This window comes from Prinia subflava, chromosome 3 (genome assembly GCF_021018805.1).
Source record: "Prinia subflava isolate CZ2003 ecotype Zambia chromosome 3, Cam_Psub_1.2, whole genome shotgun sequence".
NCBI classification, from domain to species: Eukaryota; Metazoa; Chordata; class Aves; order Passeriformes; family Cisticolidae; genus Prinia; species Prinia subflava.
In genome coordinates this window covers 59,539,328-59,611,416 of record NC_086249.1, presented here as the reverse complement: position 1 = coordinate 59,611,416, position 72,089 = coordinate 59,539,328, and the positions used below count along the sequence as shown (strand labels likewise).

Here is a 72,089-nt window from a genome sequence, read left to right as displayed (position 1 = left end):
TCCAGACATGGAGGACAAAAATATGAATGCTTCACTTCTGACAGCAGCCCCACAAAGCTGGGAAGGCAACAGGGGATAGTTGAATGTTTGCTCCTGCCCCACCATACAGACACTTAGCCAGGGCACAAGAACAAACAAACAAAAAAAATTCAATTGCATAGTTACAGAGTTGTGAATGTAAAATTTGGGGGCTTTCAGTGTAATTACTACATTCCACTTATTTGGATTTGTTAGACCAAAAAAGACCTCTCTCAGAGGCTTTTACCTCACAGTTAAATATAGTGGTGAAGCAGTTAACATAGTTTTATGCATCACCGTGTTGGCATGGGGTTTTTATCTTTTATTGGCACCATTTTATCCCCAGAGACAATAGGAGATTGTTCTCGCTGTGTGTAAAAAGATCTTGTTCTGGCAAGTAGGGTTTTCCCAGTCAACAAGTTTGGAATCCTTGGTAAGGGAGAGATGGGCCGTGTCGGGACTGGCCTGCTAAGCACCTCCTCACAGCATTCACTGTGCCATCCACTGCTCACAGGGCTGCTGCAGCTCACAGCCCCTGCCTGCAGCACAACGTGGTGAAGGATGGAGCACCAAACCCACAACCCTCTGCTGTACTGCTATTAGCAAGATGGAACAAAAGTCTAGATTGGTCTTCTCTAGGCATAAACTATGCCGTAACTGCTAGAAACTATGGGACTAAAAGAAAATATCTGTGCTTAGAAGCCTTTTTCTTTGCTAAAACCCACAAAAGCCATGTGAAAATAAAGGTTCTGATTCCCTGATTTGGATGCTTTTGTGCACCCCTAAAAGATGTACAGGATTTTCTTTTTCACTTGTCTCTTCCTGGTTGTATAAATAGTGCACTACACAATTAGAGCAGTCAGAAGCATAAGGGATAAGAAGGTATTTACATCAGAGATGTACATACAAGATTATGTGAGAATGGTAAAGTTTTATCTCCATCTTTAAATCAATATTATGCTTCATCCACACCCAAAGTCTTGAAAGAAAGCTGGTTTAATGTAAACAATTAACTTCCTGGCCAATCATTCAATTTTTTTGATGACTTGCTGCTGAGAAATTCAGATTCTGTACTGTAGACTACACCTTACCAATTTTGATCAGTCAGATAATCCACCCCAAAATCACCCAGATATTGCAGTTCATTTGTAGTCATACCACAACATTTGGCAGGCCTGGTATTCAGTTGTTCTTATTTGCAGAGGCTATAAAGTGATTTAGTTGCTACCGGGTTTGACAGCAATTAGCAACACAGGTATGAGCAATGGCAGCCTGTGCTGCATGTTTCACGAGTGCCCACAGCTCAGCCTGTCTGCAAAACATGCCTCAGATCTCAGATTACACCGGAAAATAAAGTTTCTAGCAGTTAGAGCTGCAGTCAGCTTTCAAAATGTTTACTGAGCATAAGGTAGTGCAAAAGTGATTACAAACCAAACCAAACCCCCGGGCTCTGCGATGACAGGAACCGCCCAGAAGGTCAGAGCTGAACTGAGATCCTACAGCCATGACTATTTTCCAGATGAACTGAAATTCATCATCTTGCAGCAGACAGAAAATGCAAAGTTATCTCCTTGCCCTGCAGGGATCAACCTGCAGCTGCACTTCCCTCACTGCCTTTTCTCTGCAAGGCCCAGCAAGCTGTAGATGTGTCAATAAATTCCTTGGGTTTTTTTCATTTTACTTAACTCTTGAAAATAAACCACTGAAAGAATTAAAAGGCATTTTTCCAAAGCAGAATAGGTCTTGAAAAGCAGTGTTCTTAATGACATTGAAACAAACCAAACTGTTTTGGGGCATATGAAATGCTCAAGCAGCTGAGCTTCAGCATTATCTGCAAAATGAAGGCAGTAGTGTTTTATTCAAAGCTAGCATGCTGGATTTAGGAGATACTGGTTCAGGATGTGGAATCCCTAGCAGTCGTCTCATGGGAGAGGATCCTGCCTGCCCTGACAAAGCAGCCCTGTTCCGCCAAGCTCTGCTCCTGGAGCTGTTCCACCCCTTTGTATAAAGTAATTACTTAAATATACGTTGAACAAAGAGAGAGGGAAATTACTTTAAGGCGTATCAGTTAGGGCACTCTGCTGGGAAGTAAAGCAAACCAGTAAATAATTCATTAATTATGCTGCTACTTCAGAGACCTAATAAATTTTTATTGGGTAAGAAAAAAATCATCATCAGGGACTGGGAAAATAGCCCCCAAACATCTTGTCACTTGGGGGTGCTGTTTTGGCATGGCATAACTATCATGTTTCAAATAGATACAGATTTAAAAATCCCCCACAGGTAAAATGAGAATTGCAGCTTCCCCTGGCAGGTGTTTTAGTGACACAATTTTTGGACAAAATGGGAGGTTGAGTTTGTTTCAGAGCCTTGAAAAGGCTCACATCTTAATAGAAGAGAATTGCAACTAAGGCTTTTAAGGAGCTCAAGTAAGCCCACATTCCTAATAAATTAAATAAACTGCAGAGCTCCTTAACTAATTGCTTTAAGTGTATCCTCCCTGCTTTATTTGGAGGCTCTGGACTCTGGGCAGGGTACCCCGGGGTCCCGCCAATGTATGTTACAGCTCCTTTGCTCACTGGCACTGCAGCCCAGGAAGAGGTGGAGACAGACTGATGGTCTGAGAGCAACCTAAACACCACAAAAATTAATAACAAGCTCCTACATTTCCTGAAATAAAAGAAAGGAAGACCACCAAGGTGCTCAACAGTGCCACATCCTACTCTCCAAGTCTTTCTGAAGCAGGAACTGGCAAATGCAGCTGAATGAGTCAAGTGTCATCAGGAGAAATGACCACGTCTGTCATGGAACTTCAGGACCACAATATTTTCAGCTTCAAACCACAGCAAAGAGGAGGATGGCTAGCTCCAAAGGTAAGCTAATGTGACACAATGCACATTGTTGGAGGAGTTAGACACTCCTGCTCTAGAAAGTGGTGACACGGTGCCCTGAGGAGAGCTCCTTGTGCCACCTCTTTCCTGGCCATGGAGAAGTCTCCCTTGGACTTCCATTGCCTGAAAACTTTGCCATCTGTTCTCACTTGAGAAAAATTCTAGTTTTATCTTTTCCATTTGTATTAAATCATTTTCAAACAGGAGAGGCTTAACAGGCAGGCTGTGCAATAGTGTATGATACAGTTAATTTCTCTCGCCGTCTAATGTTAACAACATATGGAGACTGGCCTGAGCTGCCAAGGACATAAATCTATCCTTGCCTCCTGGTTTGTTCACTGAATCTCAATTTTTTATTACCGCACATTCCTCCACAGGACTTCACCAAAACACCTGGTGGGGACCTTCCAGAGGAAAGAATTTCACCCTTCTGAAAGAAAAGACTCCTCTTCACTCTATTCCCAGAAACAGCCCACCTTCCACCAGTCTCCTTTCCCCCAAATCCAGATTCTTGTTTCCATTGATAAAGCACATTCCATTAGCAAAAATACTCATGCATGCTTACAGTGTTATATAAACATCTACAATGTTTCTTTAACGTTGTTTGACTTGTGGGTGACTTCAGAGCTCCTGATGGCATGGGGCACTAGTATCAGCTGGAGCAAAACCAGTGGCAGGCAGGTACTGTGCCAGCTTCCTCACCATTTTGCCAGCTGACCTCACTCCTGACACGCCAGTTGGCTGCTGTTCCCTTCCCATGCCAAACTATGCAGTGGTTTTGAGATGCATACAAATAAACTATCCAACATGCTGAATAAACCAATGTTTGAATTCAAGTTCCAGGATGAAGATATTTACACAAACCTTGAACTCTGTTGCAACCAAATTTGGGCATTTCAAGGACACTGGATATCACTCTTATAGCTTTTATTACTTACTGTGGAGAAATAGCAGATGAAATACTGGGGATGCAGATGGGCTTAGAAAGGAGCTCGCTGGAAAACCATGGAAAAAGGAGCAATGCTGCAGACTTGAAATGGGCATTTTTCTTTCACTTTCCAAGTACAACTTCAAGACAAACATGGATGGTTTTGTCCTCCTTGCACACAGCATTAAATGTTGCATTCTTAGGTATGTAGCCATGAAAGATGGACTCTGCTTGCAAATCAACCTATGCATGTGGTCTCTCACACAGCCTGTATGTGAACAGGAAAATGGAACCAAATCCAAGATATGAAACCCTCATCTGCCTCAGGTGAAAGCAGATGTTAATTGATGCCTCCTTATTCTCCTCTTTATGTATCATGTCTCTTTACAACATATGTAATGTACATATTTCATCTTCACTCTAGCAGTATGAATATCTTTCAAGTCTGTCAGAGATGGAGAACTAAGCTGTCATCAGTACAGCCTATGAACTCCTTTCTGTTTAAGCAAAAGTTAAGTATTTAAAGTCAACTGATGGCATTTTCTTTAAAAAGTCTGCTAACTGCCTGTGGAACAAATCTGACCAGAATTGTCTGTGGAAGTTAACTCAGCACTATTTTCATAAAAAAATACCTGGCCTCATAACCTTGAGCAATAATCCTTTTTTTCCCAGTATTTACTGGAATATCATATGATGAACTGGATTATTCATTATAAAATTCTACCATATTGTCTTGCATAGTATGAACTTATATGGATTTCAAAGAATGCGCAAAGTTACATCTTCACTTTTTCAATCACTCATTAATTATTTTGCTTTGGATTTCAGGCTTCTCCCCCAGTTCTAGTTCTTAATCCCATTTTCAGGAATACATTATGCCTCAATAATATCAGCATGAAAATGTTATTATTTCAAGGAATTGTCTTTTCTTTTTATGGATAAATTAATCCTGAGTTTGTACTTGGAGAAAGAATCCCAAACCTGAGAGCAGCAGGTGGGGAGGAGGAAGCAGGGCGTGTTATGCCCCATCCAGACAGACACTGGGATCTTTCCTTTCAAAGCATGACACACCAGATCCCAACCCACAGCTTTTTCAGTGCTCAGACGCACCTCATCTTTCACAAGCAGTGAAAGAAAGGACGCTCAACAGTGCAAATGTGATTTTATCGCTGTGTCAACAGCAGCGTGGGCCCCAGCATTCAGCAAGAGGTGTTTGCATTGGACGTGACGAGTTTCCCATCAGCCGGGGCACACAGCACACACCACCAGTTTCACCACAAGGCCCCTGTTTGTTTTGGTGTTGGTACAGCAAGGTGCAGAAACGCCGTGTCCAGCTGCTGTATTTCTCAGCTGGCGAGTTCAGGTCAAGCTCTCGCTGCCTCTGTTTGGCCCCATGGAGAGGGGACGGGGAGGAGGGGGTGGCTGCGGGGCAGAGAGCACGAGGAGCTGCCTCCCATACACACTGTTTGCCAATGTGGAAAGCAGTCTCACAAATAGGTCACTCATTAAAATTATATAGCTGAATTCAGGAAGCCTCCTCTCACTTAGAACAATGGCAAAAGGAAAAAACCCCAACAAAACAGGTTTTTATTGAGCTTTCTGGGTGGGCACAACCACCAGGATGAAGACAAAGCTCAGGTGAAGCGTTACCTCCCAGATACCCATCCAGCCCCTCAGAGAGCAAGTGATTATCCTTTATGCTTGTGCCAACAGCTCTGCCACCCTTTCTGTACCTCATTACAGAAAACCAAAGGAGGAAAAACATGACTAAAATATTAAAGAAGCCACATTTTCTGTGTTTGGTCCTTAACCAAAAGCATTGATTGAGATTTATAAAAAATCAGAGAAAACCTCAGTCCCACAAAGAAAAGCATCTCTTCTAAACACCCTCACTCTTCAAGAGCAAGGGGACCACTTACAAATGCAAAGTGAAGATTATGTGGTAAGGTTAGCAGGATTTGAGGCCTTACAGCTTGTGAAACTACCCAAAGGGTGGTCTCCCTGCCTGGGCATGGACAGTGTATTTGGTAACACACCTTCCTTTCATGGCTGTTGGGACCCAAGGATATTTTCAGAGCTCCGTGAAATATCCTTCCTTTGTGTAGAAACTGCCCTGCCAGAAGATGGGACATGGAGTGGAGGTGGGAGCGGGCAGGCACTCCTATGTCACACAGAATAGAAATTAAATATTAACATGCCCCTTCTGCAACCTACCTGGAAGTCACACAGTCATAACATTTTAACTTGTATAGTGGTGGCAAGGGTAAGTTTGAGCTTACAATTAGTGTTAGACTCTCCCATTCCCCATTTTGGATCACTTCTAATTTCATGTAACATTAAAACATTCAGGCTTAACCTTCCAAATCACAAGAAAATCTTGTTTATATTGGAGCAACTGATTCATTTTCCCATATCTGACAGAAGGAGTCTCCACTAGTTCTTAAACAATATGGAGGTTTTTCTCAGGCTTTATCTGACTGAGCTTGCAGCAAAGTACATTTCTGGTGCCATGAAAATAAGTTTTAAGGTTATGCTCACATTGCTCAATGAAGGACTTGTGGATTGAAAGCAAGAACCAAAGCCCCAGTCTTCTGCACAGAGGGGTTGTTAGGTCATTCTCTAGTGCTATTTTGTACTCTCCGAGTAAGTCCTCTCCCCACTGACTGGACTTGGATGCAGTTCAGGCATGAAATTATTCTAGAGGAGGCTTCCAACAGGCAATATGACTAAGACTGCACCAGGTTTGACTCTCTTTCCTCTTCTACTGTCTCAGTCCTCCAAACACTATCTCAGAAGTCCTAGGACAATTGAGCATTCTATATATATATTTATATATATGCGACATAGACCCAGTCAGTCTGCTGCAGGTCTGCTGTATCTGCACAAAGGCAAGCTGTTCTGCACCACTGGCCTGGGTGTCCAGGATCTCTTTCTGCAGCTATGCTGCACTGAGTGTCCCAGGCTGCCTCTGAAAATAATCCATGTCAGTCCAAGACCCCAAGCCCCATCTAGAAAGCGTTGCCTGGCAGCTGAGCAGCACTCCTACAGCAGGATTGTTCTTTGTGCCAAGTATCTAAGTAAAAGTCAGAACTGGGGGAGCTCTCGCTGTTACAGAGGAAAGATTCAAGTACCAAATGGAGCCGTAGGCCTTAGAGCACTTGGGTGACCCCTCAAAATTACTCAAGTAGCAAATAATCCCAAAATAACATCTAGCAAGACTGTTCATAAACTAAGTAGATGAGCTGGGGACATGAAAATTTTTGACCAGCAGATTGCTGTGTGGCACTTTAAACACACCTTGCCAGCTCTATCATGGAAACATATAGCTCTCACAAGCCATACCAAAATGTAGTCTGGCCATGGAAACTTGTTTCTCTGGTCTTTGCAAAGAAGTCAGCCACTTTAATCACAACAAATACACAAATACTGGAGGAAGGAGTCCCACAGCTCAATGGTAGGTTTTGTGAAAAAATTTTGACATCTGTATACTTGCTTCATTATGTCCTGACAATTCTTGGATCAGAAGAGAGCAAACAGCTGATCCTTATTTGCTTATGAAACAAAGTCTGTAGGAAAACAGGATTTCACAAAGCCCAAACCATTCCATTTGAAACACCACAGAGTGAAGTCCATTGCCAAATACAAGGCAGGATCCAGGATGAACCCAGGGGACTGGCAGCTCTGGAAGTTGTGGTATCCTCAGCCACAGGACAGATGTTCCCGAAGGGCAGGAACACTGGAAACTGTGGAAAATTGCACAACTGAATTTCACAGAAAGAAAAGTGATTTTCCTATAATTGAGGAACTCTTCATCAACTTCTAGTGAGAGACACCAAAAGCTATTGTTTTCTGAGGCACATTTTTAGAAAGGTACATTTTTTGAAAGGTGCAGTTTACAGTCCCAATATTTTAAATGCTGACTCCACTGACTCCAGTTTGGACATATGGCTTTGGGTGGAAAAAAGCATCATTGGAAATTGCATTTCTTGACCTGGCAACAGAGTTATCCATGGTAACTAGCTTAGACTAGATGGCAAACGAATGCAAACTTTTAGGCAAATGAAATTGGATTACATGAGTCCTGTGGCAAGTGATCCAGGCCCTTAAACCTACAGTTAGTTGGAAACAGGAATCATGGGAGAATATCCAGATGCCATGTATTGAGGAAGAAGCCTCATGAGGGAGATAAATTCAGGAACAATTAAGAGTATTCACAGCATCCAGTGCCCTGAGTGCTACAATGCTTAAACAAGCCAGCAGGAAATAGTAAGAGACCCACAATCCTTTTTTTTTAGTTGGAAATGTGAGCAATTCATTAGAGTTTGGACATTCTTTCCCTCCCAACGCCTTCTGCCCTTTGTCACTTGATAGCAGAGCAGTTTCCAGGGCTGCTCAGTAACCCAGAGAGCTGGGTTACATTTCTCCTCATGGCAGGGTTCCCCTGTCAAGAGGGAGCTCAGAGCTCCAGGGTGCTGTGGAAGGAGGCACTAAGCACATGCCTCATCAATACTTGGTCAGAGATGACAACACTGAGGATAATGAGGATAATCAACCACTGGGACAAGCTACCCATGGTGTGTGGAAAACTGTGCTCTGGGGTTTTTAAGATTCATCTGACAAAGTCTTAAGCAACATAGTCTGAAACCAGTCCTGCTTTGAACAGGAACTCACACCAGATTACCTCCTGTGGTCCCCTCTAACCTGAACGACTGATTGTGCAGTGAGTGTGGAAACTTCTGGTCCGAAGGAAGCAGGTAAGAAGCTGCCCAACCCTGTAAATTAGCTATAGCATTCAGACAGGAGTTGGGATTCTTGGGAAAGGTGACTTATTTATGCTAAATGTGGAAATAATCCTGGAAGAAGGAATTCAGGACAAGCCATTGTACAACCAAGCAATACACCTAAATCTGGCTTCATAGAGGAACTTAAATGTAATATACATCAGTCTGAGACTCATTTATCACTATCATTAAAAAATAACTGGTTAGCATGGATGGCCAAGATGTGCTGAAGAGCTCATGCCCAAACTGGCTCCAAAGGCAAATGCTTCAGCTTCACCACCTTCAAATCTGTTCTACTTGTGTTACAACCAGCCATGTCAAACCCAAGCTGGCTCCACATCTAAATTTCTGCACCATAATTCCCAGTAGTCCTGATGATACTAGTCATAGTCTAAGAAATTAAAGATATCTCTGGATGCAGCTAGATCAGTTGCAAAGGACTTACTAGCTCAGGATCAGGGATGCTGGGTTGTTGTGTAACTTTTCCAAACCCAAACCTAAATCCAAGCTCTTAGCATGGTTGCTGTGATTCAGGCGATCCAAGCACGGGTGTGGGTGTCCAACAAGACCAGGGCAGGAGTCAGTCTGTGGGATTCACCATGAAGATAAGCTATCTCTGGAGAGCTGAGTTTATAGTATGGTATCTAACACTTGAAGCGCAAAACAACTCTGTACTAATTAGGAGTACAAATAATACTGAATTCTATGCATTTCACAAGCCCCAAATTCCAATTAAATAACACACATGATTTGTAACGTGAGCTGTTTAATCCCTTTTGCAACACGGATGCTCTGTAATTAGAAGCTCTGAAAAAGATGGGGAGTGGGACTCAGCTAAACACTTGCACAAGCATGAACACAGGCATCAAAAAAAGAACAAGAAAAATCCCAGGAAGTATGTAAAAATCACTGTTGCCACTACAATTAACAGTTTAGGGCTCAGATGCAGAAGTAATAAACAGTCTGCTGAAACTTCTAAAGCAAAACAAAAGTAAACTTCACTAGACTGTTTATTTAAAAAAACCCCACACCATCTTTTCTCTTGATAACTGAAATGTATACTGCCCACACATAAAATATAGTAGGTCATTTTATAAGCAGGGACCACAGACAGAGATCAAATTCTATATATAGTACTTATATAGCCCGAATACCATGAGTAAGTCTTTACAAAAGCCACAAGGAAATAACAAGAAACATAAAAATTGCTGTGATAGCACTTACAAAATTAGTTGTAAGAAACTTTTAAAGGTCATCTAGTCCAACCACTCTGCAATAAGAAGGAACATCCTCCAACCTCACCTTGAACATTTCCATATATGACACATTTACCACCTCCCAGGCAAACTTTCCAGTGGCTCAACATCCTCAAAATAAAAAATTGCTTCCTTAGATCTAGTCTAAATCTAGTATCTTTCAATTTAAACCCATTACCCCAACAGGAGTTGATAAAATAGTTATATCCCCCCTTTCCTGTAGGCCCCCTTTAGGCACTGCAAGGCTGCCATAAGGGATCCCCAGAGCCTTCTCTTGTCCAGGCTGAACAATCCCAATTCTCTCAGCCTTTCCTCATCAGGGAAGTGCTCCATCCCTCTGATCATCTTGGTGTCTCTCCTCTGGACTCCCTCCAACAGGTCCCTGTCCTTCCTGTGCTGGGCCCCCAGGGCTGGATGCAGCCCTGCAGGTGGGGTCTCAGCAGGGCAGGGCAGAGGGGCAGAATCCCCTCCCTGCCCTGCTGCCCACGGGGCTCTGGATGCAGCCCAGGACACGTTTGGCTCTCTGGGCTGGCAGTGCCCATGGCTGGCTCATGTCCAGCCTCTCACCCACCAGCACCCCCAAGCACTTCAGGGCAGGGCTGCTCTCCATCTGTTCATCCCAGCCTGTGCTGACACCAAGGGTTGTCCTAACCCAGGTATAGAACTTTTTACAGTTATTTGAGTTTTTGAAAGTAAAAAGCAAATAATATATCTTGCAATACTATCAAGTTATGAATTTTTATATTACAGAATTAACAAAGCTGCAGGATCTTCTTGCATTATATGCCTTTAAGAGAACTGAGAAGGCAAGAGTCATGTTAATGTCTTGCATCACACATATTTGTCAGATTGAACATCTATAGCCAGCCTTAAGAATTGTACTGGCTTCATAACACTCCATTGAAGAGTCTGATCACGGAGGTAAAAAGAAAATCCCAACAACGCTTTACCCCAGACATTCCTTAGAACTAACAGCCTGTGCGCAAAGTTTCAAGTTAATAATTAACATAGAACAGATACCTTCTGAACTTAAATCATTAGTTTTCTTTGTAGGGAATTTGTATATCATGAATTATATGTGTGCTCACTGCGGGAAGACTCCAAATCCCAATTCAACTGTAAGGGCATAATTGGAAAGACATATTCTTCTGCTGAGTTCTTACTAAGGTCAATGATGTGCAAGGCAAGATATTGCAGAACTGAAGATACTTTTTCACAACCAGCAATGGCGAAAAGTAAAAAAGCTGATAGATTTTTTACTTATTTGGGAGAGTGGAGAGAACAACAGACAACCGCTTTGGCTTTGTTTCTTAGATATACCTCCTTGACCAATTTGTTTCTAAAATTCTTGATAATTCCTTGCTCTTGAAACTTTCAGATTCACCCCTCAAAGATGCATAACCCTGTAAGAACAAGTAACTCAGCCTCTGAGAACTGTAACACTCACCATTTAGATGTGCTGATCCTCCATTCATACTAAATGTGAAAATCAAAGTTAGAAGTAAAATAACACTGCAACATAAATAATTTAACATGGTAGTTAAAATTTTTCACTCACTTAAAAATGTTATAGATTAGACACAATTAGTAAGAAGTGTCATTGTTATGGTCTATGTTCCCCATACAGCTGTTGCTGTTACTGGAAAGCTAACATTTCTAATAAGCAGCAGTTTTTCTTTAAAAAGTGCAAAGTTTTATGACTAAAATGCCTAAGCAGCCTGTCACAAAATTTATTGACTCTTTGCACCAGGTAGTTGTAGAGAGGTCCCGCCAAGATCAGGAACAAGTGTTAATGAATGCATCACGTCCACCTCTGAGATTTTTAAAGAGCATTCAGGGAGAGAACACACCTTTTTCAACTCTAAACTTGTGTAGGTACCACACTAAGCAAAAGGGTAGGGTAAGGAAGGTGCCAGCACAATCAGATTTGTGACAAAAAACAAAGTTGAAAAAACTGATTTCTTCATTAATGTAAATTTCGGTGCTGAAAGAGTTGAGTCCATGACACACCCAGAGCACAATGTGTAGCAGCACTCACCATCATTATGAAGGAAGAATTAGGCAGAGACCTGAGCCCAGTCATACAAAACCTGCTGAGTCCAACATGTGATGTCGCCTTTCAGTCAGAATTCAGGGACATTTAACTCCTGAATGTATAAACTTAGTTTTATAACCACAGGATTTTGCTGTCAGTGCTTCTTGCACTTAATGTATGCAAGTTCACTACAAAAAAAGCACACCAAAAACCATCAAACAAAACAAAACCAACACACACTCTCAAAAAAATAAAAACAAACAAAAAATAAACAAAACCAAAAAAGCCCACAAATTCCAAAAACTGACTTCTCAGAGGAAAAATAACAGCACTTGAGAATCCAAAGCACAGTAACACTACAACTGACTGACAATAACTATTTACAACACAAATTCCTATTTTGTTTAACCACAGCATCATACTGTTCTCAAGGTAACAGCTTTTAAGTTGGGATCTGATTTACATTTCAGGTAGAAATGGCTTATCCATTTAATTTGAAGATATCATTTCCATCATTCTGTATACAGAAAAGTGACCCAATAATGGTGTCTTCAGAAGTTCTTTGTTTCTAGAGACAGAGGTAAGTTTGGTCCATCAAAACCAGCTTGTCATTCTCTAAAATAGAAATCCCTATAAAGACTTTTCTATGAAAATGGCAAGAGATCCTGTCAAATTAATTAATTAGAAGTCAAAGAATCAAAGAATAATTATAAAATCATATACATTTTAGGTTGAAATGGACCTTAAAGATCATCTAATTCCAGCTTCCTTAACACAGGAAGGGATACCTTCTACTAGACCAGGTTGCTCGAAGTCACACACAACCTGGCCTTGAACACTTCCAGGCATGGGGCATCCACAGCTTCTGTGGGCAACCTGTTCCAGCACCTCACCACCCTCACAGTAAAGAATTTCTTCCTAATATCTTAAAGAAACGTGCTCTTCTTCAGTATGAAGCCATTATCCCCACACCCCCTCATCAAAGGTACCCATCCAGCTCTCCTGTAGGGCTGCTTGATGTCAGCAATGGTCCCAAGGGTGCTCATGCTACCAATTACATGATGATTAGCACTGGCTTTATCCCAGTAACACTTCCAGTAAGACTAGCAAACTCTGCTCAAACACCCAAACAAGATACACCTAAGACTTCAGGAGAAAGCTGTGTACAGCAGAAGCAGACGTGGACTAACCAGCAACACTACTGCAATTATATTAAAATTACCAGACTCAGCTAATGAATGCGTCCAAGTGAGGCACACTTCATAGTTATTTAACTCATAAACAACTTATAGCAGCTGGAGTCCACAATCCATGTGCAACTGGGCATTTGGAGGTCACAGGACTACATCACCCTAGAAAATTAAGGATGGACACCTGTGCAGCTGTGTATAATGAAGAACCAATGAAGAATTTCTCATTTTACACTAAGATGATTCCCACACAAACACAGTGTTTCTTTGACCACAAGAAATGTTAGGAGTGAAGACTAAAAGAACAGAAGTAAAAACATGGGAATAACTGTTACCATCCGTCAGCATGAAAGAAACAAAACATTTTAAACTTTTTATGAACAGACACCATTCTTGCTCTTAAAAAAGGAACAAGAGCTGGAGATCTCACGCTGTTTGCAATACTTTTAAGCCTCGCTGCATTCCAGTTACCTCAAGTAGAAAACATACCACAGGTAAAAATCCAAGAAAGCTGACTTTATTTCACTTGAAAAGGTTTGAAGGGGAAAGGCAATTACATACCAGAAATAATAACAAAATATGGATGTATGGGGATACAACCTTTGTAAGGAATAAAAAAAATTCCCTTCAGAATTTCCAGGTGCTTTATTTATTAACTACAGCCAACGTGCAGTAGAACAGCCTTCTGCCTACCCTTGCAGGGAGCATAGTCAATGCACAGAGAAAGGAGAAGTGATGTGGAGCTGGAAAGCATATGCTAATTAGAGAACATACAGATGGTAAAACTGTACTCAGAATTATAAGGAAAAAAGATAAGGATCTCTGAATGGTGGAAAACAACACACACTGGAGCAACCATAACCTGGACTGTGCTGGTAACTGTGTACATGTTAATCACGTTTTAGCATGATTAGATTTTTTTTTTTGCCTTATTGAGAGATATTTACCTCCATATCAGAGGTAATTTATCTTCTCTTCAAAAAGTGAAGCTACTTACTGTCATTTCATGAGATGAATGTGTTTTGCTCAGGTGAACAATGTAAGGAACCACACAGGAGGAACTAATGCAGAGTACTATGGGAAAATATTCTCAAAAAGTGGAAGATAGATTAAAAGCTTCCTGATGTTACAATAACACATGAATAAAGCCACTTTTCCTCACCTGTTGTCATTTTTCAAAGGAATGGAAGCAGATACAGAAAGAGTAGGGTGTTGAAATCAGGTGTAAAGGTGTTGCAGGAAAACGACTGTGTTCACACCTCAGGTGAGACAGCAAAGCACAAGCTTGGAGACAACCTCTACTCTGTAAGGGGACTGAAACTGAGTGACAGATCATTTCTGAAATGTGTTAATAGAGTCCCACAGGTTACCTGAATCACATTCAAGGTGTTAATCCTTCTGTGGTGTCTACATCAATAGAAGTAGATGACAAAACTAGAAAAATTTCAATGCCATCTGCTCAAATAAACCAGAATCTTCTCTCCTCACCTTGCCTCTTCAGCTGTTTCTGTCCCAAGTTTCAAAGACGTATTTGCATTCACACAAAATCTGTTTATAGTCAACTTCACTGCGATACTGGAGCTTCTCCCCCCACACCCGCAAGACACAAAGCAAAGCTGGCCAGGTGTCTCTAAACCACAGAGCCAGCTGCTCCAAACCAAGCTCACAGGAAATAGCAAGGAAAATATGCAGCACTTGACACATCTGGAATAGATTGCAGAGTTTTTGAAAATACTGTCCCAGTTCCCTTCCTCCTGCTGATGAGATTTCAGGCTTCCAAACTGATGCATCAACCATAGAGGATTAGATAATGTGTAGATTTTTAACCCTGCATATTCTTTCTGACCAAATGAGAATTTTTCCAAGGTAGTACACAAAGTATGCGTATGCGTATGAATCTTGCTATGAAATGCCTGGACCCAACAGAAGTAATTCTACCAGCAGTTGCTCCTTAATATGGGAAAACTGGTATAGTTGAAAAATAGTGCTAGTTGATTTTGGTAAGCATGGAAAATGAAGCAATATTGTCTGCTTTGCATGGTTGCATTAACTCCTTAAAAGAAATATCCTCACAGTTGTTGTCATAGAACGTGAGATGAAAATGAGCAGGGAGGATTGGTCAGTACCTATTTTGCCAAGTAATTCGTCTGTAATTCCATGTTGACACAAATACTGCAGTGTGCATTTTTCGATATAAAGTACAAAAAAAACCCCAAAACCATTAAGTCTTAATTAGCAAAACAAAGCAATGCTTTATTATTTGCTTCTTTTTCATCTGGACAATGAATGCAAAAGAACACAGAAACAAATAGAAGTTTAGAAGGAAATCCCAATAGGATATTGAACATAATACTTAACTTTCTTCTTTCCATCAAAAGCTGAGAAGTAGAGGTACCCCTAAAGTTTTAGTCACTATCAGATATCTCTGAAAGATTAGGAAAATGAAAATGTTTACATATGTATATTTTAAACATTCATTATAGATACAAAACTCAATACAGCACTAGCTTAACACAACATAAACCTCACTGGTTTTAATGTTAGTAATAAAAAAGCAGAATTCTAATTAAAATAAAAATGGAGGAAACTATTTGTACTTTTTTCCTCAAAGGTGCAACCAACAGCCAATGTATTTTTGCAACTGAGATTCCAGTTGTACAAAGGTCTGAGAGATGTCTTCTCCTATTTAAAGAAGAAGCATAAATTTCACAAAATTTAAAAGAAACGACACATGCATGAACTGTAGACAGTACCCCGTAAAGAGATGATATTTATAAGAATGTAATAGTATACCTTAAATGAATAAAGAGAGAGGTAAAACACATTTTCTACTTTCAGAGGTTTAAAAGGTATTTTTCCTTCATAGACTATTTCCCAAATTACCTTGCATTTAAACTAGTTTGTTCTTATGAAATTAGACAATGTATTTGTTCTAAACAAGCATTATAAAGTATTTGTATGATTTTTTTTGAGAAGCACTCAATGTGGATGTTGTATTTATAGTGACCTCAAGAATGCAGACCTCCAAAATTACATCTACTACTAACTAAACCTTTAATAGCCAATTAACAAAAAAAATGTATATAGCTCTAAGATTAAACAAAATTTAGAGAATATATTGTTACAAAATATAGTTTGACATATTTCCTAAGAAGCAATTAAAACAGTCATTTATGCAGTTATTTACAGGGGACTCAAAGTGTATCAGTTTTAGCCCAAACCAGTATATTGGTTTGAATTCAATAAAATATTGGCAAATATAAGTTTGACAAAGAACTCTGGGGTTCAGTAAACTTAAAAATGTTCTATACAATCATTAGATGAATCTAAATTATATTAAAAAACCTATCTGAACTGGTTAATCTGAACCATTTAATGCATTTCATTGTACTCAGAAGTTCAGATCACCAAGTCAGTGGTACATACAAGCTGTGAAACAAGTTACCACTCAAATCTTTTAGATACAACAAGCACAGATTAACTGAGTCTGACTGTACCCAATCTATACTTACAGATAGTTTGTTTTTACTTCAATATTATCTTTTTAACAAGCACATATACAAATGTGCTAAAACAAAAGGCAGCAATTATAAATATTTACTAGAATGACCAGAACTGGTAATTGATCATAAACCATCCTGTCATTCATTTCTGAAGCCATATTTTCATTAATTTGTCTTCTGGTTTTAGTAGCCTTCTATCTTATTAACTTGGAGGGTTACAGATCATCTGGAAGTTTCACACCAGCATAAGAAAGGAATGTCTGTTCGATGCAGTCTGCAGATAAAGAAAAAGTTGTACTTCAATTCATTGCCGTGACTCACCAGAAGCAGTGTTGCTAAGTGACCAGCAAACCCGAACTGCAAGCAAAACAGCAGACTCCCCACCTCCCATGTCAGGATGGGAGAAAAAAACCACAAAAACTTACTGTTATTTTGTTATCATTTCAAAAGAACACCTGAGAGTATTTCTAATTGTATGGGTGTTATTTGTTATTTATTAAAACTAATAATCAGTGTAGAGGAGTCACTTTAGAGGAGTTTGCTCGTCTATGCAAGAACAAGGACATTAAAATGTAATAGCAATTAATTTGAACTTCTTGTTTCCCTACTTAAGATGCTTCAAAAACATAATATTTACATGTTCATCTCTCTAAACACCCCACAGATCTCATGAGCCCACAACCTGCACATCTCAGTGGTGCTTACAGGTAAAGAAAAAATTCAAAGCCACTGAACTCTGACAGGACAGCTCATTAACTCCAGTAATCCCTGGGTTAAACAGTGTTTTGTCTCAATACAGAATTTTAACTGCAGAAGAGCAAGGAATCCTAGACTGTATTGTCCTACACTTTCACTATTCTCTTCAAACTACAGTTCTCAAATAAAATTTAGTCCTAACAACTGGTTTTAAAATCGTATTTTTAAACTTTACTGTACTGAAACCTAACAGATATTTTCAGTCACATGTCTCCAAATTTCACTGTTCTGAAGAGGCTACCACAATGCTAAAAAAAGAAGCCATATCTACCTATTGCAAAAAGGCAATGCTGCCAAGTAGTTGCCAATTTAGATTTAGAAAAGGCAATATACACGTCAATTAATTAACTTACTGCACAATTTGGAAAAATAATAACACATTTAAAAGAAATATTTCACAGTTACATTGACTGTGATTTTTTTAATCAAGTGTATATTGTATAGCACACATTCATCATTAGCTGTTTTTAAATGTTTATCATTGTCTTATATAAAAAGAACCTTTCTTTTTTTCAGTCACATTCTGTCTCTGTTTTCAGGCTTTAAAAATGTGTTGCAGGCTAATTCAAATTGATCCTGTGATCAATCCTGGAGAAAATCTATAAAATACTTTTTTTTTTACAGCAAACGTAGCTTCTCAGGTATGTCAAAATACAGTCTTTATGCAATTTTAGCAAAGTGCAAAGCAATGAAAATGCTGCAATACTTATTTCTAGGCTTAAATTTATCTTGTCATGTAATTTAAATAAAAAAAAGTTGAATGCAAATAAAGACCCCTGGTTTAAGTTGCATAGTGAAGTTGAATAAATCCACTTAACGGACAAATAGTATTAAAAAGAAAAGAGTGGCTATGTGCCAGACTGATTAGTCAGCTACCTGAAGGATATATAAAGCACATTGTTGCATACACAATAATCATACTTGTACATGACTGTCTTAATCCAGTCATGTAAAGAGAGACAATACTCAACTATTGTTTGCATGTTCAGACCCATGTCAATCAGATTTAATATGCAGGCAGATTAGTGCTTCCTAACTTGCTGACAACAGGTTGACTACTAAAGCCAGTTTTCCAGTACAAAGGATAGTATCCTGACAGCAGCAGATAGTGCTTCTTAGGAAAAATAACATGTTCCTCACAATTTTTGTTGCTGAACATTAGTTCCAGGGAAGACTGGATGCAATGAGAATGCATTATTTGCTTTCAAGCAAGAGACTTCACACATCTCTGAGCCCATGAAGAATATATATACAATAATCATGACAGATGTTCAAAAACCATGCAACTTCTATTTCATGAGAGAAGTTTGATTATTTATTTTTAATATTTCTTTCTTCTCAATTTTCCTGAGAAAGATAACCTTATCACTAAAAAGGGCTTACCTTCAGTACAAGAAAAAAAATCTTGTTCTGTGAGCAGCTGCCATGCTTTCAGACATATTTCTGACTTTAAGGTAATTAACAAAGCCTCGAAAGAATAGAAGGAGTCCTGAAAGTGTAGAAAATGCACAAAGTTAAGTACATTAAAATAAATACACACTATCCCACATTATTCTTATTAACAGAGTTTTTAAAATCTAGCCTACAACATAAATTGAAGTCTTTATTTATTATTCAGAAATTCAACAAGCAAGTCAGCTTTCACCTTGTGATACAAAGATTCAATTTTATGAAAGATTTTTCACAAATTTTAGAGCTTTTCAGTTCAAGTGTCATCTGCTAAAAAGACTGCATAAAAATACCAACAAAGACAAAAAGAATGCTGAAAAGTAAAAGAATCTGATTTGCAAATTCTCTTCAAGTAGAATTCTCAAAATAAATTATTAGAAGAGTTACAAGAGTATCTAGTTTACAAAATGTACCTTTAACAATGTGCACAATAAATGTACTGCAATTCAAATGAGGAAAAAAAAAAAAGACAAAGTAAGGATTGCTCTAGGAAGACGCCAATAATGAATTATAGCAGATTATGACTTGGGATTTAACCATCTATGAAAAAACACCTGTCCAAGTGGAGAAAGAACAATTGCCAAAGAAGATTACTCAACATATGTCAATATTACAGTTTTTGTCAACTCCAATTTCAAAATCTTTTAAATTTTCTGCATTTCACTGCATTTGAAAGAATATTTCCACAAAGTAGAAAAAGATGTAGACTATAGTCACAGAGAAGTCACATTTCCAATAATGGTACCTTGAAGATATATGCTTATGTGAATATACACATGTGCATTAAAACTCCAAATGTTCAAATGAAAATCCAAACTGATGTTTTACAAGTTTAGCAAAGGATCTAATTCTTTTCTTTCCTACATGATGTACTTTTACTTCCTGCTGTCCTGGATGAGTCCCTGATTTTTTCCAATGATAAATTTTTTCTTCTCTAAATTATTTTTGTTTGTGATTTTTTTAACTTTCCTTTTGCTTTTTAACCAAAGCTTCATTAGAACATGCATGCAAGCAAAAAAACAAAACAAAAAACAAAACAAAACAAACACCCCAAAAAAGAAAAAAACCACAACAAAACAAAAATGCCCCACCAAAACAACCAACAGAGAATGGTCTGTTAACCAGTGGAACTTCACCTAAGCCAGACAGATTTCTGTGATTAAGGCAACTTCTCCATAGAGAAGAAAGCAGTAAGATCTTGACCTCTACTACAAAACCTGCTACCCAAAGGCTACCAGACATAGTCCCCCTTTCAACTGAAAAGCTGAAACAGCAAAATGAAGGCAGGCAGCTCTTTAGGTGCTTGATAGCATATTTTATGCATTTTGCATGATGGAAAACCAGTCCAAGCTCAAGTCATATTTTACATTTCTCTGTTAAGGGAAGAATGAAAAAGAAATATCCACTTTCCATTGTGTTCCTCAAGAAGAAACAATGGCTAACATTTAAATTTAAAATTCAGAATTGTCTCTCTCCAATTTTTTCACTGTACATGACAGCTCTTTGGAAAGAGACCACTTTGCTTTTCTGTGACGCCTAAGCAGATTTTTCCAGATGTTGAAAGAAGGAAAGCAAGCAGAAACAGATCGGTGAACACCAGAAGAGAGGAGAAGGCAGTAGGTGGGCTGAAGGATGTCAAAGGGCTATGCACAAGAAAGACTCCAACTCATTCACTCCTAGAGAGATGCTGGACATACTACTTTGTGAGCTCTAACAAAAGGTTATCCAAAACAACAAAACATAGATCTGGTTGGCAGTGTTCCCATGACATGATAATACTCCTCCATGTCCTGCTAAGTAGCTTTTTTAGGTAGAATCTTTCTATGGTGTTCTAGCAATACCATATAGCCACTTTATCAGTTTAAAAATATTGTTGGTATATTTCATGTAAAACATACATAACACAAGGGAATGTTGACTGCTGGATGCACACTGTATGCCTCAGAGTGCTTTTTATTCCAAGGTATATTATAAACTTTGTGATTTAAAGAAAAAATAAAAAATCCTCAGACACTTCAGACTGAAAACAAGGCTTTCCCAAACTAAAGGGAGCTATTTCCTGAACATGTGCAAAAGACTAGTAAAAAAAAAACTACAGCTTTTTCCATGGACATGTGGGAACAGGGGGAGTGCTAGGGGAAGAACGCTGTTTTCATCCTAGTGAAAAAAGGTGTCAAACCCCAGTCTCAGTCACCACAGACCTTGGTTTTAATTAAAAACTTATCTGGAGATGTTTATGCTTGCAAAGAGTCATTTCACTTCAATGTCTGTTTGTGTCTGCAGAGTCATTTCACCTACATCAATACAATAACCTCAAACAATACAAAAACATTCAAGGGACTGATGCTCTGATGTGTTAAACATTTGCAGGTTTTATGTATTTCAAGCAACCAAGGGCACAACAGCAGAACAAGGTGGGCATTAGAAAGTCTGATGAATGCCCGTGAACACTAGGAAAAGGCAGATAAATTTTTCAGGTACGCTGTTTAGAACTTTTGGCATTTCTTGCAAGATAAATAGCAAGTCACAAACAGCGAAGATCTCAGAGTTGGTGTTTTTTCTTAACTTACTCAACACTTCATTCTAACATCTGCTGTTAGCCACTTGAATCAACTCACTCAAAGGGAAGAGTGCCACCTACTGAACCACCAACAGCTTACCATGCCTCCAGAGCTGGAAACAGAAATTAAAATTCATAGCAGCACTCACTTCTGTAAAAGAAAATCATTCCAAATTCCATATTCAAATTACAAAATCCACAGCTGGAAAAAAGTTATAGTGGTTTGGATTGGTATATCCTCATTAAAAAGAAACAGAAGAGCAGAATTTGATGTGTATAAGACTTTGAACATGGGCAGGCAGAGCTCTTAAGAGAAAGCTGACATCATGGGACCGCTGTGATCAGCAAGCATGAAGCCATTCTCTCATCCTACTGAGCAACTGCTGATGCAGTTTGCATTTCAAAGGACTCAAAAAGGACATTTTGTGACCTGTGCACAAGACAACAGACTCCACCGTCCTGGGTTCAGTCACATTTCTTAAAATTTAATACTTGACACATAGGTATTTACATGTAAATACTACTTATCACTCACTTTTCAATATGTTCTCTACATAAAGCCAAAGTTTCATTACGCAGTTCTGCACCCTTGGATCAGTAGAAGCAGCTTAAAAAGCACAAAGTGCAAGCGTGTTTTACACAAACTCATATGCAGAACAATTTTTTTTTGAGCTGAAGGGTATTTGAATAGTCCACAGTTCACACAATAATACCACTATGGTAACCAATAACCTCATGAATACTAGGAAAATAAAAACAACATACTAAATTATCAGCAGCTAAGGAAAAGTACATAGTTAAACTTGTTACAAAACTTATTTACAATTACATGATTCATCTTTAGAGCACTTTCACATCAAAACAGAGATGAACTCAACTGCCACTTACCAAGTACGAGAAATATCCACCAAAGCCAGTACTGTCCATTGAAATATCCAGTAAAATAATCTGAAAACTGAAATTCATACATGAGGCTTAGATACAGTAATATAGATGACTAAGACATATTTAATGCACTATGCAAATAGAGAAAGCATGGAGAAAAAAGCAAGTTAAAATAAAAGTAATGTAGCCTACTAAAATGCAACACTAGTACTTGCACAGCAGTTTAATACACAAATAAAACACTTCTAGTGTCTGTTGGTTTCCAGAGTAGTAAGTAAAAATCTCTAAAAAATATGTGTGCACCCGTATAAAAAATATATATATATGAAAAATACCCTTGTATTACTTGTCAGTAACCTGACATTTCTTATTATAATGAACCACCACTTGTCGATTTTTCCTTTTCCCCCCAGTGGCTGCCATCCCAAACACATTACAGCAGCCTGCTGCTTTAGATATTAACACGAAAAGCCACATTAGTTTAATCTTATCAGACAGGGATGTTCTGCTGACCCCACAAAAGAAGAGCTTTTGACCTTCTGTATACCCCCTACTGTTAATCGCTGCCACGAATACCAGCCCCATAAAGACCCCCAACTCATTAAAGTCTTTTCATTTTCAAACCAGCATTCAGTTCCCAGCAGTGAGCTGAACGCAACTAAATGAACCTTGAAGTGCCATTTCAACTGTTCCTGCGAGTGACCATGGCAGACAGTTTTGTCCTCCCTGTGAAGTGGGAGGCAGCTGGAGGGCAGGGTGTGATCACAGGAGACAGGTATCTGTGCCTTTACCAGACTCCAGACTTCATGCTTGGCTGATAAAAAGGCTAATCAAATGTCTCCAAAACCCACACAAAAAGTAGAAATGAGGAGATGAGTGAAGAGTTGCCAGAAGGAATAAAATAACCTACTTAGCAGCTCTGCACACTTTCCATACACTTTTACCCAGCTATCATTCATTATGTTTACTGCATCCTGACAGTGCTTCCCATTTGCCCTTTCTAGGACATCTCAGTACATCAACCAAGTAGTAATGAAGGAGAAATAAAAAACCCTGAACAAACAAAAGAACCGCCCACCCCCCAAAAAAAAAAAAAATCCAAACAAACAAACAAACAAAACCAACAAAACAAAACCAGCCAAAACCAACCAAAAGATACTAGGCCACATATGCAACCAGATGAAAACTGAAGACATTTAAAGAATTCCAGATAAAATTTTTTCTTCAATTTATCCACACATTTTCTCCAGAATAAAGCCAGGTCATGTGGATTCTTTGAGATTTTATTCTTATATCCTCTATTCATTTCTATCATCAATCAAAGAAAAAATAGCAAGAAATAGATTTGCTAAGTTGAACTAAAGAATTGGTATTTACATTATTCCTACATAAATACTCAATTCCTAGGATTTTGACAACACATTGACATTGATCCTATCCCACTTGTTAGTCAGTATTTTCAATTCTCTAGACATTATGTGTGTGTGCATATAAATATAGACACACACACAAACATATGAATATACTTTTTCAATACAATTACAATTACAATTTCAATACAGTTACAATTTCATTTAATTGGAAAGAAGATTTACTAAAACCAACAATCAAATACTTGCCCACGTGCATTACCCTCCTCTCCTACTCTCCTTGGGCAGAATCAGCCATAGCTGCAGAATTTTCCCTATAGTAAAATTGTGCTTTTGTTCCCCCTGCTCTTCCTTCTCCCCAGTAAAAATTACCCCAGATCAGGCATATGTGAATTCAGGCTGTTTAGACATAAAAAATTTTGTATCACTGCCCCTGTGTGACAAAGGGTGACACAAGCCTTTGGAAGATCTTGAAAGAAAGGAACAGAACAATTTGGTGCACACAGGCCTGCTTGTGTGCCACCATTAAAACGACTGTCAACACACACCTCCCAAGCTTTCTGCTCTTGTCCTACGAAGGAAGACAGTAGAGGAACATGATGATCTTTATTATGAAAAAAACCACCCCTTTCAGAGGTCTTAGAATTGGCCAGCTCTAATATTTTTGAATTAGTAATGCATTACATACAATAATTTAATCTCAGTCTAGAACACAGTAACTCTGCAAGGAAGTTTAGCATATATTAATTTTTATATTTGTTTTGAGCACATTTTCCAGGAGAGAGGAATAATAAAACTGACACAATGAGCAAGTTCTGCCCTCTGTTTAGTATGCCTTAAGGGAAGCTGAAAATATCCCAAACCAATGCATGACTGAAAAATTTATGCCTTCTGTCTCCATTAACATGAATTCCATCTCAGCCCCTGAATTCCAATAAATACACCAGAATCACATCTCATCCAGCAGCATTTCCCTGCTCTGAACGAGCAAAAAGGAAATTTAAAAAAACTGCTCTAAGAAGGATGCAAGTACACATCCAGGAACGACCATGCAATCTGTCAACAATATTTTTACTATCATGCTAAGACTAAATCAAGTTACTAACACACACAGAGGAAAAAAAAATTCAAAGAAGATCACTGATGGCAGAATATGAAAGATATGTAAGTTATCCAAGATCTTTTTCTTTGTTAAAAGGGATTTTAAATGTTGTGTCTCACATATGTAGAATTCAAGTTCAGAAAGCATAATTACATTTCATCTAGCATCCACTTAGCTACGTAACTTGCATTTGGCTTATGTGCCTTTTGGAAGAGTATCTAGTTTTACAGTGAAAGCATCAAGAACCAAGCATTTAAGATTGGAAAAATGTGACTAACTTCATATTTACATTGGACTTGATATTATATGTATCTTACAGGGAATAAAATAATCAAACACAAAGAAGAAAAGCTTTTTATATTCCCTTCCCAACAGGCCAAGACATTACAAACCTTTTATAAATGACACAATAATACCGGTGATATTTTAGGTACTTGCTCCATTTCTTCTGTAGACTTTTAAATACTGTACAAGGAATGAGTCATTCTACATTCATTTTAGTGGAAATGCGAACATCAAATGCTTTGTCAGGTAAAAAAAAGAAGAAATACTGAAATTCAATTCCCTTATTATATCCTTGAATAAATTGTTATGGGCTTGTTCTACAGTGGGAATCAAGAAACATACCCGTACAATGAGAATCCATTTGATCAGGGAGAGACCAAATCCACAGATTGCACCATACCTTCCAGCTATGGTATTTGTTATACAGAAGGATAAACAAAATCCAATCCAGTTGAAAATAAACGCCACTATAAAATAAAAGAAACAGTAGCTTCTGTTAATCTGTATAACTAAGCAAACAGACTTAAGTAATTTCACTTTTAAACTACTAAGGACATGCTTACACAGTCAGTTAATTCCCTTCCGGTAATTCAGGCTTTCAGAGATTGACTTTGAACCCAGACATTCCCCATGGTATAGTCACTTAATGACAAAGTAAATGGTAAACAGGTTGGAACCTACTACTTTACACAAGAGAAAATTCCAACACAAAAGGAAGTATTACACTGCAATAGACACCAGATTATACTGGACATAAGTAAATTACAAAAAGGACTACAACATACAAAATTTGGATTAAAACAAAGACGAAAAATACTTGCTACATTTTTATAACCAAAAATATAGTTATATGCACACGCATGTGCTTGTATCAAGGCTGCATATTCAGCTTTATCCAGTTTGGATAGAACAGAATAAAAGCATCCACTCTTGCTCCGTAAACTTAGTGTAGAAATGAAGGTAAGTTGAGAAGCTGTTTCATGGGTCTCTTTTAGATCTATATTCACAAGACATAAGAAGCCTTGGGAGTTTTACACAGAAGTTTAAGAAATCAATGAACAAAAAGGACATTGAGCATAACTACACCTATTGCTTCAATTAACACTTTTACACACCACCCAGTTCAACAACCTAAAGTTTCATATCTGCATATGTACTTGGCAATCAGCATCACCACCTGTATTGACTTCAGGTTGCATGCATTACGTCAGAGTGTGAGAATTCACAATTAGGGGAATGGCCCAGCTTGGGAGTCAGTGAGGACATCTAAAAAGAAAATCACCAAACAGAAGAGCTAGAGGAACTGGTAGAAGGAAACTCAAGGAATTCTGGAGAGGACATGACAGTGGAAATTTGAAAACATTAGGGAACTCCACAGTAAACACAAGAATCACAGAGGATGGAAAGAGAAATGGAAGAGAGGTAGAGGGGAACAAAACCCCTGCCCACAGATCCTTAACGCTTAACATCCCAAACTTAGCTACATAAAATTCAGACATTAAATCACCAGCGGAAAATAAGTTTGTCTCGTCAGTAAAGTCTGAACACACAATTACAAACAGAAAATTGCTATATAGTTTCCTTTAATTAAAGCATTTTGAGATACTATCTGTAAAACCACTAGTTTTGTACTTTAAAACCTTCTTACAATTCTTCCAATAATCCACATAAAGATGCAATGATATGCTCACAAATGCAAAATTAGTCTCTAAAACTGCAGTAGTATACCATGAACTTTAAATAAACTGAAGTTCCAAGAGAAGTTTTGAAAGGCTTCACATCAAAATAGTCATTTAGGACAAGTGAGAAAACATCTTGCATTGGTCAGAGACATGGGCAACAGACGGCAGCAACAGGAATTCTTACTTTTACACAATTTCTCCATGTCTCATTCTGGTTACAAAATACACTATTTGCTTTCAGAAAAGCATCTCCAGGTTCTGAGCAGACTACAATTCCTTCCAATTGCCTTTGTCTACATCAGGGTCAGCCTCATTTGCCTATCTGTATATCTTTTTCCATCATGTTGCATCCATGTGTATCTTCTGTCAGCCATGCAAGCTCTGAGCTTTATACTGCATCTGATAAGTTACTGCAGTTAATTCCTGTATAATTCCCGTCTCAACTTATTATTGCAATCAAAGTTGTTCATAATTCTCATCCCTGTGTTGCTATAGAAAGCCATAGCAGAAGCTCTCCCATCAAGCTGAGGGAGAAAATAAACCAGTGAGGGGAGTGACCAGTAAAAGGAATTATGTACTAATTTCTCTAGAATTACCAACTTCCTTCTCTATCTACTAGAGACAACTAAGTGGCTGTACAAGTTCCTTGCTGTAACAAATGCTATCCTCCACTATTTTTCTGCATCCACTCATTTTGTGAAATGTAAACGACATTGCTCAGGTGTTCTAGAGATGACCTTATCCTTCATACCTCATCAGCTTCCTCAACATTCCCACACATACCTGCCATGACACTAATAACATGCTATCATAATGAAAGCCATTCCTAAAATTGAGGGGGGGAAATCTAGTGAGTTGCTGCAAACACATCATGATTCTGACTAAAAAAGGAACTCCTAACTTCTGCTTGCCCATCCTCTTCACACAGCCAGGTTCTGTGTGCATCCTGTAGATCTCCACTGCAAATCAAACCACTGTGCAACAAGAATTGTTTTTTATCCCAGAAGTGATTACATTCCTACTTGAGCCCAACCTTCAGCTACTGTCAACTTTCCTTCAATGAATTTCAGACATTTAGATGAAACTCACACGGACTGCACTGGCACCATGATTTCAGTATCTACTCTTGACAATCTAGCACCATTCAGAGAAGTAGGACTGATAAAAGCACGATTTTTGAATTTTTTTTTTTAATAACTCCTGAGGTGATGACAAGAGGAGAGAGGAAGTCCATATAAATGTGGTTCACATAAAAAGAATATAAACATTAGCATTATCTCCTCATGAAAACAAAACTCACAATGGAACACATAAGATACTAGTTTTTTTGGGAGGAGGGTTGGACTAAAGGTCTTTTTAATAAACAGTGTTGGTGATCCAACACAGTCTTTACATTTATGCTGTATTTCTCCTTAAGGAGAGTAAGATAATCCCAGCTAAAATACAAAGTACAGGAGTTTTGAGTTGTACATATTGAAATACATCAGATGAAACGATAATGACAAGAGCATTACACTGTGACTTCTCCCCAGTTGCTCCAGCACTTCACCTGCTGAGTTTTTTTTACTTAGCCTTCCACAACCTTCCACACATTAATCACTTGTTTTAAGTTTATATTCAGTATCATGAAAAGAAGCCAGTAAAACTGATCTGAAGCCCTATGTTCCAAATTTTAGCCATGGCTCAAGCCTGTAATAAGATTATAATGGCAACTATATATACAAAAACCAACTTATGCTCAGTTATAGCCTTTATTCACAATTTGTTTGTTCATTTGCTTACTATTTTAATATATAGCAAATGCCAAAGAGCTTAATGTTTTCTACCTGGCCAAGACTTAGTAAGCATACTACAAAAACAAATAATCCTCTCCAAATCTCCATGCACCACTAGGAATTGTTCTTCTCATTCCTGTATACAATTTGTTCCATTCTTTAACTGGGATACACCTTTGCTCCATACTGAAAGTTCAGTTACAGAGTGATGATGATCACTAGAAGTACTGGCTATCAGCTTCCACACAAAACAGACAATCTTTTTCTTAGCAATAATGTTCAGAAACATTCCTCACCAATTCATTCATACTTGTTGTTGCTATGTTTTTCTTACTACTCAATTAGAAGCTTCTTCATCCCAAATGCTTTGTATTATATCTAAGGCATACAGAAAAAAACTATATAAGTCAAATTGTTTCTACAGAAAGAAGTTAGGTGATTGTGTATGAAGGTCAGTCAGCGCCCCCATAATAACCAGAGAGAAATAAGAACTAAAAACAGTTCATCTATCTCTCAACATTTAAAATTTTAATGAAGTGACTTCCCCTCAGCTTCTCTTGCATGACTAAGGGAAACCTGGATAACATTAGTGATGTAAGCATACAGAAGTTAGGCTTCCTAAAGTTACACAGAGGAAGCTTCCCATGGGAAATTCAATTATGCTTATCATGCTGAGGAGTCTCAGCAAGCATACACCAGGAGGCTGCACTCACCCTGAGCATATGATACAACTCTGCCTTCCAACTTGGGCTCCCTTGAAACCCCAGGAGCAGGTGTCCAAGCTTATGTGCAGTTTATTGACTGTTTGAGGCACTTAACAGTTTTGAAAACTGTATGAACATTAATTTACAAAATTTTGGTGTGGATATTTTCTGTTCAATATAGTGTCTAGGACACCATGTACATTTACATTTTCCCATAAAACAAAATTTTATTGCTGTGAGTTGTATAAGTGCTTAAATTGCCTAGATGTTCAGAAGGAACAGGTCAGATTTCTGTATGAGAATTTAAGCTTTGGTTGTACTACTGAACACTTTTCTCCCCTTTTTCCTACTTACTAATCCATCCATTAAGTCTGAATTCATTTTTCCAATGTTGTAGGGACAATGCAAATCTCCCTTACATGGTTTCGAAGAATTCAGATAAGCTCCACACTTCCTCTTGAAGACCCCATAGGAAAAAAGGTTGGTTCTAAAGCATTCCTTAAACATATAGGAAAACCATATAAGGCTTTTAATCATGTCCAAAAGGACTTCCTTCAGAGAACCTACCAGTATGAGTTTATCAGACATAATTCAAAAGACTTCTACTACAGGCAGATTATGCATGAAAACCAAAACTTTTGTTTATGACAGTTACTTGCTCTATCACAATTACAGCTGTTCAAAATGGAAATACACAGCTCAGAAATTCCAGCCTTTTGTGGTGCATACAAAAAAATACTCTGAGAAAATCACCTACTAACTTCCTTTGGCATTCTAGAAAACTTATACTATGCTGTATAAGGCACAGCTGACTTAAAAATATAAAATAGGAAAAAACCCATGAAGAGGTCTGATAGCATTTTTTTCCATTTTACATTCATAGCAAAATGAGTATATTCACACATATTCATTTCCCTCAAAATGAGAAGCTGATAGACACCAGTCCTGACCATTAGAGAGCAGATTGTTAGCTCACCAACATAATCACAGACTAAGGGCAACGCCAATTTCCTGAAACATGGTTTTACCATATATTAGAAATACAATGTGTTGTTTTTGAAGGTTTTTCACCAAGTTTCTGGATCAAGCAAAAAAAATCCACCTCCTCGTGGAAAGGACTTCACTTCTTTAGTGTGTATTGTCCCATTCCATTTAGTTCTGCTAAAGATAACAACACTTTATAGCTTAGGTGGGAAACAGGTCTGTAACTGGCATGCACCAGGATCCGAAAACAACCAAAACCCCCCAATAAACTGATCTGGCCACTAGATGGCCTGGAGACAGCAATTTTATGCAACGTGGGCAGCTACCACTAGATGGTGGCTACATATCATTAAGTGACTGCAATATGCAGGTAAGCTCAGTAAAAAGTTTATTTTGCTTCATTTGAACAAAATTAAATTAAAGAATGCTAGCTTACTGTTGTACTTAAAACAAAGCTATGTGCCCCTGCTTCCATCCCCAAGATCTTCCAAAGCTGTACTTGACAATCAGGGACGAGGTGGGAGAGCACATCTAGAAGGAGCCATTTGTTCACTTTCCTTTCACTAGAGAACTGTTCCTGATACAGTTCTCTCACATTTTAACTATTTGGGAGAATTCATTTGAGGCTTTCTGTGATCTGCCACCTCTACCTGCAGAATTTAAAGATATCCAACCCTGGGAAAATACCCAAAAGACAGCCTTACTGCAAATTTCATTTTAATTGCTGCTCTCTTAAATCTACATATATAAACTTTCTGGAGACTTTTTTCTCCATATTGGACAAACGTGAATACACAGTCCACAATATACAATATGCTCTCATTATGTTAAGCTCATTTTTCATTTAATTCTCAAAGTTCCTAAGAAAAACTTCTAAAATCTAGTATTACAGCTTTATTACTATCCATAACTGTGTTTTTGTGAACTCCTCATACTGAGCACAAACAGCAAGTAAAGTTGATCAATTCCCCTATGTAACCAGTATCCATAATAACCAACACATTCTAAATAAACACACACTAACAAATACCTTACAATGTGTAAGTACTCATTTTATGCATTTCTTTCATAGGTAAAGCAAAGTTTCCAATCAAAAAGTCTCAGAACAATTATGAAAAATTATGATCTACAGAGTATTTTTGTCCAGTGTATAAGAGTACTGCTCTGTGCAGTCAGACTCAGCTAAGTACCTATTTGAAGAGAAGGTTGCCAGTTTATCCAAGTAAATACTTGCATTCTTGAAGGTGAACACAAGATTCTGGGAATGCAGTTTTGGACATCTGTGACTTAAAGGACTTAAGACATATTAAAGCAAACAATCCCCTTGGCCTCCAAGTGCAGTGCTAATGAAGGCCCGAACCAGAATTTAAAAGGAAGAACAAGTTCACACAGTAAAGGATCTTAATAGGTTAAATACAAAAAGTTACAAAATATAAAAAAGGGTGAGGAAAATAAAGCAAAAAGGAAAAATTAAGTCACACCTCCCTTTGCCCCCAAGAATATACTCTTTCTAGACTCCAACTACAGAAAAGAGATCAGACTACAAAACTCACTTTGTTGCTCTATAAGCATCTTTATAGATTTGCTTTGTGAGGCAGAGACATATTTTTATCCCAAGATGCAAGTACCTCATCATACATCAACATGAAAAAAAACTTTCTGTGAAAGCATTGTAACCTGTGTCTGCAACAACCAAAGAGATTGCAAAAAAGATTACAGAAAAAAGAACTATTACAAAACATAGGTTGAAAGACATAATGGATACTTCAGTGGATAACCAATCAGCTTTAATCCTGATGAATTCTCAGTAGAACAGATATATCCCCAACACCAAACTTCCATCCAGGTTGCCAAACATTTTTTTCAGAAAGGAAGGAAACCCTCAGAAATTAGAAAGAAATAAGCAATTGGTAAAACTAACACAGCTTCCTCATAAGGACAGCTTTTAGTTGCTAGATCTAACTTTGCTTAATGCAGTACACAAGTTACAAGACATGCACAGTGTGCACACAGTACATGACAAAGAGCTACAGGAAGGCTGGTTGAAATCAGAGGTTGAAATTATCCAAAGACAATGCATTCTTATATGACAGTGTTTTATATGACAGTGACAGGTCAACCTGAAAACAAGTATGGTTGGATTTGTTCCAGAAATCAACCAACAGCTGCCTAATTCACTACACTAACATTAGCAACTTTGATACAGTACATCATCTCTCTCAAATATTTTCTAGTTAAAAATCAATGGCCAGATTCCTGTGATCTGGCCTTTAATTCAAGTTGGTGGTCCTACTAGAAGATGATAGAATTTCCAGTGCTAGACTTTCAAGTATTTACTATGATTTTGCTTTGTCGCCTTATCTGTGACAGATGCCACCAAAAAAGGCAACATATTTGCTGTATCTTGAATAGGAAGTGTTTATATCTGTGCACAGGCAGAAAAAACTGTTCATTACAGTACATTAATGCAATTTATCACAGCTCTCTTTTATATTCCATAGGAAAAAGGTACAATTACGATACACCTCAGTACGTCTGGGATACAAGATAACTTACTGAAAAATGCCAACATGAAGATGCCATCATTGCCCACTCTAAGCTGATCTGCATCACTGAAATCATCCCGTGGTGGATACTCTTCTTCCTGGATTTACAGGTTAGTGATAATTTAGTGAAAAGTTTAGAATAACTGTCTATAGGATAAAGAATTAATCATGTTTCTAAAGCTAGAAGAAAATTGACATTTCTGTAACATGTCCACATAAAGGAAGTTTTTAAAAAATAATTTTTAACTATAAAACAAGTCTTATTTGTTGCTTATATTGACAGAGCCCAAATTTTCTGTAAAAGTTTCTGCAGAAGATATGTACATACTGTCTATTCATCTTAAATGATGCTAAAATTATTTCAGATTAGTACATTGACAATCAAAACCAATATACCTTTTTTTACAGTAACTATCTTGATATGTAGACAAACTATTAAGTTTTTTTTTTTAAAGTCATCACACAGTATGCTCTATACTTTTCCTGCTGGAAAGGTCTTCTAATAATTTCCTTAATATAAAATAAAAGTTATAGAATAAAGTTAGTATCTTAAAATCAAGTGCTGATGCAACAGCACTGCACTAACCAATTTTATAACCCTCATCAAAACATAAGCAAGGCAAAGAACACCTCCAGGGTCACTAGAGGGCGTGAGCACATTAAAAATATCTAAAAGACTTCTAATCTCAAAAAGCACAGCACTTGAAGTCAAACAAAAGCAAACAGAGCCATCAGTCAAAACGATCCCAAGATTCCTCCCATTGTGTCAAAATGCTGGACCTCAAATACTGGAAGTGAGAGTTGCTTTGTTTCCTCAGCACTTGGTTTTCAACTGAACTTGGCAGACATTATATATGCAGTTCTATGCACAGGTGAAACATTCCTCCAGCTGTAGACTAGCAAACACAAGTTTTCACAATGACAGCACCTCCTAAAGAGCCTGATGAAAACTAAGACCAATTAAACACCATTTTTGTACTTAAATGAGTAACATCAAGTCAATGCAGGATGACACAAATTAAATAATGCTGTCAGCAGCAGCAGTAAAATGGTCTAAACAGAAGCACAGATAACATTCTTTTCCTAATTTTTACTCCTATTACCATAATGTATTGGAACTGACATACGAAATTACCTATAAAACAAATGAAATCAAGAGATATCAAGTGAAATTTACTTGGCTGTTTCACCCACAAGCACTTACTATAGAAATCATGTTTATGACTAAAAGGGCATTAAACAAGCACAGTGATCTTAAGCTCTGTCATATGTTCCCCTTTGTCAATAGAGCAAAATAGTTTACCAGGGTATGGCAAATTAGGTTAAAAACGTGCTTGAAAGACTGCTGTAGCAACTCAGAGAAGTCAGCTTCGCCCTTAATAATACGGCCCTGAAATTCCGGCTATGCTCTGTATTTCAGATTAATTAACCAAGACACTGTATCAGATAACTTACTTAAAAAACACTGCTATTCACACAGACAATTCCAATGGAAGCACAAAAAGCCCGTTAAACAACAATCCTAGGGGTCTGTAATTCAACTCTCCATAATTTCAGGTGTTCTTAAATGGTCATCTTAAGTGACTAAGAAAGCATCAGTTTGTTTAGCCCAGCGTGGCTGCAGCTACAAGAGTGATGGACAGGAAGGGAATGGGAGGGAAGGAAGGGCTGAAAAGGCATTTTAAATAGAGCTGCATTTGAATGTGTTTATCTCTGAAATGCATGCCATAAAACTTCCTTTTTCAAGTCAGGCAAAAAAAATTTATTTTCAATTTTAATTTCACAAGGTCTACAAAACCCCATACATAATAATTTTAGACTTTTTAAAAACTGTGTGCTAACTACTATACTTCATACTGGCATTTCTGAAACAATTAGTGAATTATGCTCCATGTATAAGTTGCCTCAGAAAAAAGAAAATTTTGCTCAATGACAGCAACAAATTTAGCAGAGGCTTCTCTAAAGCTTACACCTCTGAGAAACACAGGTCAATAAATGTAGCTCAGGAACATGAGAGCAGATGTGTGAACAAGTATTAATTTATCACACTCCAACATATCAAAAAGGAAGATGAAACTGAGTTCTCTTTACTGTGTCCAAAATAGAATAGTAAGAAATTAAATCAGCCTACATCCACAACATTTAGTATTATGAAGTTTTATGAGCAGTTCTGCAGACGGAAAACACTAACTGACCACTGCTCAAGTCCCACTAATACTGTCTGTCTTTCAGTGCTCTCATTTGATCTGGTCTGTGTTAATTGCCCTAGTCTTTCTTCAAAACATAATTATTGGCACCATGCACTAAGGAATGAAAACGGGCAATGAAGAACAACTGTCCTCTATGCTTATGCTTAATCATATTTTCACAAAATACTTCTGTTAGGTAGTAACTTTTTTATCAATTAAGTTACATCTTTCATTTGTATTTTTTTTATGGGAAGAGTGTAACACAACACACAAATCTAAGATATGTAACACTGTTTCAGTGTGCCATTGATTTTTGACAAATTTAGCCAAGTTAAGGAAGATGGACAGCATTTCTTGCTTTCTAAATAAGCTGACATCTGTAGGAACAGAAAACTTACTGCTCCTGTGACCAGAGAAACATGTGAATGGCAAACTGTACTATCAACATAAATGGCATGTCACACAGAGTAATTTCTCTAAACAAAATATCAAATGGTACACAGCATGTGTTGAAGTTGAATCTATTAAATCTGCATGAACTGCAGTGCTCTCTGCAGTATTCTGCAAGAGAAGGACTGTCTTTTTTCCTCAATGTTTTTTAGCATTTTTTCAAACTGAAATCTAGCATGGCATGTAGGGAGACAACCACCTTAATCAAGTAAAGAACCACTAAACTGACATAACTCTTCCCAATGCAGTGTTTATAGAGAAAAACCTCTGACGAAAGGGTTACATTACTTAACAAACCCCATAAATTATACCTCCAGGATACAAACCAATAGGGAGACATTAATAGTGGGGGGAAAAGGCACAATTAATCCCAGAAGCATTTGTTTGCCAGCAGGAAAATTCATAGCAAGGTCTAAACTAGAGAGAACTATACCATACCTCTGGACGACTGAGGAATATTTCATCAAACAGACTCCTAGATTCCCTAAACTGGGCGTGCTAAGCATGTAAAAACAGAAAAACATAAGACAAATGCAACTGAAAAGCATTAAGTAAAAGCCATTCATTGCAACATACAAATAAAGTCATTAAACTGTTAGCAGTATTTTTGTCTCTTTAAATTGCCCTTTCAAAACTGACCTTGAGTATTTGAAAAGAAAAAGCCAGGGTAACTAATGCTATCATTACTGATGACACAGGGCTAGTATAATTTCTTTGATAAAATGAGATATCTGGGAGTATTTGAAAGGAATACATGTTTATATACAATCTATTCCTGTAAGAAAAGCGACACAAAGAATTATAAATTTATTGAAAGTTTCAGGAAATATTAAGTTTAGATTGTTCATATTATCTGTTAATACAGGGCCTATGATGAAGTATTAAATATGATCACATTCAGGATGTTTTGAAGTGGTCTAAATGATTTGGGGGAAAAATACGAAAGCTGCATAATAAGTGTGCTGCCCTTTCACATAATTTTCCTCTTTTGCTTAGTGAGTAGATTTGAGCCTTCACTGAAAACTTTGGAGAACACCATGAAAATTATCAGCTTCACACATCGCTCGAGGTAACTTAAGAACATTTAGCTTTTTCCAACTGTTCACATTATTGCAGTAAAGAGGCAATATATCCTCATTTACAAGGAAGAAAACAGAAGTTTAGAACACAGCAGAGTTCACATTTGTAAGAGCACTAATTTCATAAGGCTGAAAAGAAAAACTGGAAAATCTACATGTTATATCATTTGTCAATGTTTTGCAAAGCGTGTAACATGCAGGTCAGATAATGTCTGCAGCTGTCACTTGTGAAAGTGAGAAAACAATTGAACTTTGCATTCCTGTTACACAATTAAGTTACTTATCTGTTCTTCCATGGGTATTTCTAGCTAAACCCTTCCCCTAAAGATGGCAAACCACCACTCAAACTGTAACACCTTCTTTCTTATTCCAGCCATCCACCACATTAAGACAGTCTTATTACACTATCTTAGTTTATCTCAGTCTAAGTCCAGAGGCATTAAATAAGGTAGGGATTTTGTGGCAGCATCACGTGGTAAGATAATTAAAACAGCAGTAATTAAAACTGCATTGGCACATAATTTTAATATCATCTACAAAACTGAAACTCAGCTTCAGAAATTCTTACTTTTTCCCCCAAATCCCAGCTTTGCAACCTTAATGCTGTTTCTCTAATACTGCTTGTGTGTATACATGCATTTGCTTAAAAAAAAAGAAAGAAAACAGAAGTAAAGTGAGAATTACTATCAAACTTGAGCTTTTCAGCAGTCAGCAAGAATGTGACTTTTAGATAGGCTTCTGATACTAACTTAGTACTGCCATAAGTCTAGAATCTTTTAGTCAATCTATGTTTTGGGGGAATGATAGTGGGTTTCTACTGATTTTTCGTAATTGAAATTCTTGTGGTGTCAGCACATAGTTCTTGAATTTCAAGCTCTCCTGTATGTTATAGCAAAGTAGACTGTGAAAAAGTTTATTTCTCACTTTATCACTGTATCCAACTCTCTTGCCTCTTACCTCCAGATTCCTTTTCCCTCTCTGGTCTTCTCCCACACCAGCTTCAGTTCCTTTCCCAGTACTACATTTTGTCTCCATTTAAGTTCATTTCTCCACCAATCTCAGTTAATCCTTGTCCCTTCTGTTTCTCATTTAAGTCTTTTTCTCTGTCCATACCATTGCCCTCCATCCATCCTTGCCTTTTTTTATTTTGATGTAGACCCACCCTCTCTGATTCCGGCTAGGGCCCGTTACCTCCCTGCTCAATCAAAACCAGACTTCTCACAACACGTAAGGTCCAGAGGCTCAGCCATTGTCCTTCCCTCCACCCACTACTGAAGAGAGCTGAATCTAGTGGCTTTCCCCTTCCCTTCTAACTGAAGGCTAAGAATAACAAAACTGCTTGAGGGCACACCAGAAATTGCTATTTCTCAGGTCCAATGTTTTCATCAAAAGCAGTCAAGAGCAGCTATAAGGTGTATCTACTTTTAGTTCTGTAATTCTACTCGGATACAGAACACTTGAGAATGTTCTCTGGGAACAGCACATCTGAAGTCTCATCCCTTTCAGAGCTATCAGCAGCCTAAACTTTTTCATGCAAGACCATCTCCATCATTTACAAAATTTGAAGCTCTGTGTATCAACTGAGTAAAGTCATTTCTCAATAATTTGTGGTTTCACCAAAACCAGGCAGACTGAAGAAAAGATTTTCTGTCACAGTGACCTGAACTTGTAAGAAAGAGTAAATAAAAATTTAAAACGACAAGACAAAAAAAAAAACTTGTTCTGTTTTGGGGTTTTGTTGTTGTTTTGCTTAGCTTTATTCTGGAAATTGGCTGAATCTCAGACTGAGTTGTCAAGGGAGATTGTTTGTACTTCTGAAATTGGTGCTTCATAGGGCTCTAGGTGTAAGAACAACAATTTTGCAAGAGCAGCACACCCTATCTGCAGTCACGAGTACTCTAAAAGTTAGGGTTTGAGTTGTTAACGCCCCAAATTTGTAACTTCAGAATAAGGGTTTCATTCAGTCCAGTATTTCAGCAAAAGTCTAACTTATGTGGCATGCAGTAAGGACAGACTACAAAAAATCCATGCTTGTTAGAGCAGACAAAATGTGGCAATGAAGATCACTCCCTCACTGCTAAAACTTGGCAAGTCAAATCTCTGTGGTTTCCTACTGAATTCAGACAAACAGATTTGTGTGACACCATCACTGGTGATGCTACACAAACCCACTTCAACATTAGCTGTGCATACCTTAAAGTGAATGTTGTGCATGGCAAGCACTGTGCAGCAGTCAAGGAAGGACTTGCCTTCTGCTGGGTGAGTAAAGGTGTTTTTCCAGTCACAAGCACACTGCAGCCAGTAAGATTTTTAATGTATATCAAATGTAATCACATTAGATCTCAAGGAGGAGATTTTTAGTGAAAGAACTGGAAGCCTTATTTGGGTATTGTATATTATGGTCAGTACTACTAAGCAGCAGAATTTCCACATTCCAGAACTTCAGAGAAAAGAAGAAACTTGCTTACAAAACCAACATTTACCACTAAGTGCAGATACCAATCTTCTATTTTGAAGACTGTATTCTTCATAAGGTTAACTCTTACAAAACTAGAAACACTGAATATATTCCTATTAATTGTTTCCAAAACTCATGTAGGGGCTTTTTTAAGTACTTGGAACATTTCTTTGAACTTCAGTATTTAAGTTTCCATAGATCAAACAACAGGAACCTTTCCTTTTAAAAAACATCTACACGGTTTGGGATACTGACCCTTCCAGACCGTTGAAATTCTCCCTTCCTCTCTAAAGGTCTTTGCTAATTCTTTTGGTTTTACCATGCAAAACAGTACACATTAGTGATAACTCTACAAAGTAACATCAGTAGGGGATATGTAATTAAAAGTTGACAAAATACTGAATAAACTATTAAAACAGGACAAAATTTGGCTTTTAAAGCTGTTAGGACAGCTATGTCTTTCAAAAGACTAAATATGAGGTGCTTTTTATAGTGTTTACAACTAACTTACACTATCTATATAAACCTAAACATCCAAAATATTTAGATCACCACCCACCATTATTATAGTAGTGGGTCATAATATGGGCCCAATTGTTATAAATAATTAGCCTAACACGTTTCACAAAACTGAAATGCAGCAGAACTTGATCACTTACTCGCTGGGCAACTTCAGCTGCGGCAGCTGCCATGGCTGCAGCTTTGGCCTTCTCTGCTTCATCGTACGTAGGAAGAGAGGTAGCTACACTGTATGGAGGTGGTACAGGATAAAACTCACTCTGTGTGTCTGTGCAAATAAAGAAGTTATTTTTAAACCAAAAAGATACCAAGAGTATTAACTTTCACATGCACATAAATAATTACCTTTAAAATATATTTTTTTACAGAAGCTGAAACTGAGGATATTTGCATTTTAAGTTCTTAAAAGTATTTATAAAGAAAAACTTTTAACAGCTTGATGTTACTTTGAGCTGCTACCCAAGGCAGAAACCTTAACATAGATTATGGCATGAAGTCAACAAATTTATGAAGAAAAAAATCATATTTTAGTTAATTATACCCCCAGGCATTCCAACCAAAATTGCTTTTTATGCAATCATGAAAAAGATATACACACAAAAATCTCTAAAAAAAAAGCCTTTTAAGTATCAGTATCAATGTTACTTCAGTTCAGTAATAGCTTTGCTGTATTCTTATGAGTGTGGCCTTGCTGCCAACTCCAGTTGCTCTCTGTAAATCAGTTTTTCCAAGATTTAAATTTAAACACATTCTTTTAAAAATTGTTCCTTCCATCAAAATGGACCACAGACTTCATTCTTTTGTGTTGTAACAGTAAGACATCACATATAGAATTATTAACAGTATTAACTAAAAGTACTTAAAATATGCTTTGAGCTTCCTCCTACAGCCAGCAGTAGCTCGCTAAAAGGCTGTTTACATGGTAAAGATTTGTCAGCACAGGTCACATGGTCAACAGATTTGTCAGCACACCAACACAAGGATGTTATATATAGGGATAATTCCACACAGCTATGTATTATACTTGCAAACACTGTCTCAAAGAACAGGGACAGGAAACTGCTCTTTTAACAAATATTAAAAAAATTAGGTTGGCAGTTATTCCTAAAATATTTATTTGGCACATGGGAGAAAAAAATCCATGCAACTTTACTTAAACAGGAACTTTGCTGTTGCCTGCTGTTAAGTCTCCCATATCGCCAAGAAAAGTCACAATCTCCTAAGAAAGGGAGCCATGAATAAAGGGATAAAGAGACCTATTACTCATTTTCATGAGAAGTTTTATCGAGACTCTTTAAAGGAAAATTAAGCTTTTCATGGCAATATTTTCACCGAACCATGTCACACAATAAAGCAGTCTGAAGAGTTTTTCTAAAGAGGCAGGGAAAATTGCTAACGAGGTCTAATAATGGAGCACTGCCCAAATATGTAGACTAAATGTGGAAATGAACTATAAGCAGACTTAAATAAAACCTATTAAACTAACTAATGAACATCCATTTAGTCTAGCAATTTGGAACAATCAGCATAATTTACAAGTGTGCTTCTTCTGAACAAACCAAAGGGCTGCACATCAAAGCACAGCTTTTTACTGCAACTGTGTGCATGGAAAAAAAAAAAATTACACGGCAGCATCAGACTACTTTGAACCAAGAGCAGATTCATACACACTCATCCCTGACAAGCTGCTATTCGAGCAAAATACCTGAGGTTGCAGCTGCTTCCACAGCTATGCTACAGTAAGGAGGAGGGGAAGTATCTGCTTCAGGTAAGGCTGCTGTCTGCGGAGGCTGCGCAGTCTCTGCAGATGTCGAAGGCTGCTCAGCTGCTGAAGACTCTGAGGGGTCATCCTCATTGTGAAGCTTGGGAGAAAAACACACACATTTCAGAGGCACTCAGGGAATACTTCCCATGACCACCTAATTGCAAAGACATGTTCAAAGAGAGACAAGATTACTCTCGTCAACAAAACAAATTATTTACAAAACAGCACATGACCACTTCAAGTAGTCCAGCTAAATTCTTTTAAGTAATCAGCTAAAGATTATCTTAACTGCCTTGCCTTCCCCCCCCCTCCCCGAGGAATGGTTTTCTTCTCAGTGATTTTGAGAGTTTTAAAAATCTGGAATTTTCCATATTTACTATATAGCAAAATACTACTATATGAATATTTTAATATCATTATATTTTTGTTCTTATGCACAGTCATAAAATGTATTGACCTACTTTAAAACACATCAGGTGAGAAATATTACTGTTTATTGTATTTATCTAGAATAAAAAGAATTAAGACACTTCTACTTCTGTAACTGGGACTTTCATTCACTTGCATTTTGTCAAAGAGCTTCTCCATGCTAATTCTAAGACTTCTCAAAATATTCTGCTTTTCTTACACTCTGAAAACAATCCTTTCCCTACAAAACTTCAATTTGCTGGTTTGGTTTTTTCCTTGATTAAGGTGCAGTTTTACAAAGACATGTCCAGTGATGCATATACAGAAATAAGAATCTGGATAAGGAAGAATGTTGATTAAAACAACAGAATTCAGAACCAGTAGCTAATATCTTTTCTTAGAGAAGAACATTTTTGATTATTTTAGCTAACTTGATAGTTCTTAGAATGTGTCAAGCTTTTAAAAAGGAAGAATACTAGAATTTAAAAAGTGCTAGTTCCCAGTAGTGTGAAATACAAGGTAAGATGCCTAGAAGGCAACAACTAAAGCACCACATGTAAAACCCAGACCAAAAAATCAGATTAACTTAAACATATCTAAAAGAAGAACTCTATAACCTCAAATTGGTACTTTCTACAAACACCCTACAAGCAAAATATTATTTCAGTAATAAATATTAAGAATATAACTACAATTGTTTCCTATTAGGCAAATACAATCAGCTTACTGGAAGAAGTGCTTTCTGAAAAGAATGCTAAATTTCTTATTAAGCAGTGTAACACACTAAAATTGTTTTAATATGCTGATTATATCAAAGTTCACAGAATGGTTGAGGTTGAAAGGGACTTCTGAGCCCATCTAGTTCAACCTCTCTACTTAAGGAAAAGCACCTACAGCTGGATGCATGAGACCACATCCAAACACCTTTTGAATACTTTCAAGGATAGAGACTACAAGAACTATGCAGAAAACTTGTTTCAGTGCTCAGTCACCTTCACATTACTAAAAATAAAATAAATTTAAAAAAAAAGAGAAAATGTTTCCTGATGCTCAGAGGTCACCTTCACCAGAAATGATAGGTGGTTTTGAGCATTTCTGGGTCCTGAGCAACCAGGTCATTTAATGCCTAAACAGTGATCCAGAAGTAGCTGTAACATAAGAAATATTTTTAGCCATTTTGAGTAGTTAAAGCCAAAGTAAACAAAAGCATTTCAAAATAACCTAATATATTCTGGGATACAGAAAGCAAGTGAGAATACAAACCACTCAACTATAAAAAGTTTGATCAGATCAGAAAAGCAAGCTAGAGCTACAAATGTTATGATTCTAAATTAAGTACAATAATACACAGGAAAAACCTAGTACTGCAATAGATATAGCCAAAATAAGCCCATTCTTAAATAAAACAAATGTGATTAACTAAGGTATAAAGAACAAAACACTGCTGGCATGGTTCTTACACTAATGGCTGGTACACTCACCCTCATTTAGGAGGTGTGTGTAGTTCTGACCACCCCACCAAAACAACCTGGTCTTTGGGCAGGGGAAAAAGTATAGCAAATTTAAGTGGACCTCTGTTACTTCCACTCTTCCTCTCCTGCCCTCCTCCTCTTCAATCACCACAACTTTTTCCCTACCACACCACAGTAAATGCTGTCACTGTTCTGAAGATAGAGATCCACAAGCACATCATTGGTCAAAGAGCGTATTACTCCTAAAAACAACAACACAACAAAAAACTTTGCCATTCCCCAAAAATTTAATTTTACATGTTCTACATGCTTTCTTGAAAGATGTTTAACTCCAAATTATCTGTAATACACTAACAGTGGAGTAATTTAGTAGATGATGGTGTTAACATGAAGATCAGACAAGAACATGTAGATGAGACTTCTTGCCTTCAAAGACAAAGTTAATGAGTCATTCAATGGTTATAGCAACTGCAATTAGGAAAATTAAAAATTCCATCCTAAGGGTTCCATACAATGCAGACCCATTAAACCCTTTAGTGCCACTCAAAATGCCTTTATTTTGTAAGACTTACATTTAGGTAAGTATTTCTATTTATCCTCTCTTCTATTATGGAGGCCTCTGAGAAATTTTGAAAAGCACCAAGATTATCCCAATGCACCAACTTTAAGAAAAAACTTCACCCATTTTATTTAAAAAAAAGCAAACAGAAAAACACCCCCCACATACAAAAAAACCCAACAAAACTAAAAAATTCACAATAATTGGATTAAGTAGTTTGTTTACAGCTAGAATAATAGACACAAGTTGTTCCATGAACACTAACTTTTGTTAGTTCTTGTTCAAGTGTCATGTATCCCACTATCTCCTCAAGGCAGTAACTTAGCTCCTTTCAGAGAACTACTTTGCTGGGTTCAAACAAAAACAAAAAACAACCCCCCCCCAAAAAAAAACCCAAAACAACAAAAACACACCCTCCCAAAAAAAACAAAACAAAACAAACAAAAAAAACCCCAAACAACAACAACAAAAAACCCAACAAACAAAAAAAACACCCCAACTGCAGTAGAACCTGCCCCAGTTAACTGGAAACTTTGCCCACACCAGCAGGGTACACAGCAGTGGTTATATCATTTTGCCTTGTAGCAATTCTCCCTTGAGCACTGACTCTCCTCTCTGGAGTCACCAGGTATCTGACTACCTTTGAGCCTCCCCCTTCACATTTAATTTTGGGTTTTACTGGCAGTAAATTTAGAAGTTATTTTTGGAGACAGGGGAAGAAGAGGCCTGACACTCTTCATAGGCTTCATTGCCATAGAAACCAAGCTAAAAACAACCAGAAAGGAACAGAAAATGTCTATTTCAAGGCATTACTTATGCTAGGTACTTAAATGTCACCTGAAGCAAATTTAACATTGAAAGTATATTAATAGTACCCAGGATTTTCTTTTTCCAATAGTAAGACTATTTCACCTGATTTTTCATTAAAGGACTGAGCAGAACTCAGAGTTCATCATCTCAGCCCCTCCCAAGCCTCCAATGAACCATTATTTGGTAGTAAGCAATATAGCTGCCTTTGTCAAGATTATGGTCAAAACAATTACCAAGATCTATTAAACCACAGACAACTGTAAATTAGTACCTTCCCCTATTCCCTCCCGCACATTTTAAAAGTGGATGACACTGAAATTTTTTTCCTTCATGTTTTAGCCTTGTACTTGGGGTATCTGGCTGACTATATGGAGCTTTGCTATAAAAAGAAAGAGTGAGTATTTTGCTATTAGATATATTACTCTCAAACTGTTAATGCCATTTTTTTCAATCCCTGCTTTTGCAGCCCTCAAACTACAGTACATTACAAACTACATTACAGGCTCATATTCTCAAAAAGTATCTATGATGGGACATGTAAAATTCAAAGATCAGTTGAGGAGCAATAGCTGTACTGCTAACAATGACTCAGTCTTATGGTAACTACAAGAGGGTGAACAGCACAGGGTAACATAATAGTTTTCTTTATATGATTTTTACCTTATGCTATCTTGGGTTTCCTTCCCAGAAAAGGTCTACAAAACAGTGATTCACTACCTCATTTCAGAAGTTAAAATCAATGCTAGACCTTCCAGCACCAAAATACTGTATAAAATACAGCTATCATTATTTTCTACTTCTACATTAATAATTTCTTTTAAATAGAAATTATTTTTATACAAGTACACAATTATTCCTTCTACAATTGATTTCCCTAAGTCTGTTATTTTGTATAATTATTTCCAAAGTGATCAGATGCAGTATCTGAAATCAGCTGACAGCTTACAAAGAAACATGACCCACGAGAAAGTGCTTAGAACAGAAGCTTTTACTGAGGGAACAGATGCAGATACTTTAAATGTTTAGGCTTATCAAAATAAAAACTAAAAGTGGAAGATGTCCTTCTCTACTTAACACTTTTTAATCTATCTGGAGATAGTAACTATCTGACCTGCACATGTTTGCTTTCCTGACTAAACAGATTTTGCTTCATTTCTGATGAACTGGACTGATGACTGCACAAGAGTGGCAATATAAGCCAGTTATTCAATTATGTCATTTAAAAAGAAATTAGGGGAAAAGAATATAATAAGATGTCTATTATCACCTGTACCAAAAATTCACAAGATTAAAATTATGCTCTGTGATAAAGTGCATTAAAGTAGCACATGCTAATTCTAGTCATGGTGTACAAACACCACTCAGTTTCTGTTACCTGATTTTACATTTCAAAAGCTGCTCTTTACTCCTTTCATAAAATATGACTTATGGAAATTGGTACATTATTACATTATTGCAACACAATTAACTTCAACAGCATATTGCACATATTTTAAAAATGCCTTTTTAATAAACTTTTTTTTCATGCTGCTTACATAATTTCTTTAGCACAAAATTATACAGGGGATACTGCCATACAAGTTGAAAACAAAACAAATCCCCAAACAACTAGCTGGTTTTCTTTTACTGTTTCTTTTAACACCTTATTACCAGCTCATCTTGTTAAAATGTGACTTTTAGGTAAATTTTAGCAGTGGTGGTTCTGCTTCTATCTGGGGCACCATGGAGCTACACAAAATTCTCACTAGCAATCATAAATTACAAAGCACATTTCAAATGAAATTATATTTTTGAAGAAGCTTTAACTTGTCCAGTTTTGACATTACACTGACAAGTCTGTGGGTTCTTCCAAACTGTATTAAAACTAATACATTAGACAGAAATTCCATGATGTTGGACCTAATACTTTGTTTCAAGTAAAACTGTGGAGACAATCGAGTAGATGATGCAAGTTCAACCTTCATATGTAAAACAGTCCATTGATACACTTCCTTCACAAAAAGCAACATTCTTGGCAACTGAGATTTATCTTCTTCACTTGCTAGAAGCTACTTTGGTCTACCATTATCAATTTTTCAGATTATGACAAAAGGTCAACCAAAAACATCCATTTATTGCAGCTTCTAGCATTGGAGGGAAAGGCATGACATATTCAACATTGTCAGCACAGTGCACAAAAAGAACTCTGACATTTCTGCATTAGATTAATGACATCTTCCATACTGGTACACATATTTATTCCATAGAAATTATAACATTGTAAATATGATAGATGCAACAAACAGTGGGCTAAAAAAAAGCTAACAGGGAGCTTTTCACATCTGTGTTTCAGCATCACCTGATGCTTTCATTTGCTGAAAAATTCAAGTCCTTTTACACTTGTCTACTGGTAGTGATTTGTATGTCTGCAATAAACAGCTCTCTGTAAATGAGGCATGAAAGCAGAGATCTCTTTCTACATAAAAATAACTTCAACAAATAGAGGCTGCAAATTTAATGCTTGTTTTGTAACCCCATACTGCATTTTTCAGCTTTACTAGTCTAAAAGTAAGATTTATTTATCTACAGATAAACAGCAAAATCTTAATCTTGGGATTTTCAAGGCAAAAAAAAAAAATCCTTGAAATAAAATTTGATTCTGAACCTGTTAGAAAAATACTTCATGATGTTTCTTTTTTCTGAATACCGCCTAATAGTATCAACAGCTCATAGTATAAGCTACTATTTTTTTTTATTTTTAGAAAAACACATAAAACCTATATCATTAAACTGTAATCACCATGAATAGAACCACATAATGGTCAGCATTGGAAGGGAGTTTACAGATAACAGAGTTCTAATTCCCCTACCATGGACAAGGACACCTTCCACTAGACTAGGCTGCTCAAAGCCCCCTCCAGCCTGTCCTTGAACAATTCCTCAGATGGGGTCCTCACACCCTTCACAAGAAACAATTTCTTCCTACCCTCCTCCAGTTTGAAACCATTCTCCCTTGTCCTGTCACTGCATATCCTTATAAGAAGACCCTCTCCAGCCTTCTCTTAGGCCCCCTTTAGGCACTGCAAGGCTGCCATAAGGGATCCCCAGAGCCTTCTCCAGGCTGAACAATCCCAATTCTCTCAGCCTTTCCTCATCAGGGAAGTGCTCCATCCCTCTGATCATCTTGGTGTCTCTCCTCTGGACTCCCTCCAACAGGTCCCTGTCCTTGCTGTGCTGGGCCCCAGGGCTGGATGCAGCCCTGCAGGTGGGGTCTCAGCAGGGCAGAGCAGAGGGGCAGAATCCCCTCCCTGGCCCTGCTGCCCACGGGGCTCTGGATGCAGCCCAGGACACGTTTGGCTCTCTGGGCTGGCAGTGCCCATGGCTGGCTCATGTCCAGCCTCTCACCCACCAGCACCCCCAAGCCCTTCTGGGCAGGGCTGCTCCATCTGTTCATCCCAGCCTGCGTTTGTGCTAGGGATTGCCCCATCCCAGGCACAGGACCTTATACACTGGGCCTTGTTGAAATTAATAATGTTTGCACCCACCCACCTCTCAAGCTTGTCAAGGTCCTTCCGGGTGGCATCCTTTCCCTCCAGCATGTCAACCACACCACACAGCCTGGTGTCATCAGCAAAGTTGCTGAAGGCAAGTGCTAAGATCAATCAGTTCTGATTTAGGTCACTAGTAGCCACTAAAAAATCGAAACTCAAACCAATAACCTGTAATTACACTTAGGGAATAATTTTAAGAGTAGAAGGACTAAATCAATCTTTCTGCAAAATAGGTGTTTTCATTTTCTTGTTTATTGGGAAAATAAAACCACATCAGCTTTTTGAAAGAAACATTTCACAACTTTCTAGAATACAAGGACTCTTGAGAAAATACACCAAACAAACCATATTGCATTTAAACTTACTGTCTTCCTCCTCAGTATCAGTTTTTAACCTCCACAAATAAGGTAGTTTACAACATGTCTTTTTCTTCAAATGTGTGTTTTAACACCAATCTTCCATGAACCCATGCAGACCAGCTAGCAAGAAGACAACTATTGCCAGTTTTCTACCAAATGCATGCTCTGCTGCAATATAGTCCTGGCCACAGACACAGTGCTCCAGAGAAACACCATCTTCTAAAGACTCGTGAACCTTCAGATTAATAAACACTGTGCCACTAAGCAATTAATCTTATAAGGCACTTCAGTAAAATGCAGAACTATAGAAATTTTCAGCTACTTTTTGCTTTTATGTATTCAAAACTAAGTGATCAAATCTGATTAGAATTTCTGACTGCACAGAACAGATGCACATCATTTTCTTTTCTTCACCACCCCATCACTTGGCAAGCATCAACTATCAAACACCCAAATCTAGCAATACCCCTTCATGATAATGAAGTGAGTTGGTTTGTTGGTTTTTTTGGGTTTTTTTTCTTCATGAGGCATCTCTGCAGAAAGTTTTCAACAGTAGTTAGTATGTCAGAAGGTCAAAGGTGTAAAATCAGCACTAGAAGCAGGAAAGCTGAACAGAAGTCCATTGCTGCCATTCCGCAGCTATATAGAAATACCAAGTGTGTCTGTTAAACAGGGATTAGATACCATGGAAACCCAGAACCTCTGGAGGCAAACTTCAGCTAAAAAGAATCCAGACATTTATATTGAATGTGTTGAAAAATAAGTTGCCAAAAGAATGGCTCTTCTACCACAGTGAATTTCCTTGTGCAAAAAAAAAAAAAGCAATCTGTAACATGTGAAAGTGTTTCACATGCATTTAAGTGATACTTAAATTATTGTCACTCTCTTTTAACTAGAGATCTTTATTGAAATTTTCAAAGTTTTTTAAAAGAATCTTACAAGTCTGATTAAAAAAAACAAAGTAACGCAATGGTGATCAGGACTTTGTAAAGGAAAAGAAAATAAAAACATTGTGTGTGTAGATAGATATATATAGATGTGTCTCTCTGTCCATCCCAGTGACTACCTCACATATAATATTTTATTTACCCTTTCATTTCAGATGGATTATAATCCAGATTTAACCAATTAATTACACATTTAGTAGCACAACATACACATCTGCATTCATTCCCTATGGCTTCTATTTGGTTGTATTTCTTCCAATCCCTCCTATTAACAGTAAAAGTAGAGCCATTAGTGAATATGAGGACTTATCTAGTGTAAATGTGTGAACTCTTCTGGAAAAGTAAATGTTGTAAGACTAATGATACTAGAAGTATGGTCTTATTCTTCAAAGTATACCCATTTTTCTCCCTTTTTCTTGAAGGTTTCTTGTCCACTAAAGAATTATGCCACAATAATTTTGAATACTGGAATTTTGGTATGATCCAAACAGATGCATGCTTCCTATTTCTTGTAAAATTATAAATTGGACATTGTTTCTAGGGTTCTTCCTATTACACAGTTAAAGGAATTAACAGAGAAATTTGCCAACAAAAACCTGATATGTCTAAATACTAATAATAACAATGGCTGGGACCAACATTGTCAAATCTTCATACATAATATAAAAAAAAAATCTAACAAAAACGTTTTTAAAAGCTTTCTCTACAGCTTGTACACAATGAGGTATTGTAACTCTGACCTAGTCCAGAACGTAGAAGGTACTAAAAACACTACCACCTATCATGTAGCCTTCTGTTTGTCAAATAGTAACTTGAGAACAGCTTGAGGAACAGGTTTAAATTCTATGAACAAAGTATAAAATGAGGTTTTCCTCCTCAAACATTTTCTAGATAGAAGAAACTGAGTAACAAAACAGCGGCATGTAACCCAGACCAGAGGTCAGTCTAAGGGCGTGTTCCGTCTCCAAAGCAATCATCAGCACAGGAGCCTTAATCACTTTTTTAATATGGTAACATGTACATCTCTGCCTATTCCACTTGCATCTGTTACAGATTTGATGCGAGTTTGTTTGCTTGAATCTGCTAGTATAATCTGCCTGTGTAATCTTGTGTATCCACAAACTGTGCATAGTCACTTCTTGTGTACTTTCTTTTCTAAATCAAACCTCAGTGAGCGCTCTACAATTTTAATATTGCACAATTTGCTGAATAACAGTTTCACAACTGCTTTACCCACTGCCTTGGTGACTTCTGTAAGTGTTCATCACTTCCAACACGTACCACCTATTTCAGACCACTTTTAAGAAGTCTGCTTCCCCCTTCCTTTCTGTAGCTCCCCTTGTGAGCAACCAAAACTGCGGACACAGGCAGGTGTCACACACAGGCAGGTCCTGTGTTTCATACAATGATACTCGCTGCTCATTCTCCCTGCATTCCCTAATGATGGGCAGCGTTGCACCAGGATTCGTTGGCAGCTGCCACTAACCAACAGCTTCAGCAAACCACCAGTCACAGGTCATGTCTTTGCTCAGCAGCAGCTTTACAAAATCACTACAGAAAGTGGATCCGGGACACTCTTAAGTCACATAGAACATACACAACACAAACTGTGAAAGTAGAGGGAAAGCCTGTAAAATCAGAAAAGCCTGTAAAATCAGAAAATGTCACCAAGAGCAGACTCAATATTCAACAATTAGTTCCAGTTTCCATTTTAGCCTACATTCATTTGGGCTGCATAATTCAATGTTGATTGAAACAGCTGAATATTACTCTTAATGTTATACATATTTCTGTTAAAGTACAATGGGAAGGCTCAAACACAAATTTCTTAAAGACAATGCAGGATAAAATGATACATTTATTTTATAAGGGAATAATAAAGATGAAGAAGAGTTTCTTCTTGGAAATGTATTATGGAAACTGAACTGCAAAAGCAGCATACAGTTTCACCTCAAGCCCCTGATTAGAAAGAAGCAGGAAAGAAAGGACTTAAGTTTGTGTCTCCTGTACCATGCATAAGTGTCATTGAAAATTCTTCAGAAAAACTATGAAAAACTTTAAAAGTCTCAAGTTTATCAACAACCCAGGAATTTTATTGCATGTGTGCTTAAATAAAGCCAGTCCAGCAGAACAGTTTTCTATTCAACAATATGACTCAGTAGCTCAAAAAGACATCATTAATTAAATAAAATATAAATCAGAGGATACTATTAATCAATAAGAGCAAACTATTTTTATTAGTGGGTCAGTCATGCTTGACTTTTTCAGTATAACTCATTTTCTTAGTAACTAGAAATTGAGTAATTGAGCTCCTCAACTTAGAGATAATACAGACAAATTTCAACAGCTTAAAATACACATACACAACATCAGCTGAACATACTTACTGTGATTTGCAAGAACAGGCTCTACTGAAAAGATTTTCATTTTGATTTGAAACCCACATTTATAAACATTCAAGGTCCTTCCTTTAAAAGAGTATGTTTAGGTCTCAACGGGTAGTTGGGAATTTTTCAAGTCTACTCTTAAAGGGTGCTGCCTGAGCATTTTAAAGCAATCCTACCAAATATATGGCACAAAGGACAATTCTCTGGACCTCTCAATCGCCAGCAAGACGATGCACACACACAACAGCAGGCACTTTCCAGCAGACTGGTTGATTATAAGGCAGCTAAACAAAATAAAGCAGCAGTCCAGAAAGTTCACCTCTTTGGAAAATAGCAGAACATGACCAAATTAATGCTGTCACTAAATCATACATACATACATACATATACATACATATATATATATATATACACATACATACATATATATATACACACATACATACATATATATATAAAGTAGATATTGAGGCACACAAGAAAAAACATAAGCCACACCACTCAACATCAGCCGTGGCCCAGCACTGCAGGGCTTTAGTGGCTAGTTCCTTTATTTGAATTATGCACTCATTCTAGAATTTGGAACAGATTTTCAAGAGCAAACTGCTTGAGCAAGTCTTTTTCCTAACCATTTATTCCATGTATTTGATGCAAGTCAATTTTATGACCACATAGAATTGGAGATTTTATAAAATAAAATCTGGAGATTCAATTAAGAGCCTTAATGCTTCAGTACATTCCTTGAAAAGTATCTTAAGGATTTTCTGTTAAATTTCAAGATATAACAATTGATTCATAAGTTCCATGATCAAAATGGACAATTGGCCTCAATATCACCCAAGACCCCTATTCCAATTGTTTAATGTTTTTCCAAAGGCATCACTTACTCCTCAACGACGACAAGTGTTAATTACCCTAACCATTACCAAAACAATGTTTAACCAGGAGCTTGCACTGCTTTAAAAGAACCCTAAACTTTCCAGCAGGAAGGAAACAACTGCTACTGTAAGTATCCTCTTCTCAATAACCTTTCAGATTAATTAGGGAAAAGCAAAAGCAAGTTCAATAGCTCAAGCTACATATATATCTTCACCAAGGATATGATTCTGACCTCCCCTACAAGAATAATCAGTGAACATTTATAGGACTACTTTCAAAAGGTAGAATATTGTCCAAACCTCAAATGGACAAATCAGGCTTGTGAATATGTTAAGTTACCCTGCAATAGTGGGAAGACCAACTTTTTCTTCCGTTTTTTACAGGAAATCCACATTTTACTAGTAAAAAGGTGACAAATCTCTGCCAAGTACCTAGTAACTAAATTAAAAGAAATATGGGTTTACAATGAAAAATAAAGAAATATACAGTTTACTGCAGATATTATTGTGTCTACACCACTCAAAGTTTGGAGGACTGTTTTTTTTTTAATTGATCTGTGCATTCCAAGCACAGCTGGAGGAACAACCATGGATGAGGCTGGGGGCATGACTCAATATCTAACGTCTGGGCTATGGAGTGGCTGAGGAGTAAGTTAGACTATCTCAGTTTTAGGCTAATCTTAGCCTATGATAATGGAAACAATACTTAAGTGGAATAAATAGTTAAATGTTAAAATGGAAATATATTTTTCACTTTCACTGTAAATCAGACATGCTGAGTGCGGGCTGTGCCTGACAAGACTTAAGCACAAACCAGAAAAAGTTAGTCATTCTCATTAAAAAACACAGCTGGTGAAGGGGGTGCCCAATTTACTAAAATCAGCTACTTGTGACAGTACTTGCCCAGGAAGTGGGAGACCTAAGCCTGAGGCAACTCAAACCCACAGTCTTGGCTCTGCAGTAGTTCAGTTTCAGTAGGAAAAGTTGGAGGTGCCTTGCCAACTTAACAAGTTGCCAATTTTTTTTTATTCTTTTTTTACTCAATCTCTTAGGACTGCTTTTCTTCTTCATTTGAAAATGTCTTCCCTGATTTGAGCATACCGGTATATGTTCATTCTCCTTTTCAAAACAGATAGAAATCTAGAGGGAGATTTGAGGCTGTGAAACTTTAGAAAATAGTGAAATCTATGACTGTAAGTTGAACGTTGAGGTCTTGCAAAGTGAGGTGTGACGACATTACTGGTTGCCACATCTTCCTTGTTTTGTCAACACTGTCACAGGGAAGAAAGTTTCAAAATTAGCCATTTGTCAAAAGTAATTCATTTTTCCCATCTAGAAGACTACTACTAACATTTTGTATTAATGCACTGCTTGATTTCTGAGGTTATCCTGATGTGGTCCCTACCACATTTTTCAGATACAAATGAGCTGAAAGGAGGCCTACAGTTTCTCCTTTTTAAAATACCACAGAAAGAACATCTAGTTTGGCCGTAACACAGCTGACTCCTGCTCAGAACCCTGCTATTTGAAGGAATTTTATTCAAGTTATGGAACTTTCCTAATAGAATTAGAAGGCTTACTAGATGTGACATACATGCCACAGCCTGAGGCTGCCTTTTTACATTATGTGATTTCATGTCACTGCACAGATCAGGTACCACTTTCTTCAGGCATCTCTCAAGAACCTAAAAATTCCCCAGTTCCACAAGATAGGCTCAGTCACACCAAGATCTCACTGACACTAGAAAGGTCAGTCCTGTTCCCAACCTCTCTCCCTACTGCCACTAGAAAGGCCAGTCCTGTTCCCAACCTCTCTCCCTGTACTACTTTGCGCAGATCCAACCTCAGGTTCTGGCCTATCAAGACCTTTGGTGAAAAACCTGAGTGGAACACCCCAGGTACATTTTGCTGGTTTTACTCTTTTATTTTTGTTTTGCTCAATATGGTAAAACTTATGAAACAGCCACTTTGTGTGCAAAACTGCTTAGGTCATTCTGTGCCCACACCATAACGAAAGGAAACTGCCCACATAAAAACCCAGAAAGTTATTGTAACCACTGATATTCCTGGTGTACCAATAAGCCAGGGTTTCCTCCTATGAAACAGCTGCAGAACAGGGTGTTATGTTTGTGGCCCTCCAAGAGACTCAAAAATCAGAGAGTAATGGCACTATGTAGTTAAAGAATCCTGCTTTAAATTTATACACAAAGTATTGTACATGTCCAGTACCTCAGCAACTCTACTTAAGAGCAACATACAGAGAGATTTGAAGTTTATTTCCTTGTTCATATAAAATGAGAAAGTACTTAGAAATTTAACTAAAAAAGTGAAAAAAAATCAAAATGTAGTTCTTTAAGTATTAACTGCATCCCTACTGTATAGGTAAATGCCTCAACAGTTATAACTTTTTCTTTTTTATAGAAGAATTCTTCATTAAAAATAGTGAAAAGGTGTTTACAAAAATATTAACTCTTTCTTCAAGAGAGAAACGACTGTTTAATAGAGAAATCTGTAACAGGTAAGTGTTACAAAAATAAATTAAAAATTTAAAATGGCTAATATTACAGTCCAAAAAACACCTAAGATGCAAGGATGGATCATTGTCTGAATGCATCATTATACCTTATTTCAGGAGATCCTCATTTGCTTTTCTATGCCATTAAAAGTCTAAACTAGGCGTTTCATATGCAAAAAGTCAGCGCAATGAAAAATTTTATCTTCTTATGATTGAGGCTCCTATCACTAAACATACATGTGCAACTGTCACAAGCATACAACTGTAACACTTATCAGTTAATGCATCTTTCCTCAGTACTTGTCAGTATTATAAACTTAGTCCTCCAGATGCAGAATTTTATCTTCCAGTTACGACATCATCCCATATCTGTGCAAAGCAACAGAATTTCCCTAAGCTAGCTTGAGCTGTTCAGTAACACCAATTACATAAGAGTTTTCCTAAGGCAATCAATGCTGTACAAAATACAGTAGATATATAGATATAAGCTAGCAGTCTTACATCAAAACCATAGAATCACCTGCATTTGGGAGTTTATTTGCCAATCATTATTTGGCTCAGGCCTCAGAAAAAAAAGAAGGAAGCGATTTTTCTTTGTTCACACTCCCTGTGTAGGTTGACTTTCATGGGAGTTACAAAGACATTGTGATTTTGATCAAGGTCTTTAACTAAGTAACATTGGGAGAGCAAAGAGTCAGAGCCAATGGAGGTAACAGATACAGAAAATTAAGTCTTATCTGAGTTTGTGTTTTGCTATAGTGTTTACAGAACAAATTCTCACCTCGTAGTCCCATTTCTATAAGCACACTCAATTTACACTCATACAAGACTAACATCCCTTTTTAAAACCACAATTGCTTTATCCCTGTATAGCACCATACAAGAGCAGGCTGCCATCAGAGTCTTGCCTTAACCATCACTTACAAACCCCACCAAAACCAAGCGCTATAGTGGCATGGCAAGTTCAGTAACAGCTGAACTGACATCCCTGTGGAGAGCTACCTAGGGCTCCACCCAAATCAGTTTGTTACCTTCCCATTTTACCATTTACCTATTTAGCTCTGACCAAACCCTAAGTCAAAGATTCAAGACTACCTGACCCCAAACTGGTTATCCAAAACTTCAGTCAAGAAAGACTGGTTATTATAATTCATGAGCAGTACAGCTTGTAAGTCCTGCAGCGCTCAATACACTTTCTGTGCCTCAATCACTCACATGCACGTGAAGTCTTCCCTCATGACTCACTTATCTGGAAAGCCACGTTTCTAAGTAAAAAAGGCAATGTCAAGCTTTAATGCTTATTTGCTCTCAGTTTTATGTGCTGCAGAAAACATTTGCATTTCCTCCTCTTTGTTTCAGTACAGATTCACAAAGCATCATTCCAATCACTTTTTCTGCAAATAGGCTGTACTGGAAGCAGACATTTCAGACAAGATAGTAATACTATTAAGGTCAGATGATAAAGAACTAGAAGGTAAAAACAATCAGGAGAATTATTACTGAAGGATTTTTATTATAGTGTTCCTAAACTTGATGCCTTGTCCAACAAAGAGCAGAACAGGGAGAGAAACAGAAAAAATAAAACAATAAGTAAATGATACAGCTGAACTGACTTATACCTGCAAGGAATGTCAAATGTAACATTTACACACATTGACCAACAGGAATGCAGTCATTCAAGTGACTAAGGAAAATAAAAAAGGAAGTAAAGCAAGACAACAAAGGTTGGCTAATTTACTTCTAATGTCATACTCCTGCAGGGAAGCATGACAAATTCTTACCCATCAATTACTTGTCTTTTTGCCCTACGAAGAGAGACAAAACAGGGGTGCCAGAAAGCAATACAAATCACACACGCCCGCGGCAGATAGTTACGTAATGCTGACGTACTGCCTGCTCTCCGCTCACAACACTTACTTTGCTGCAATTCAAAGTACCAGCTTTTAACAGCTGCCCAGTTTGAACACTTTTAAACTGCTTTGTAAATAAAATGCAGACACACAAAGAAGCACGTGATACAAAATGAAGCTTTAGAGCTATTTCCAACAGAGATAAAAATAAGAAAAGCTGAGGGTTAGATTTATGATGAGACATTTTCTGTTTCATAAGAAGTCACAGAAGTGGCTTTTTGTACTAAAACTCAAAATTAAATTGCCTGCCAAACTAAAGTCTTTTAGTTTAACTTACTTGAAGAAACCACAAATAAAAAGACAAAGAGCGCTCCTTCAACTTCTCTGAAGTGCTACCGCCAGGAACAGAAACACAAGTCAGTAATTCTTTTGATAATAATATACACCTAGAAATCTTTCTATTTAGAAGACAACTTGTCATGAATAGAGTCAAACAGATCAGCTAGAAGTAAAGGCAGAATGGGTACAAGCAGAGCCAAAAAGTATTCATTATAAATCATGGCAGAAAGGAAAAAGAAAAAACAAAACAAAAAATACAGCAAATACAGCCAGTGAACTGGTCAGATTTCATAAAACTAAATTCATAAAACATTCATAAAATATGGTATTAGCCACATTAAGTCATCTTTTTTCCTACTTTTTTTCTTTAAAAACTAGGACACAACCATTAAATCTGCAATGATCTATTGCTCAGTACCTATCACAGCCATTATGTAAGCAAATACATCAGAACACTTAAGATCACATGCTTGAATAATCAGCTGCTAATTAAGTATATCTGCAATTGCCTTGTTCCTTCCTTTCTCTGACCCAAAACAGTAAGTAAACAACATTACAAAAATCTCAGTCTTCAGCAGTCAGAACAAAGAAACTAAAACAATATACTCTTTCCCATGGGGCAGTAATCAGTACGGCTGTATTTTAAACTTTGGAGGACAGCAGACTGATTTACAACAAATGATTTACACATTTAATACACACAGCAAACTGAGGAGGCCAAACATTAAGATAAGCCCTTTTGGAAGGCCATACCAGAGTGTGTTTACCCAAATCTGGGCATCAGCACCATCACTGGAAGTTCCTAACAAGCAAAAGATAAAAATATTACAGAGACAAATTATTTCTTCATATGTTTGGGGTTTTTTTGTACTCCTTCGAGTAACTAAAGTTTCACTTCAATCTGTCTAGCCTCTAATAACATATGCTTTCAAGGCCTTTTAAAACTTGCCCAGTTTACCTCAGGCCTCGAGGAAGATAGTGTTTGTTGGCTCTCAAGAAAATGCTCTGCCAGCATTTTCCTTCTCTGTTGCAGAGAAGAAGGAAGAATCTCTGTTGCAGAGAAGAAGACTTTAGGACTTCTACTGATCTCAAGTCGTGGAAGCACGGCGCCAAACAGAAGTGTGCTAGAAAGCTCTGACCCATGAAGCAGTTGGTGACCAACTGCCATCCTAAAGGCAAACGTCACCGGGTGCGTGGTGCGTTCATCACCTCCACGATAATCCCTGTACCTAAGAGTCCAAAGGCATACGGAAATTTACAGTGCTCTAGGAATATCAAAATAAATACTCCAAATATAATAAAAGCATTTCCTATTATTTTTCCTTAAATCATAACCTAGGAACAATCTGAACATAAATACCAGCATTTACATATGCACAGACGTATGATTACTTCTGTGGACATTCTTTTCACTGCTCATGGTGTAAAACACAAACACTAAGATATATAATTCAGGATTTAGCTAGAAGATTACAGTAGAAATTTGAATCACAAAGAGTAACAAAGATTTCAGACTTCCTTATCTTTACATTCATAGCAAACCTATAAATAGAAGGAACCTAAGGATAAAATTTAAACTTTTGAAGAGACTGACTGCACCTAAGTCAATTTTACACCCAATAATCAGAAGAGCTTATGTATTTTGAGTACAATTGACCTTACGCAAATGACTGCAAGATTTATGTAACTGACATTAAAATCATGACTGCGAGAAACAAACAGGACAATCAATTCGGGCAAGATGAAAATATTTGTATTCTAAGTGATTACTTCTGTGATTAAGTTCAGGAACGAAAGAAAAATTGGTCTCAGTGACCCTCAAAGCTCCAGACCGTTCTTGAGAAGAGTGTGCTTGTGCATGTGCATACACACACACACACCGAAGGTCAGTCTCCTCCCCGCATTTCACACTTCCCTCCCTCCCTCCCTCTAATCTTCACACAGGCCTTGCACTCTATCCCTGTGCCAGACAGCTACGGGCTTTTAGACATCACAAGGTTTCAGAGGTTCTCTCCGCGGCACGTACTCAGCAGAGACAAGGACCGCTGCCCTTCCTCCCCCGGCTGCTCCGCACTGGCGCGGCCCCGCTCTCCTCGGCCGCGCTCTCCTGGGAGCCTTCACCGCTCCCGGTGGAGAGGGAGGTGCCCGGGAAGACGGACCGAGCCCGGGCCGGGAGCGGCCGCCGCGAGAGCCGGCGGGAGGGAAGAAGGAGGCGGGCAAAGGCGGCTTCCCGAGCAGGCCGGGCAGCCGCCCCCTCTGAGGCCGGGGCAGCCAGGAGGGCGAGTGGAGCAGCCCCCGCCGCCCGAGCAAGGCCCGGCTGTCAGAGCCCTTCCACGGGCCGGGCCACGCTCGGCCCATTCCCGGTCCTGGTCCCTGCCAGACTCCCGCGCGTAGGAGCCGAGGCGGGGCGGGGGAAGGACGCCCCGGTCGCACCGTGCCCCGCCGCGCCGGCCCGAGGGTCGGGGGGAGGCGAGCGGGGCCTCGCCGGGGACGCCGCACTCACCACTTGGTAGCGGCTGACGGGCTGGTGGTGATCCATCCTGGCCGCCCGCCGACACGCACGGGCGCGGCCGCAGCTCCTCCGACCTGGCGCCGCGTCGCTCGCTCCGTCCGTCCTTCCCTTCTTCCTTCCTTCCTTCCCCCGCCCGCTCGCCCGGCGCCGCCGCCGCCCGGCCCAGCCCCGCTGCGGCCGCCCCCCGCCCGCCCCAGCGGCGGCGGAGCAGGCCCAGGCCCCGCCCCGCCGGAGCCGCGTTGGCTCTGCCCGGGGCGCGCTCCGCCCCGCCCGCTGCCCCGGCCGCGCTCGGCCCGGGGCGGCCCCAGCGGCGTGCAGGGAGCGGGGCTGCGTTTCCCTGCTCCTCGCTCGGCAGCAGGGTTGCGGGAGGCTGTTGCGTCCCAGGTCTTGCCTAGATATTTATCGCTATTGATCACCATGGGGCGAGAAGAAGTACAATACGGCACAGAAGACATCTTGGGGACCCGCAGAGCGATTTTGAATAAGCATCTACCTAACGCGATCAAGAATCCTGAGCCCGTTTGCCTGCTGTTCCTGTGACGGCAAAGCACCCTTCTGTGGCAAGGAAATGTGATTTGCATCTTCTCTCTTCCTCCTAAAACTACATGTTCAGAGGTTTATGACCTCCTGCAGTAAAACCAGTTAAAAACTGCACCCATAAAGGTGTATCGAATGAGGCTGACTCATTTCTAGGTTCCCGAGCTGCCAGATGTGTAGCTGTGGCACGCAACAATTTCAGATAGCCGCAGATGCATCTCTTGGCTGCAGAGGAGACGAGTGTTCGCCTGTGCTGCTCTGTAGCTGATCTGCAAGGCAAACGCTCTCACCAAAGTGGCTCCTCGCCATCAGTGATGGCCGGCACGCAGGGCTGTGTCCTGCAGCTCAGGTCACCACCGGCTCATTCCGTGGCTGCCTGCTGACCTGAGCAGCAGGGTAAGTGTTCTGTGCAGGCACTCATCGCTGCTGAGCTGGGTGAGGGCTTGCGGCAGCGGGGTGAAGTGAGCGTGGGAGGGCAGGGAAGTGGAAAGAGCTCCTTTATTGGAGCTGCGTTTCCAGTTGGGGGTAGGAGTGAAGATAAAGCAGGATTATAAGGGAGGAGGAGGTGGAAGCCTAGGACCCTGCTTACAGCCCATACCTGGCTAATGCAGCAGTTAGTAAAGCTATCCAAGTGAAAAGGAAAACATGTTTGGAAAGTTCGGGCCTATTCTGTTTGTTGCATTTGTTTTGTTTCTTGTACAACTCTGTTGCACATCAAAAACCCCAGCAGTTAGGAAACAAAGTTGACAGAGAAATATAGGTTAGAAATTGATTAATATTATTTTGCTAACAAGGTTTTCTCCTTTTTCCTCATTATACATAATGGATGTTGAATTATTCTGTCCTAAAAGTAAAAAAATATTAGTAAAGGTTATCTTGAGTTTAAGAAAGTTTGTAGAGTATAGCAGTGTGTTTCATTTACCAAAACTTCTTCATTATATTTCCAGATTTCATGGAACATGGAAATTAGACATTTGTGCAGTTTAACATTTTCTGTATCATTAGCAACAATTATCTGCAAAGTAAACTTTTTTCTGAATTGTTGCATGTGACATCTCAGCTCAGGAAGTTGTCACCTGATCTCCATGGCTTTTCAAGTGCTGTGTCTCTGCTCTGCAATACACTCTCCTAGAAACTCCAACTAGTTAAGCGGTGCCAAATGGAATTTGAGACTGCAAATGTTGGGATACAATTGAGTAAACATTTATTAAGATATAACCTTCAGTTTTGAACTCATGCAATTCATGTCTTTTAAGGGAAGAAAGGACAATAGGCAAGAACCAATAATAATATTTAGTAATATTTAATAAGTAATTAATTATTAATTAATAATAATAATAATTAATAGGAAAATTGGAAAATATTCCGTAGTGCTTGGGAAAAGAGTCAGTAGAGGCAGAAGCAGATAATACAGTTGTGTGTGTAGAAGGAGTTTCATATTTAGGGACAAATTTTGGATGGATGGTCTAGTTTATGTACAGAGACCAATCTTCTTTTACTTCAGGAATATAAGTGTAGTTATGGGACTCATACCAAAGCAGGCCATGTGACTAATTTAGGCTTTAAATATGCCCTTCTTGTGATTCTTATTCTTTCTGGGACTTCAAAAATATAAAAAAGGAAGATCATGCATTTCTTTCAGGTCTTTGTATTTTCAAAATAGTGTAATTGTATATTTTAATTTAACTGTCTGATTCCAGACAGTTTTGACCATGGCATAATGTTAATCTATAATGCAAAGCAATTGGCAAGGACTAAGGTTCCTTAAAATCACAGAACCACGGAATATCTGAGGTTGGAAGGGACTTCTGGAAGCCATCTGGCCCACTCCTCTGCTCAAGCACGGATACCTAGCACAGGCTGCCCAGAACCAGAGGGTTTTTGAATATCTCCGAGAATGAACTTTCCACAAGTTCTTAGAGCAACTTAAGTCACTGCTCGGTCACTGTCACAGTAAATAAAAAATTTCCTGATGTTCAGAGGGAGCCTCCAGGGTTTCTGTGTAGGCCCATTGTCATGGTTTTGCAACTGAGCACCGCAGAGATAAGCCTGGCTCCATCCACTACCCACCTTCCCCTCAGGTATTTATATGCATTGGTGGGATCCCCTCTGAGCTATTTCTGCTCCAGGCTGAAAAGCCCCACTTCTTGAAGACTTTCTTCATAGGAAAGAGGTCCCAGTCAGTTCCTCACCCTGGTGGCTCTTTGCTGGACTCTCTCTCGTGAGTCCATATTTCTCCTCTACTCTCTTGTACAGAATATATATTGAATGTAGGAAATGTGCCCTTCAGAAGTGCTAGGACTGGTCCTGTTGACTGAAACACTTGAATGCTCATTTTAAGGTTTGTTTTTTTATTTTGACCTTCTTAAATCTTAAGGGCCTACAACAACACTAATGGTTAGAATGGTTTTCTGGATCCTGCAGATTTTTTTTTTTGTCAAAGAACTATTGTATTTAAAGAAACAGAAATAGTGCTCTAAATAGCATGTAATCAAACTAGTTTCAAATTTACATTTAAAAGGACGTATTGCTTCAGACTTTTTTTAGGGGAAAAGAAACTTAATTGCTGTTAGTCAGCGAACTTACAACAGTTTGAACTTTGTTCCACCATGAAAATGAGCCAAGAAAAGATTCTTCTTGGTAACAGCAGCTCTTGCAAGCCCCATTCTGTGAAAAGTTGTCTTGAAGGATGGATGGCATCTGAATTCAGACAAGTCTGAACTTAATTGCACAAAGGCAAGCAGTACAGGACTGTTAGCAATTTTAATCTTGTTTGTCATTCATTAATCAGTCAATGGCCAGCAAATAAGAAAGCACAATATTTATCTTTACATTTCTTCACCTGTATAAACTTATTCAAATTTTTAAGGTTTCTTCTGGAACTTACAGAGTAGGTAGATTTCAGAACTAAGTTAATTTTTTCTTAATAAAGATACATAAACCAAATACTTATATTGGTTAAAATACAAATATCTATATTGCATTTATTGTACCAAATTTTGTATGACATAAATACAGCAGTTACTATAATATTTTACTTGGCTGAACCATATAAAGAATTTAAAAATTTAAAAATAAAAGCTGTACATGCCTATCCAAAACCTGGAAAACAAACTAAAATTTCAGGTTTTATAGCTTTGTTTTACATCTTTAGCATGTGTTTTTAAATTTCTAATACAGATAATGTCAATGAGAAATAAATAGGGTTTTTTTCCAAATGTAAATCTAATTAAATTAATGTACTTAATTTACTCATGGACCAATCCTAAAGCAGGCTGTGAATATATTGACTGTATTTATTTTTGTCTGTATTTTCAAACTCCTTTTATCAACTATTTGGTTTTAATTCTATGATCCTACTTATGTAAATTGTAGAAAATTTGTTATCTCTGTATGGGCTTAGATAGTTCCTTTAAGCAGGAAATTGGCTTAAACAAACCACTGGGACTGAATTTCTTAGAAACTGCAGGACTTTGGCTTGGTTTTCTTCATCTTTTCTTCTCCTTTTTTAGGCAACATAGGCAATGCCGTAGCCATCATTAGCGGGAACACTGTGGGCCTACTTTTAAGATTTTGTAGCCGAATTTTCAATTACATTGTCATCATCTGTGTTTAGTGTGTATATACATGTGTACAGTCTTGCAAACCTGGCCTTTGGATATGTGTCTGAATCAGGTTGAAAAGTAATTTCTGCAACACAGAGCTCAGGCTGGGAAATATCTCAAATATTTGCCTTGGTCTAGGACAGATTTTGCAGTCTGCTTGGATCTCTTTATTGCTACAGCAATTTCCTGCTAAGTTACAGAGACAGTTCTGAACTAGCCCAGATATATGCTGAGAAACTCCTCACAGCTGTGCATTGCTCAGCTGCACTTTGTCTAAGCTGGTAGCATGGTTAGATCCCTACATCTCTGTTGTCTCCCTTACAACATGTGTTAATTACCTTTGCTGAATAGAAGCACAGCTAAAGCAGGACACCACAGAAGTGAAGGAACATCATCTTTTAAAAAGGCTTCAGACAAGTTCAGGGAACCAATGCTCACATTAGCAGCAATAAAGATTCTTCAGTACAGCTCAATGGTTTTGCAAGGAGAAAAAAAGAGCATAATGAGCTGCCACTGCAAGATGATTGCTTAGCCAGTTCTGTGCAGTAAGCTATGAGTCTAGAGCAAATGGTACAGAATAATCACAGGAGCAGACACGTGAGTGCGTGGCAGTTTGAAGCTGTTCACTTTAAAACTAGATTCTCTCTTAAAAATGTGTGAATTTATGACTATTTAAAAAAAAAATCCCTCGTAATAAAATATAGTAATATAAATATTTGTGTCTTATGAACACTGATGGTGGACTCTACATAAACACACCACAAATGTCAAAAGCTGAGAAGTAACTAGAATTTTCTAAAATTTATATGGCCTAGCTTTTCAGTGTGTTTTCAGCTACAGATCTGATGTTAAAAACCTGATGTTGACAGTTGCCAACGTGCTGTTATGTAAATACACAATGTTTAACAAACAAAAATTCCCTCATGGCTTTGAAGTTTTCATTTAACAAGTAAGGTTGAACGGAAAGTGCAGAAGTCCGTCAGAGTTGATAAAACCTATTACAGTAAATTTGAAATACAGAATAAAGAACGTAAATATACATCAAACTGTGAAGGAATGTGGGAAAGATGTGGGAAAATACCTCCAGCTGGAAAACAATGAACAACAAAACAATCCCCAAACCCTTGAAATCTGTTGGGGGGAAAATGGAGGAAATGATAGAAAATATTTCTATTCTGATCTTGGCAATACTTGTCATTTTTGTAGTATCTATAAGGCATGATTAATTAGAAAACAGTTTTAGCATGTATTCCTTAGGAAAAGGTTATTCAAATATTTATTGATCCATTTATCTGAAAGCTACTTTGATATTAAATTGGCTGTATGCAAAACAAAATCTAATTAGTTAAGGCCTTGATGTTATCTAAAAATCATTTTCTAGTGTAACTAGAAGAGGAAAGACCAAGCAATAGATACACAAACAACTCCATGCTCTTGTAGTGCCAACATTGTAAGTATTAACTGCAAAGCATAGGCTCTGTCCTAAAGGAACAGAAAGAAGCTGAATATATATTCACAATAATTTACTGCTAGATCAGTAAGTCTGAAGTGTTGGCATTTCTCCTTATGCTTATAACATAATATAAAAATCTATTTGAAAGAGCTATAAAATGAAAATTATCTTTTCAGTTATCCAAATGATGCTGATCATTTAAAGCAGACGTGCTGTAACACTGCCCTGCACAGTACTGTAAGTGGGTTTTTCTAAACAACTTTCAGTCTGTTCATCATTGTGTATATATACAGCTCTTGAGCAGGCTTTATGCCCAAATTGATTTTCTTCTACACAAAATAAAGCTCTGCATAAATTATAAATCTCCTCTGTTATGAGCGCCCCTGTTATTCTGTGTTTGTAATGCAACGCATTAAAAACCGCACAGTGGTTACAGAGTTGTTGAGCTGCTAAAGTGGCTGCTCATAATGCCAGCTTAGTCACCTTTGAACATAAGGCAGAACACAAACAGAAATAGAGCAGAATATAACAGAAATTTTGTTAACCACCAGATCATCAACCAGACATAGCCAACTGCAGTGCTAACTCAGCCTAAATTCTGGCTAAGGCCCCATGCCTCGAGTTTCCTGTTGAGTAAGCATTCTGTTTCTTGGTTCAAAGGAGTCTTCAAATGACTTTCAGAGGATTTCTGATGTACATAGATTTTACCTATTAGCTAACCACATGAGCTTAAGTAGTGTATGATAGTGAATATGACAACTTACCTCAACAGATAATTTCTTAAACATGGAGAAAAGTGTTCTTTTTCACTGGTCCAGCATGCTAACAGTCAAACAACATCATGTCCCATTGTCAGGATCCACTCTGCTATTTCAGATAGAGTCAGTTGCCTAGATTTTATCCAATCACTGCTCAGGAACTAGCAATATGCAAACACATAGAAGTTGCTCAGGTCTTTTGCATTCTCTTGTTTTGAAAAATATGTAGCTCTCTGGAAAAAAAAAGCCTCCTTTGGTGAATCCGAGTGGAAGTGTCCATCACCATCTGATCTGACCCAGGGCTGCAGTGGTAGAAAGGAAAAATAAATGTTGAGAAATAATCTTCAGTGGAGATTTCTGCTGAAGCTAGCTTTTGTTCCATTGTGTGGTATATGTAGGTAGCTTCAGGCATGATATTTCAGCATTCCTGTCAGTTTGGAGGCAAAGAAAGCAGCCCTGTGCTTGAAAGTCTTAAATGCTACTGGTAATATGCAGAAGGGCTCTAAACCAAGCAGTAAGGGTTTGATCCTGCACACGCTTATGTGAGTTCAGCTCTTTGAAAGGAGGAACACTTATCTTGAAATATCGGTCAGCTGTGTTGCTCAGATTTATTCTACTATAGAGCAGTTATCTCACCTAAATTTAGATGTTTTTGTCACTGATGTCTGCATTGGATCCAGACATCTGGGTATTTTTTAGAGTGAGTGGAGAAAAAATGGCACTTTCATGATGCAATTCATCTCATTCTAAGACACATGTTCCTGGTCTTGTTACTGGGCACCACTGAAAAATGTGTGGCCACCTTTTCTTCATTCCTTCCCGGCAGGTATTTATACACATGGATGGGATTCCCCACAGCCTCTCTTCTCCATGCCCAACTCTCTCAGCCCCCTCAAGGTGCCAACAGTGAAAGGTGCTTTCCTGAACTTGATAGTTACAAACAAGGAATAATTGGTCAAGGATATGAAAGCTGGAGCAGCCTGGGCTGCAGTGGCCATTTGAACACTGGAGTAACGGGATCCAGAAAGATACAGGGTGAAGGATATCCAGAGAGGAGGAAGCAGGGAAACAGTCAGGACTGCAAGCCTGTATTTTGGAAGCTCAGAACGCAACTTATTCAGACAACTTTTTGGAATAATCCCATAGGATATGACCCTTGACCCTAGATAGAAGAAAGTACCAGGAGAGCTGGTTTATATTTCAGTATCACCTCCTTCAAGCTTAAGAAAGCTCCATCCCAAGTAAGAGATCGAACAAAGGCAGCAGAGATCCTGCATGGATGAGCAAGAAGCTCCTAAATTAATTCAGATGTAAAAAAGAAATGCATGATATGAGGGAAATGACAGATGACCCACAGGGAATGCAGAACGTATCTTAAATAAGGGTATGTTTCTCAACAAAATAGCAGAAGGTACTTTATCTCAGTGTTGGAGCTATTTTATTTCATTTTGTTTTCTTTTATTTTACTTTATTTTATTGTATTTAGATATCTCATTTGATTAGCCTTTTCTACCTGGAAAGTAGAGGGGAAGGACATTTAAGAGCTAATTTTTCTCACCACAAAATAAGGGGGGAAAGATGAAAGAGGGAAAGGATATCCAAAAATTTGAATAGGAGATAAGTCTCCTATTTTGCTTCTGGAAATGTGTTCACATGCCAGTCATATTTTCTTGGAGATGAAAACCTTGTGGGCACCAACCACCATGCTAGTTCTGCAATGTGGACAAACCAGAAACCAAAAAAAAACAACCCCACACAAACCAAGTACATATCTCAGAGAAGAGAATGAGTAATTGGAGATCAGGACCATGGCATGTTCGCACGTTCCAGCCATAATTCTGTAAGTATACTGAGTAACAATTCATTGAGCTTATTTCCATGTAATTTAGAAAGCTCTTCAGTGAGATCTTCCAGAAGTGCTGGGTCATGTGCTGACAATACTACTATTGAGATAGTAGGAACTGAAAATGGAAGCCTCTGTAAAGTCTGCAGACAATACTGAGTCTCAGAAAGAAGAGTAAGCACCAGACAAGGAGAAACAGATGAAAAATAATTTGCAAAAAACCTTTGGAAACCAACAAATGGGAGAAACCATATTGCCTAAGATGCTGGCTGATTCTTTGAGAGAATTTGACTAGAAGTCCTTTACTAGAACTAAGAACTGGTCCTTTACTCCCGATACTTAGAGATCTAAGGCTGCTTTCCTAGGTCCAGTTTCCCTTGACCATATCCCAACTCCATTTGAGGGACATACTCAGGCATGCATTATACCAAATTCCCTAGCCTTTGATATTTAATATACCATGTTTCAACAGAAACAAAGCAAGGACTTGTGAGCTGAATGGGACCCATAGTGTTTTACAGTATCCTTTTCTGGTATTTCCAATTGGAATTGTGCCAGAATCCCAGTAAAAGTGAATCTGCATGTAGCAGCTGTAGTTAGAACTCAGGAAGTGCTACAGGAACAGGGATTCAACTCAGATGTCAACAAGTAACATAGAATGTTGTTCAACTCAGCATACAAATGTCCACTTGGCAGGATGTGGTGGTCTCAATCACTTTCACTGACACGTGTTCCAGTCATGAAGGAAGTGTGGCATTTGTTTGGCTCATTGAGACATCAGACTTAGGAGTGATAGAAAATTTGGTTCCAAATGTAGAATATACCAGTTGTTCTGATGTATGAGCTCTTGCTGAGGTAAAGCATCTGAGATAAGAACCATGGTATTTGCATATCAAAACAGTTTTGCTAAGCATGTGCCTTTCAGGATGACTTTTAGAAACATTATTTTATCTTAGCACTATCAGAACTAGGTAAAGTAAACGTTAATAATTCACTCTCCTTGAAGATCAAGGAATACATTGCCAGGATTCAAAACTTTTTCAGGACATTGTAGGCAGGACTGGGTGCCTCAAATGGAGGCATCTGCCACAGAGTGAGCTGAAATATCTGTCCAGATTTTCTAGCCTTAGAGCCCAGCACATACAGTACCAATATGAGTAGCAGGCTGCAGGCTCTGTGTGTTGTAAGTTCTAACACAATTATCAAGACATATCAGGATTCATCTGGACTTGTCTTGACCTGCCTGAAGGTTGAGGTTGGTTTGTTTAGCTGTAAGAGCTGTTGTCTGATAACCAGCTGACAGTTACCTGATTTGTTCCAGCCTTTGCTTAGCATTGCACAGCTGAATGGTATAAAGCTTATTGCAATATATATTTTTATAAGTACAAAATACAGCATGTAATTTTTTCTTTCTGTAATGATCTATGATGATGCTACAATAAAAATACAAGGTAGAGATGTACAGGCATCGGATGGTAACTGGAGCCTTAACAGTGGAGATGCAGGTTGATAATGAAGGCAACTTTAAACAACTGGGAGCAGCCAGTTACTGGCTGCCAAAGGAATACTACCTTGGCAGATGGGTAAAACAATTTACAGGTGATAAAAAGAGAAAAAAACAGATATCTATGTTAAAACATGATGTGTTTTTGCTGTAATATGGAATTATGAACCAATGAGTAAGGAGCAAGCAAATTGTCTTAAGAAATGCATGATAATGACACTAAGAAGACCCAAGAGTAAAGAGGAGGAAATCAATACCAATATCATATTTCCAGTAAAGAGAAGTAAGTAATCCTCCACATCACACCTCTTCCATGGATGTCTTGCCATGACACACCCAGACGCCCCAGACAGAAGCCATCAACTTTAGGACAGGATCTCTATGTCACCAGAGTAAAACTGGAAGGGTGAGCATAATACCAGAGAAAGGGACAATTAGCAAAAAGTTTGAGTCTTTTGATTTTCACCCTGTGATTATAGGGAGGAGCCATAATGTTTGGATAGTTGGAATTAAAATTGATAGTATCTTTATGTCCAGACTAATAAAAATTCTTTGAATAGACTATCAAGACATGAATTAGACTAGCAGTAAATTCCCAGTTCTGCATAAAATGCAAGTGATCCACATAAACTGCATCAGTTGTATTGCACTAAATTGGCAGGGGTTACCTAAGCTGTAATTTAAAAGCAACATTTCAATACTAAGTTTGTGGAGGACCTAGTTTATGGGCCTAGATTCTTAAAACTTGATATAGCTACCAAGGCTGATGATTTGATTTCCATGGACTGTAGTGGGAGGTGGGGTGTCAAGCTCGTATATAGGCATCTAGCTATATCCTGTGTGCCTTCAAAAAGATACTGGATGTGTGCTTTGACATTCTCATTGTACAGCTGAGGAGATGCCAGGTGCTAGCAGTCAATTTGTGGAGGCTAAAGACAACAATCAGAGTCACAGGACCATGTAGCTTATATGGGGCACACGAAGGTCAGCTAGGCCAATTCTGCACAAAGCAGGCCCAGTAAGGTCAGGCTGCTCAGGCCTTGCCCAGTCAAATTTTGGATATCTTCCAGAGTGGAAAATCTGTTTCAACTGTGAAACACTAATCCTGTTCTCTAGGTTGCCTCTAAGAAGGGTTTCTCTACTGACTTTAGACAAGGATTAATGAAACACTGAGGAACTTGATATAAAATCACAGTTGAATGTGTAATAGTGGATTGGTATCGTGGAGAGGATGCCGGTCTAAATATTTGTGGGGCTTTTTTCTGTCTGACTCAGGCTAGTTATAATGCTTTTATACAACCTCAATTTTCTTCCTTCTTCAGCAGTTTTTCGAGATACAGTCATAACGCTGAGCAAGCACTCAGATGGAGGAAAGTTCCTCTCATATAAACTCCTCATATATTTTTTAGCAAAAGAAGCCAATGGACACAAAAAAATTGGAATCATACCAAGACATGAATATTTTTAGCACCAGATGTCTGAATGAACTAGAAGACCCTTAATTCCATCTGAACCAGATGTCTGTAAGACCAGAGCTAAGAGGGGAAAAAGTATAGCTTTTCAGACTTTTTTCTTCATCCCCCCCCCCCCCCCCCCAGAAAGAAGGGTACTGTTTAAATAGGAAATTTTTCTTCATGGGAGTTTAGGGATCTAAATCACATAATCTGAGTCACATAATTAACCTCTGCTAGTTCTGAGGAGGCTGCTTATCACCAGAGTACACAGTTCAGATTTAACAAAGGCCAAAGCAGTATGGATCTTTGCTATAACTTGTTACTCTGCTGTTTCTAAACATTATACCTGACATATGTTACTGAAAAGTAAAGTGATTCATATGTCAGAGAGAATAATAGTGAAGCAATTCAGGAAATCAGTGCCAGTATCCTCTGGTTTCCAAGATAAAGAGGCTATTTTGTCCAAATCAGGGTGGCAAATTAATATATCAAATAGATCAAGTTACTAATTCATTTCACTAGTGGTTCTGTTGCCACTAAAAGCACATAATTATATTTAGTACCTCTATTTGTAATCTCCATTAGAATTTGTTTATGTGATCATCATCTCACAGCCTGGCTATAAGAGCTCATAAATCTGAAAAACTTAGATCAGATACCTCTATCAAGAAAAAAAATACGGTCTGTACAGAAACAAATGACTACGGTAAAAATGGCAATGAGTCAGTCCATGGATGTCCCCAGCAGTTAGTGACTGGCTTACTTCCCAACAGCATGAGTAGGGAAAAAAACAATCTACTGTGTGGTGATTAGGCTTCTTTCATTCTTCGTATTTGCAGTACAGAAGTCTGTCAATACTTAGGACACCAACACAGTCCCCATGGACACTGCTAACTAGAATGTGTCTTAAATGTGTGCACTGTGTACACCACAGCTGGAATATTCACAGACAAGTGCTCCAGCTTGCTTCTTCAGAATAATAAATAATACTGTGTTGACTTTGTATTGAATGTCATGCAGAGGTCAAGATTTGGAGCACCTGTCTCCAAACTGTGACGTATTTATGTCCATGATAACCAGGAAAAGCTGTAGATCTTAACTCTGCTGCTTTCACAAAATGAAGCGTGCAAGAATGAGTGTAATGACTGCTTGTGACTTTTGAATGGATTTTTTATGATTCAATATCTCTTGTAGATGCTAAAATATGCT

The 72,089-nt window shown here is 38.2% G+C and overlaps 1 protein-coding gene across 2 annotated transcripts; it reads right to left on the bottom strand.

Moving 5' to 3' along the window:
* Positions 1–15,320: 15,320 nt before the first annotated feature.
* Positions 15,321–59,895, bottom strand: NDFIP2 (Nedd4 family interacting protein 2). Of its 2 annotated transcripts, XM_063392286.1 has the most exons (9): positions 59,718–59,895; positions 41,101–41,257; positions 39,536–39,663; positions 35,778–35,837; positions 32,711–32,798; positions 25,352–25,476; positions 22,256–22,322; positions 18,742–18,847; positions 15,321–16,876 (listed from the first exon to the last, which is right to left on the bottom strand). In XM_063392286.1, the coding sequence occupies exons 1-8, from the start codon at positions 59,751–59,753 to the stop codon at positions 18,744–18,746; spliced, it is 765 nt and encodes a 254-aa protein (XP_063248356.1). In that variant the 5' UTR covers positions 59,754–59,895; the 3' UTR covers positions 15,321–16,876; positions 18,742–18,743. The 2 variants fall into 2 exon arrangements, with proteins under 2 accessions (XP_063248356.1, XP_063248357.1); XM_063392287.1 differs by lacking the exon at positions 35,778–35,837 and having other exon boundaries at positions 59,718–59,893.
* Between the last annotated feature and the right edge of the window lie 12,194 nt (positions 59,896–72,089).

Bases quoted from the DNA above. Each gene is read 5' to 3' on its own strand.
- NDFIP2 (XM_063392286.1), bottom strand. From the start codon at position 59,753: ATGGATCACCACCAGCCCGTCAGCCGCTACCAAGTG. The intron at 35,838-39,535 runs GTAAGTGATCAA...TTACATGCTTAG, and splicing joins CAGCTGAAGTTGCCCAGCGA to CACGCCCAGTTTAGGGAATC. The intron at 18,848-22,255 runs GTAAGTGGCAGT...CTACACTTTCAG, and splicing joins GTGGATATTTCTCGTACTTG to GACTCCTTCTATTCTTTCGA.